Here is a 72,089-nt window from a genome sequence, read left to right as displayed (position 1 = left end):
CTATTGGGAACTAACCGAATTCACCAAGTTACTGAGTTTCGGGTCACCAAATATGATAAATCTTTAAAAGTACACATATTACAAGAGCCTGCTACTGGGAACTAACTGAATTCACATAGAAACAGTTTTTCAGTTCGTCAAAACGTTGCTCTATCTTGAAAAACAAGCTTATTCCATGCGAATCCTATTGGGAACCTACTAAATTCACCATTATACTTAGATTCCTTTCCTTCAAATGTTGCTATATATTGAAAACTACATTCATACAAGCATGTCCCTTTGGGAACTCACTGAATTCGCCTAGAAATTTTGATGCCATTCGTGAAAATTTTTCTTTATCCCGAACAGTCCACTTATTACTACTGCGGCCTATTTGGAAGTAACCGAATTCACCAAGATACTGAGATTCAGCTCACCAAATTTTGATCAATCTTTAAAAGTACACATATTACAAGAGCCTGCTACTGGCAACTAACTGAATTCACAAAGAAACAGTGTTTCAGTTCGTCAAAACCTTGCTCTATCTTGAAATACAAGCTTATTACATGCGAATCCTATTGGGTACCTACTAAATTCACCATTATACTTAGATTCCTTTCCTTCAAATGTTGCTATATATTGAAAACTACATTCATACAAGCATGTCCCTTTGGGAACTCACTGAATTCGCCTAGAAATTTTGATGCCATTCGTGAAAATTCTTCTTTATACCGAACAGTCCACTTATTACTACTGCGGGCTATTTGGAAGTAACCGAATTCACCAAGATACTGAGATTCGGCTCACCAAATTTTGATAAATCTTTAAAAGTACACATATTACAAGAACCTGCGATTGGGAACTAACTGAATTAACAAAGAAACGGTGCTTCAGTTCGTTAAAACCTTGCTCTATCTTGAATAACAAGCTTATTACGTGCGAATCCTATGGAGAACCTACTGAATTCAACATGATACTTAGATTACGTTCCTTAAAATGTTGCTATATTGAAAAGCACCTTCATACAAGCATGTCCCATTGGGAACTCACTGAATTCACCTTAAATTTTGATTCCATTCGTGAAAATTTTTTCTATATCCCGAACAGTCCACTTATTGCTACTGTGGCCTATTGGAAACTAACCGAATTCACCAAGTTACTGAGTTTCGGCTCAACAAATTTTGATAAATCTTTAAAAGTACACATATTACAAGAGCCTGCTACTGGGACCTAACTGAATTCAAAAGAAACAGTGTTTCAGTTCGTTAAAACGTTGCTCTATCTTGAATAACAAGCTTATATCATGCGAATCCTATTGGGAACCTACTGAATTCACCATGATACTTAGATTCCGTTCCTTCAAATGTTGCTATATATTGAAAACTACATTCATACAAGCATGTCCCATGGGGAACTCACTGAATTCGCCTAGAAATTTTGATGCCATTCGTGAAAATTTTTCTTTATCCCGAACAGTCCACTTATTACTACTGCGGCCTATTTGGAACTAACCGAATTCACCAAGATACTGAGATTCAGCTCACCAAATTTTGATCAATCCCAAAAAGGACACATATTACAGGAGCCTGCTACTGTGAACTAACTGAATTCACAAAGAAACAGTGTTTCAGTTCGTTAAAACGTTCCTCTATCTTGAAAAACTAGCTTATTACATGCGAATCATATTGGGAACCTACTGAATTCACAATGATACTTAGATTCCGTTCCTTCAAATGTTGCTATATATTGAAAAGCACACTCATACAAGCATGTCCCATTTGGAACTCACTGAATTCACCTAGAAATTTGATTCCATTCGTGAAAATATTCTATATCCCGAACAGTCCACTTATTACTACTCTGGCCTATTGGGAACTAACCGAATTCACCAAGTTACTGAGTTTCGGGTCACCAAATATGATAAATCTTTAAAAGTACACATATTACAAGAGCCTGCTACTGTCAACTAACTGAATTCACAAAGAAACAGTGTTTCAGTTCGTTAAAACGTTGCTCTATCTTGAAAAACTAGCTTATTACATGCGAATCCTATTGGGAACCTACTGAATTCACCATGATACTTAGATTCCGTTCCTTCAAATGTTGCTCTATATTGAAAAGCACACTCATACAAGCATGTCCCATTTGGAACTCACTGAATTCACCTAGAAATTTGATTCCATTCGTGAAAATATTCTATATCCCGAACAGTCCACTTATTACTACTCTGGCCTATTGGGAACTAACCGAATTCACCAAGTTACTGAGTTTCGGGTCACCAAATATGATAAATCTTTAAAAGTACACATATTACAAGAGCCTGCTACTGGGAACTAACTGAATTCACATAGAAACAGTTTTTCAGTTCGTCAAAACGTTGCTCTATCTTGAAAAACAAGCTTATTCCATGCGAATCCTATTGGGAACCTACTAAATTCACCATTATACTTAGATTCCTTTCCTTCAAATGTTGCTATATATTGAAAACTACATTCATACAAGCATGTCCCTTTGGGAACTCACTGAATTCGCCTAGAAATTTTGATGCCATTCGTGAAAATTTTTCTTTATCCCGAACAGTCCACTTATTACTACTGCGGCCTATTTGGAAGTAACCGAATTCACCAAGATACTGAGATTCAGCTCACCAAATTTTGATCAATCTTTAAAAGTACACATATTACAAGAGCCTGCTACTGGCAACTAACTGAATTCACAAAGAAACAGTGTTTCAGTTCGTCAAAACCTTGCTCTATCTTGAAATACAAGCTTATTACATGCGAATCCTATTGGGTACCTACTAAATTCACCATTATACTTAGATTCCTTTCCTTCAAATGTTGCTATATATTGAAAACTACATTCATACAAGCATGTCCCTTTGGGAACTCACTGAATTCGCCTAGAAATTTTGATGCCATTCGTGAAAATTCTTCTTTATACCGAACAGTCCACTTATTACTACTGCGGGCTATTTGGAAGTAACCGAATTCACCAAGATACTGAGATTCGGCTCACCAAATTTTGATAAATCTTTAAAAGTACACATATTACAAGAACCTGCGATTGGGAACTAACTGAATTAACAAAGAAACGGTGCTTCAGTTCGTTAAAACCTTGCTCTATCTTGAATAACAAGCTTATTACGTGCGAATCCTATGGAGAACCTACTGAATTCAACATGATACTTAGATTACGTTCCTTAAAATGTTGCTATATTGAAAAGCACCTTCATACAAGCATGTCCCATTGGGAACTCACTGAATTCACCTTAAATTTTGATTCCATTCGTGAAAATTTTTTCTATATCCCGAACAGTCCACTTATTGCTACTGTGGCCTATTGGAAACTAACCGAATTCACCAAGTTACTGAGTTTCGGCTCAACAAATTTTGATAAATCTTTAAAAGTACACATATTACAAGAGCCTGCTACTGGGACCTAACTGAATTCAAAAGAAACAGTGTTTCAGTTCGTTAAAACGTTGCTCTATCTTGAATAACAAGCTTATATCATGCGAATCCTATTGGGAACCTACTGAATTCACCATGATACTTAGATTCCGTTCCTTCAAATGTTGCTATATATTGAAAACTACATTCATACAAGCATGTCCCATGGGGAACTCACTGAATTCGCCTAGAAATTTTGATGCCATTCGTGAAAATTTTTCTTTATCCCGAACAGTCCACTTATTACTACTGCGGCCTATTTGGAACTAACCGAATTCACCAAGATACTGAGATTCAGCTCACCAAATTTTGATCAATCCCAAAAAGGACACATATTACAGGAGCCTGCTACTGTGAACTAACTGAATTCACAAAGAAACAGTGTTTCAGTTCGTTAAAACGTTCCTCTATCTTGAAAAACTAGCTTATTACATGCGAATCATATTGGGAACCTACTGAATTCACAATGATACTTAGATTCCGTTCCTTCAAATGTTGCTATATATTGAAAAGCACACTCATACAAGCATGTCCCATTTGGAACTCACTGAATTCACCTAGAAATTTGATTCCATTCGTGAAAATATTCTATATCCCGAACAGTCCACTTATTACTACTCTGGCCTATTGGGAACTAACCGAATTCACCAAGTTACTGAGTTTCGGGTCACCAAATATGATAAATCTTTAAAAGTACACATATTACAAGAGCCTGCTACTGTCAACTAACTGAATTCACAAAGAAACAGTGTTTCAGTTCGTTAAAACGTTGCTCTATCTTGAAAAACTAGCTTATTACATGCGAATCCTATTGGGAACCTACTGAATTCACCATGATACTTAGATTCCGTTCCTTCAAATGTTGCTCTATATTGAAAAGCACACTCATACAAGCATGTCCCATTTGGAACTCACTGAATTCACCTAGAAATTTGATTCCATTCGTGAAAATATTCTATATCCCGAACAGTCCACTTATTACTACTCTGGCCTATTGGGAACTAACCGAATTCACCAAGTTACTGAGTTTCGGGTCACCAAATATGATAAATCTTTAAAAGTACACATATTACAAGAGCCTGCTACTGGGAACTAACTGAATTCACATAGAAACAGTTTTTCAGTTCGTCAAAACGTTGCTCTATCTTGAAAAACAAGCTTATTCCATGCGAATCCTATTGGGAACCTACTAAATTCACCATTATACTTAGATTCCTTTCCTTCAAATGTTGCTATATATTGAAAACTACATTCATACAAGCATGTCCCTTTGGGAACTCACTGAATTCGCCTAGAAATTTTGATGCCATTCGTGAAAATTTTTCTTTATCCCGAACAGTCCACTTATTACTACTGCGGCCTATTTGGAAGTAACCGAATTCACCAAGATACTGAGATTCAGCTCACCAAATTTTGATCAATCTTTAAAAGTACACATATTACAAGAGCCTGCTACTGGCAACTAACTGAATTCACAAAGAAACAGTGTTTCAGTTCGTCAAAACCTTGCTCTATCTTGAAATACAAGCTTATTACATGCGAATCCTATTGGGTACCTACTAAATTCACCATTATACTTAGATTCCTTTCCTTCAAATGTTGCTATATATTGAAAACTACATTCATACAAGCATGTCCCTTTGGGAACTCACTGAATTCGCCTAGAAATTTTGATGCCATTCGTGAAAATTCTTCTTTATACCGAACAGTCCACTTATTACTACTGCGGGCTATTTGGAAGTAACCGAATTCACCAAGATACTGAGATTCGGCTCACCAAATTTTGATAAATCTTTAAAAGTACACATATTACAAGAACCTGCGATTGGGAACTAACTGAATTAACAAAGAAACGGTGCTTCAGTTCGTTAAAACCTTGCTCTATCTTGAATAACAAGCTTATTACGTGCGAATCCTATGGAGAACCTACTGAATTCAACATGATACTTAGATTACGTTCCTTAAAATGTTGCTATATTGAAAAGCACCTTCATACAAGCATGTCCCATTGGGAACTCACTGAATTCACCTTAAATTTTGATTCCATTCGTGAAAATTTTTTCTATATCCCGAACAGTCCACTTATTGCTACTGTGGCCTATTGGAAACTAACCGAATTCACCAAGTTACTGAGTTTCGGCTCAACAAATTTTGATAAATCTTTAAAAGTACACATATTACAAGAGCCTGCTACTGGGACCTAACTGAATTCAAAAGAAACAGTGTTTCAGTTCGTTAAAACGTTGCTCTATCTTGAATAACAAGCTTATATCATGCGAATCCTATTGGGAACCTACTGAATTCACCATGATACTTAGATTCCGTTCCTTCAAATGTTGCTATATATTGAAAACTACATTCATACAAGCATGTCCCATGGGGAACTCACTGAATTCGCCTAGAAATTTTGATGCCATTCGTGAAAATTTTTCTTTATCCCGAACAGTCCACTTATTACTACTGCGGCCTATTTGGAACTAACCGAATTCACCAAGATACTGAGATTCAGCTCACCAAATTTTGATCAATCCCAAAAAGGACACATATTACAGGAGCCTGCTACTGTGAACTAACTGAATTCACAAAGAAACAGTGTTTCAGTTCGTTAAAACGTTCCTCTATCTTGAAAAACTAGCTTATTACATGCGAATCATATTGGGAACCTACTGAATTCACAATGATACTTAGATTCCGTTCCTTCAAATGTTGCTATATATTGAAAAGCACACTCATACAAGCATGTCCCATTTGGAACTCACTGAATTCACCTAGAAATTTGATTCCATTCGTGAAAATATTCTATATCCCGAACAGTCCACTTATTACTACTCTGGCCTATTGGGAACTAACCGAATTCACCAAGTTACTGAGTTTCGGGTCACCAAATATGATAAATCTTTAAAAGTACACATATTACAAGAGCCTGCTACTGTCAACTAACTGAATTCACAAAGAAACAGTGTTTCAGTTCGTCAAAACTTTGCTCTATCTTGAAAAACAAGCTTATTCCATGCGAATCCTATTGGGAACCAACTAAATTCCCCATTATACTTAGATTCCTTTCCTTCAAATGTTGCTATATATTGAAAACTACATTCATACAAGCATGTCCCTTTGGGAACTCACTGAATTCGCCTAGAAATTTTGATGCCATTCGTGAAAATTCTTCTTTATACCAAACAGTCCACTTATTACTACTGCGGCCTATTTGGGAGTAACCGAATTCACCAAGATACTGAGATTCGGCTCACCAAATTTTGATAAATCTTTAAAAGTACACATATTACAAGAGCCTGCTACTGGGACCTAACTGAATTCAAAAGAAACAGTGTTTCAGTTCGTTAAAACGTTGCTCTATCTTGAATAACAAGCTTATTACATGCGAATCCTATTGGGAACCTACTAAATTCACCATGATACTTAGATTCCGTTCCTTCAAATGTTGCTATATATTGAAAACTACATTCATACAAGCATGTCCCATGGGGAACTCACTGAATTCGCCTAGAAATTTTGAAGCCATTCGTGAAAATTTTTCTTTATCCCGAACAGTCCACTTATTACTACTGCGGTCTATTTGGAACTAACCGAATTCACCAAGATACTGAGATTCAGCTCACCATATTTTGATCAATCTTTAAAAGGACACATATTACAGGAGCCTGCTACTGTGAACTAACTGAATTCACAAAGAAACAGTGTTTCAGTTCGTAAAAACGTTGCTCTATCTTGAAAAACTAGCTTATTACATGCGAATCCTATTGGGAACCTACTGAATTCACCATGATACTTAGATTCCTTTCCTTAAAATGTTGATATATATTGAAAAGCACACTCATACAAGCTTGTCCCATTGGGAACTCACTGAATTCGCCTAGAAATTTTGATGCCATTTGTGAAAATTTTTCTATATCCAGAACAGTCCACTTATTACTACTGCGGCCTATTGGGAACTAACATAATTCACCAAGTTACTGAGATTTGGCTCACCAAATTTTGATAAATCTTTAAAAATACACATATTACAAGAGCCTGCTACTGGGAATTAACTGAATTCACAAAGAAACAGTGTTGCAGTTCTTTAAAACTTTGCTCTATCTTGTATAACAAGCTTATTACATGTGAATCCTATCGGGAACCTAATGAATTTACCATGATACTTAGAGTACGTTCCTTAAAATGTTGCTATATTTTGAAAAGCATACTCATACAAGCATGTCCCATTGGGAACTCACTGAATTAGCCTAGAAATTTTGATGCCATTCGTGAAAATTTTTCTATATCCCGAAAAGTCCACTTATTACTACTGCGGCCTATTGGGAACTAATCGAATTCACCAAGGTACTGCGATTCGGCTCACCATATTTTGATAAATCTTTAAAGTACACATATTACAAGAGCCTGCTACTGGGAACTAACTGAATTGACAAAGAAACAGTGTTTCAGTTCGTTAAAACTTTGCTCTATCTTGAATAACAAGCTTATTACGTACGAATCCTATAGGAATCCTACTGAATTCACCATGATTCTTAGATTATGTTCCTTAAAATGTTGCTATATATTGAAAAGCACCTTCATACAAGCATGTCCTATTGGGAACTCACTGAATTCGCCTAGAAATTTTGATGCCATTCGTGAAAATTTTTCTTTATCCCGAACAGTCCACTTATTACTACTGCGGCCTATTTGGAAGTAACCGAATTCACCAAGATACTGAGATTCAGCTCACCAAATTTTGATCAATCTTTAAAAGTACACATATTACAAGAGCCTGCTACTGGCAACTAACTGAATTCACAAAGAAACAGTGTTTCAGTTCGTCAAAACGTTGCTCTATCTTGAAAAACAAGCTTATTACATGCGAATCCTATTGGGTACCTACTAAATTCACCATTATACTTAGATTCCTTTCCTTCAAATGTTGCTATATATTGAAAACTACATTCATACAAGCATGTCCCTTTGGGAACTCACTGAATTCGCCTAGAAATTTTGATGCCATTCGTGAAAATTCTTCTTTATACCGAACAGTCCACTTATTACTACTGCGGCCTATTTGGAAGTAACCGAATTCACCAAGATACTGAGATTCGGCTCACCAAATTTTGATAAATCTTTAAAAGTACACATGTTACAAGAGCCTGCGATTGGGAACTAACTGAATTAACAAAGAAACGGTGTTTCAGTTCGTTAAAACCTTGCTCTATCTTCAATAACAAGCTTATTACGTGCGAATCCTATGGAGAACCTACTGAATTCAACATGATACATAGATTACGTTCCTTAAAATGTTTCTATATTGAAAAGCACCTTCATACAAGCATGTCCCATTGGGAACTCACTGAATTTACCTAAAATTTTGATTCCATTCGTGAAAATTTTTTCTATATCCTGAACAGTCCACATATTACTACTGTGGCCTATTGGAAACTAACCGAATTCACCAAGTTACTGAGTTTCGGCTCACCAAATTTTGATAAATCTTTAAAAGTACACATATTACAAGAGCCTGCTACTGGGACCTAACTGAATTCAAAAGAAAGAGTGTTTCAGTTCGTTAAAACGTTGCTCTATCTTGAATAACAAGCTTATTACATGCGAATCCTACTGGGAACCTACTAAATTCACCATGATGCTTAGATTCCGTTCCTTCAAATGTTGCTATATATTGAAAACTACATTCATACAAGCATGTCCCCTGGGGAACTCACTGAATTCGCCTAGAAATTTTGATGCCATTCGTGAAAATTTTTCTTTATCCCGAACAGTCCACTTATTACTACTGCGGCCTATTTGGAAGTAACCGAATTCACCAAGATACTGAGATTCAGCTCACCAAATTTTGATCAATCTTTAAAAGGACACATATTACAGGAGCCTGCTAATGTGAACTAACTGAATTCACAAAGAAACAGTGATTCAGTTCGTTAAAACGTTGCTCTATCTTGAAAAACTAGCTTATTACATGCGAATCCTATTGGGAACCTACTGAATTCACCATGATACTTAGATTCCGTTCCTTCAAATGTTGCTATATATTGAAAACTACATTCATACAAGCATGTCCCATGGGGAACTCACTGAATTCGCCTAGAAATTTTGATGCCATTCGTGAAAATTTTTCTTTATCCCGAACAGTCCACTTATTACTACTGCGGCCTATTTGGAAGTAACCGAATTCACCAAGATACTGAGATTCAGCTCACCAAATTTTGATCAATCTTTAAAAGGACACATATTACAGGAGCCTGCTACTGTGAACTAACTGAATTCACAAAGAAACAGTGTTTCAGTTCGTTAAAACGTTGCTCTATCTTGAAAAACTAGCTTATTACATGCGAATCCTATTGGGAACCTACTGAATTCACCATGATACTTAGATTCCGTTCCTTCAAATGTTGCTATATATTGAAAAGCACACTCATACAAGCATGTCCCATTTGGAACTCACTGAATTCACCTAGAAATTTGATTCCATTCGTGAAAATATTCTATATCCCGAACAGTCCACTTATTACTACTGCGGCATATTTGGAAGTAACCGAATTCACCAAGATACTGAGATTCAGCTCACCAAATTTTGATCAATCTTTAAAAGTACACATATTACAAGAGCCTGCTACTGTCAACTAACTGAATTCACAAAGAAACAGTGTTTCAGTTCGTCAAAACGTTGCTCTATCTTGAAAAACAAGCTTATTCCATGCGAATCCTATTGGGAACCTACTAAATTCACCATTATACTTAGATTCCTTTCCTTCAAATGTTGCTATATATTGAAAACTACATTCATACAAGCATGTCCCTTTGGGAACTCACTGAATTCGCCTAGAAATTTTGATGCCATTCGTGAAAATTCTTCTTTATACCAAACAGTCCACTTATTACTACTGCGGCCTATTTGGGAGTAACCGAATTCACCAAGATACTGAGATTCGGCTCACCAAATTTTGATAAATCTTTAAAAGTACACATATTACAAGAGCCTGCTACTGGGACCTAACTGAATTCAAAACAAAACAGTGTTTCAGTTCGTTAAAACGTTGCTCTATCTTGAATAACAAGCTTATTACATGCGAATCCTATTGGGAACCTACTAAATTCACCATGATACTTAGATTCCGTTTCTTCAAATGTTGCTTTATATTGAAAACTACATTCATACAAGCATGTCCCATGGGGAACTCACTGAATTCGCCTAGAAATTTTGAAGCCATTCGTGAAAATTTTTCTTTATCCCGAACAGTCCTCTTATTACTACTGCGGTCTATTTGGAACTAACCGAATTCACCAAGATACTGAGATTCAGCTCACCATATTTTGATCAATCTTTAAAAGGACACATATTACAGGAGCCTGCTACTGTGAACTAACTGAATTCACAAAGAAACAGTGTTTCAGTTCGTAAAAACGTTGCTCTATCTTGAAAAACTAGCTTATTACATGCGAATCCTATTGGGAACCTACTGAATTCACTATGATACTTAGATTCCGTTCCTTAAAATGTTGATATATATTGAAAAGCACACTCATACAAGCTTGTCCCATTGGGAACTCACTGAATTCGCCTAGAAATTTTGATGCCATTTGTGAAAATTTTTCTATATCCAGAACAGTCCACTTATTACTACTGCGGCCTATTGGGAACTAACATAATTCACCAAGTTACTGAGATTTGGCTCACCAAATTTTGATAAATCTTTAAAAATACACATATTACAAGAGCCTGCTACTGGGAACTAACTGAATTCACAAAGAAACAGTGTTGCAGTTCTTTAAAACTTTGCTCTATCTTGTATAACAAGCTTATTACATGTGAATCCTATCGGGAACCTAATGAATTTACCATGATACTTAGAGTACGTTCCTTAAAATGTTGCTATATTTTGAAAAGCATACTCATACAAGCATGTCCCATTGGGAACTCACTGAATTAGCCTAGAAATTTTGATGCCATTCGTGAAAATTTTTCTTTATACCGAACAGTCCACTTATTACTACTGCGGCCTATTTGGAAGTAACCGAATTCACCAAGATACTGAGATTCGGCTCACCAAATTTTGATAAATCTTTAAAAGTACACATGTTACAAGAGCCTGCGATTGGGAACTAACTGAATTAACAAAGAAACGGTGTTTCAGTTCGTTAAAACCTTGCTCTATCTTGAATAACAAGCTTATTACGTGCGAATCCTATGGAGAACCTACTGAATTCAACATGATACATAGATTACGTTCCTTAAAATGTTTCTATATTGAAAAGCACCTTCATACAAGCATGTCCCATTGCAACTCACTGAATTCACCTAAAATTTTGATTCCATTCGTGAAAATTTTTTCTATATCCAGAACAGTCCACTTATTACTACTGCGGCCTATTGGGAACTAATCGAATTCACCAAGGTACTGCGATTCGGCTCACCAAATTTTGATAAATCTTTAAAGTACACATATTACAAGAGCCTGCTACTGGGAACTAACTGAATTGACAAAGAAACAGTGTTTCAGTTCGTTAAAACTTTGCTCTATCTTGAATAACAAGCTTATTACGTACGAATCCTATAGGAAACCTACTGAATTCACCATGATTCTTAGATTACGTTCCTTAAAATGTTGCTATATATTGAAAAGCACCTTCATACAAGCATGTCCCATTGGGAACTCACTCAATTCGCCTAGAAATTTGATGCCATTCGTGAAAATTTTTCTTTATCCCGAACAGTCCACTTATTAATACTGCGGCCTATTTGGAACTACCGAATTCACCAAATTACTGAGATTAGGCTCACCAAATTTTGATAAATCTTTAAAGTACACATATTACGAGAGCCTGCTACTGGGAACTAACTGAATTGAGAAAGAATCAGTGTTTCATTTCGTTAAAACGTTGCTCTATCTTGAATAACAAGCTTATTACGTGCGAATCCTATGGGGAACCTACTGAATTCACCATGATACTTAGATTCCGTTCCTTCAAATGTTGCTATATATTGAAAACTACATTCATACAAGCATGTCCCATGGGGAACTCACTGAATTCGCCTAGAAATTTTGATGCCATTCGTGAAAATTTTTCTTTATCCCGAACAGTCCACTTATTACTACTGCGTCCTATTTGGAAGTAACCGAATTCACCAAGATACTGAGATTCAGCTCACCATATTTTGATCAATCTTTAAAAGGACACATATTACAGGAGCCTGCTACTGTGAACTAAATGAATTCACAAAGAAACAGTGTTTCAGTTCGTTAAAACTTTGCTCTATCTTGAAAAACTAGCTTATTACATGCGAATCCTATTGGGAACCGACTGAATTCACCATGATACTCAGATTCCGTTCCTTAAAATGTTGATATATATTGAAAAGCACACTCATACAAGCTTGTCCAATTGGAAACTCACTGATTTCGCCTAGAAATTTTGATGCCATTTGTGAAAATTTTTCTATATCCAGAACAGTCCACTTATTACTACTGCGGCCTATTGGGAACTAACAAAATTCACCAAGTTACTGAGATATGGCTCACCAAATTTTGATAAATCTTTAAAAATACACATATTACAAGAACCTGCTACTGGGAACTAACTGAATTCACAAAGAAACAGTGTTGCAGTTCTTTAAAACTTTGCTCTATCTTGTATAACAAGCTTATTACATGTGAATCCTATTGGGAACCTAATGAATTTACCATGATACTTAGAGTACGTTCCTTAAATTGTTGCTATATTTTGAAAAGCATACTCATACAAGCATGTCCCATTGGGAACTCACTGATTTAGCCTAGATATTTTGATGCCATTCGTGAAAATTTTTCTATATCCCGAAAAGTCCACTTATTACTACTGCGGCCTATTGGGAACTAATCGAATTCACCAAGGTACTGCGATTCGGCTCACCAAATTTTGATAAATCCTTAAAGTACACATATTACAAGAGCCTGCTACTGGGAACTAACTGAATTGACAAAGAAACAGTGTTTCAGTTCGTTAAAACTTTGCTCTATCTTGAATAACAAGCTTATTACGTACGAATCCTATAGGAAACCTACTGAATTCACCATGATTCTTAGATTACGTTCCTTAAAATGTTGCTATATATTGAAAAGCACCTTCATACAAGCATGTCCCATTGGGAACTCACTCAATTCGCCTAGAAATTTTGATGCCATTCGTGAAAATTTTTCTTTATCCCGAACAGTCCACTTATTACTAGTGCGGCCTATTTGGAACTACCGAATTCACCAAATTACTGAGATTAGGCTCACCAAATTTTGATAAATCTTTAAAGTCCACATATTATGAGAGCCTGCTACTGGGAACTAACTGAATTGACAAAGAATCAGTGTTTCAGTTCGTTAAAACGTTGCTCTATCTTGAATAACAAGCTTATTACGTGCGAATCCTATGGGGAACCTACTGAATTCACCATGATACTTAGATTCCGTTCCTTCAAATGTTGCTATATATTGAAAACTACATTCATACAAGCATGTCCCATGGGGAACTCACAGAATTCGCCTAGAAATTTTGATGCCATTCGTGAAAATTTTTCCTTATCCCGAACAGTCCACTTATTACTACTGCGGCCTATTTGGAAGTAACAGAATTCACCAAGATACTGAGATTCAGCTCACCAAATTCGATCAATCTTTAAAAGGACACATATTACAGGAGCCTGCTACTGTGAACTAACTGAATTCACAAAGAAACAGTGTTTCAGTTCGTTAAAACGTTGCTCTATCTTGAAAAACTAGCTCATTACATGCGAATCCTATTGGGAACCTACTGAATTCACCATGATACTTAGATTCCGTTCCTTAAAATGTTGATATATATTGAAAAGCACACTCATACAAGCATGTCCCATTTCGAACTCACTGAATTCACCTAGAAATTTGATTCCATTCGTGAAAATATTCTATATCCCGAACAGTCCACTTATTACTACTCTGGCCTATTGGGAACTAACCGAATTCACCAAGTTACTGAGTTTCGGGTCACCAAATATGATAAATCTTTAAAAGTACACATATTACAAGAGACTGCTACTGGGAACTAACTGAATTCACAAAGAAACAGTGTTTCAGTTCGTCAAAACGTTGCTCTATCTTGAAGAACAAGCTTATTACATGCGAATCCTATTGGGAACCTACTAAATTCACCATTATACTTAGAATCCTTCCTTCAAATGTTGCTATATATTGAAAACTACATTCATATAAGCATGTCCCTTTGGGAACTCACTGAATTCGCCTAGAAATTTTGATGCCATTCGTGAAAATTCTTCTTTATACCGAACAGTCCACTTATTACTACTGCGGCCTATTTGGAAGTAACCGAATTCACCAAGATACTGAGATTCGGCTCACCAAATTTTGATAAATCTTTAAAAGTACACATATTACAAGAGCCTGCTACTGGGACCTAACTGAATTCAAAAGAAACAGTGTTTCAGTTCGTTAAATCGTTGCTCTATCTTGAATAACAAGCTTATTACATGCGAATCCTATTGGGAACCTACTAAAGTCACCATGATACTTAGATTCCGTTCCTTCAAATGTTGCTATATATTGAAAACTACATTCATACAAGCATGTCCCGTGGGGAACTCACTGAATTCGCCTAGAAATTTTGATGCCATTCGTGAAAATTTTTCTTTATCCCGAACAGTCCACTTATTACTACTGCGGTCTATTTGGAACTAACCGAATTCACCAAGATACTGAGATTCAGCTCACCATATTTTGATCAATCTTTAAAAGGACACATATTAAAGGAGCCTGCTACTGTGAACTAACTGAATTCACAAAGAAACAGTGTTTCAGTTCATTAAAACGTTGCTCTATCTTGAAAAACTAGCTTATTACATGCGAATCCTATTGGGAACCTACTGAATTCACCATGATACTTAGATTCCGTTCCTTAAAATGTTGATATATATTGAAAAGCACACTCATACAAGCTTGTCTCATTGGGAACTCACTGAATTCGCCTAGAAATTTTGATGCCATTTGTGAAAATTTTTCTATATCCAGAACAGTCCACTTATTACTACTGCGGCCTATTGGGAACTAACATAATTCACCAAGTTACTCTGATTTGGCTCACCAAATTTTGATAAATCTTTAAAAATACACATATTACAAGAGCCTGCTACTGGGAACTAACTGAATTCACAAAGAAACAGTGTTGCAGTTCTTTAAAACTTTGCTCTATCTTGTACAACAAGCTTATTACATGTGAATCCTATTGGGAACCTAATGAATTTACCATGATACTTAGAGTACGTTCCTTAAAATGCTGCTATATTTTGAAAAGCATACTCATACAAGCATGCCCCATTGGGAACTCACTGAATTAGCCTAGAAATTTTGATGCCATTCGTGAAAATTTTTCTATATCCCGAAAAGTCCACTTATTACTACTGCGGCCTATTGGGAACTAATCGAATTCACCAAGGTACTGCGATTCGGCTCACCAAATTTTGATAAATCTTTAAAGTACACATATTACAAGAGCCTGCTACTAGGAACTAACTGAATTGACAAAGAAACAGTGTTTCAGTTCGTTAAAACTTTGCTCTATCTTGAATAACAAGCTTATTACGTACGAATCCTATAGGAAACCTACTGAATTCACCATGATTCTTAGATTACGTTCCTTAAAATGTTGCTATATATTGAAAAGCACCTTCATACAAGCATGTCCCATTGGGAACTCACTCAATTCGCCTAGAAATTTTGATGCCATTCGTGAAAATTTTTCTTTATCCCGAACAGTCCACTTATTACTAGTGCGGCCTATTTGGAACTACCGAATTCACCAAATTACTGAGATTAGGCTCACCAAATTTTGATAAATCTTTAAAGTCCACATATTATGAGAGCCTGCTACTGGGAACTAACTGAATTGAGAAAGAATCAGTGTTTCATTTCGTTAAAACGTTGCTCTATCTTGAATAACAAGCTTATTACGTGCGAATCCTATGGGGAACCTACTGAATTCACCATGATACTTAGATTCCGTTCCTTCAAATGTTGCTATATATTGAAAACTACATTCATACAAGCATGTCCCATGGGGAACTCACTGAATTCGCCTAGAAATTTTGATGCCATTCGTGAAAATTTTTCTTTATCCCGAACAGTCCACTTATTACTACTGCGTCCTATTTGGAAGTAACCGAATTCACCAAGATACTGAGATTCAGCTCACCAAATTTTGATCAATCTTTAAAAGGACACATATTACAGGAGCCTGCTACTGTGAACTAACTGAATTCACAAAGAAACAGTGTTTCAGTTCGTTAAAACGTTGCTCTATCTTGAAAATCTAGCTTATTACATGCGAATCCTATTGGGAACCTACTGAATTCACCATGATACTTAGATTCCGTTCCTTCAAATGTTGCTATATATTGAAAAGCACACTCATACAAGCATGTCCCTTTGGGAACTCACTGAATTCGCCTAGAAATTTTGATGCCATTCGTGAAAATTTTTCTTTATCCCGAACAGTCCACTTATTACTTCTGCGGCCTATTTGGAAGTACCCGAATTCACCAAGATACTGAGATTCAGCTCACCAAATTTTGATCAATTTTTAAAAGTACACATATTACAAGAGCCTGCTACTGGCAACTAACTGAATTCACAAAGAAACAGTGTTTCAGTTCGTCAAAACGTTGCTCTATCTTGAAAAACAAGCTTATTACATGCGAATCCTATTGGGTACCTACTAAATTCACCTTTATACTTAGATTCCTTTCCTTCAAATGTTGCTATATATTGAAAACTACATTCATACAAGCATGTCCCTTTGGGAACTCACTGAATTCGCCTAGAAATTTTGATGCCATTCGTGAAAATTCTTCTTTATACCGAACAGTCCACTTATTACTACTGCGGCCTATTTGGAAGTAACCGAATTCACCAAGATACTGAGATTCGGCTCACCAAATTTTGATAAATCTTTAAAAGTACACATATTACAAGAGCCTGCGATTGGGAACTAACTGAATTAACAAAGAAATGGTGTTTCAGTTTGTTAAAACCTTGCTCTATCTTGAATAACAAGCTTATTACGTGCGAATCCTATGGAGAACCTACTGAATTCAACATGATACTTAGATTACGTTCCTTAAAATGTTGCTATATTGAAAAGCACCTTCATACAAGCATGTCCCATTGGGAACTCACAGAATTCACCTAAAATTTTGATTCCATTCGTGAAAATTTTTTCTATATCCCGAACAGTCCACTTATTGCTACTGTGGCCTATTGGAAACTAACCGAATTCACCAAGTTACTGAGTTTCGGCTCACCAAATTTTGATAAATCTTTAAAAGTACACATATTACAAGAGCCTGCTAATGGGACCTAACTGAATTCAAAAGAAACAGTGTTTCAGTTCGTTAAAACGTTGCTCTATATTGAATAACAAGCTTATTACATGCGAATCCTATTGGGAACCTACTAAATGCACCATGATACTTAGATTCCGTTCCTTCAAATGTTGCTATATATTGGAAACTACATTCATACAAGCATGTCCCCTGGGGAACTCACTGAATTCGCCTAGAAATTTTGATGCCATTCGTGAAAATTTTTCTTTATCCCGAACAGTCCACTTATTACTACTGCGGTCTATTTGGAACTAACCGAATTCACCACGATACTGAGATTCAGCTCACCATATTTTGATCAATCTTTAAAAGGACACATATTACAGGAGCCTGCTACTGTGAACTAAATGAATTCACAAAGAAACAGTGTTTCAGTTCGTTAAAACTTTGCTCTATCTTGAAAAACTAGCTTATTAAATGCGAATCCTATTGGGAACCTACTGAATTCACCATGATACTTAGATTCCGTTCCTTAAAATGTTGATATATATTGAAAAGCACACTCATACAAGCTTGTCCCATTGGAAACTCACTGATTTCGCCTAGAAATTTTGATGCCATTTGTGAAAATTTTTCTATATCCACAACAGTCCACTTATTACTACTGCGGCCTATTGGGAACTAACAAAATTCACCAAGTTACTGAGATTTGGCTCACCAAATTTTGATAAATCTTTAAAAATACACATATTACAAGATCCTGCTACTGGGAACTAACTGAATTCACAAAGAAACAGTGTTGCAGTTCTTTAAAACTTTGCTCTATCTTGTATAACAAGCTTATTACATGTGAATCCTATTGGGAACCTAATGAATTTACCATGATACTTAGAGTACGTTCCTTAAAATGTTGCTATATTTTGAAAAGCATACTCATACAAGCATGTCCCATTGGGAACTCACTGAATTAGCCTAGAAATTTTGATGCCATTCGTGAAAATTTTTCTATATCCCGAAAAGTCCACTTATTACTACTGCGGCCTATTGGGAACTAATCGAATTCACCAAGGTACTGCGATTCGGCTCACCAAATTTTGATAAATCTTTAAAGTACACATATTACAAGAGCCTGCTACTGGGAACTAACTGAATTGACAAAGAAACAGTGTTTCAGTTCGTTAAAACTTTGCTCTATCTTGAATAACAAGCTTATTACGTACGAATCCTATAGGAAACCTACTGAATTCACCATGATTCTTAGATTACGTTCCTTAAAATGTTGCTATATATTGAAAAGCACCTTCATACAAGCATGTCCCATTGGGAACTCACTCAATTCGCCTAGAAATTTTGATGCCATTCGTGAAAATTTTTCTTTATCCCGAACAGTCCACTTATTACTACTGCGGCCTATTTGGAACTACCGAATTCACCAAATTACTGAGATTAGGCTCACCAAATTTTGATAAATCTTTAAAGTACACATATTACGAGAGCCTGCTACTGGGAACTAACTGAATTGACAAAGAATCAGTGTTTCAGTTCGTTAAAACGTTGCTCTATCTTGAATAACAAGCTTATTACGTGCGAATCCTATGGGGAACCTACTGAATTCACCATGATACTTAGATTCCGTTCCTTCAAATGTTGCTATATATTGAAAACTACATTCATACAAGCATGTCCCATGGGGAACTCACTGAATTCGCCTAGAAATTTTGATGCCATTCGTGAAAATTTTTCTTTATCCCGAACAGTCCACTTATTACTCCTGCGGCCTATTTGGAAGTAACCGAATTCACCAAGATACTGAGATTCAGCTCACCAAATTTTGATCAATCTTTAAAAGGACACATATTACAGGAGCCTGCTACTGGGAACTAACTGAATTAACAAAGAAACAGTGTTTCAGTTCGTTAAAACGTTGCTCTATCTTGAAAAACTAGCTTATTACATGCGAATCCTATTGGGAACCTACTGAATTCACCATGATACTTAGATTCTGTTCCTTCAAATGTTGCTATATATATGAAAAGCACATTCATACAAGCATGTCCCATTTGGAACTCACTGAATTCACCTAGAAATTTGATTCCATTCGTGAAAATATTCTATATCCCGAACAGTCCACTTATTATTACTGCGGCATATTTGGAAGTAACCGAATTCACCAAGATACTGAGATTCAGCTCACCAAATTTTGATCAATCTTTAAAAGTACACATATTACAAGAGCCTGCTACTGGCAACTAATTGAATTCACAAAGAAACAGTGTTTCAATTCGTTAAAACGTTGCTCTATCTTGAAAAACAAGCTTATTACATGCGAATCCTATTGGGAACCTACTAAATTCACCATTATACTTAGATTCCTTTCCTTCAAATGTTGCTATATATTGAAAACTACATTCATACAAGCATGTCCCTTTGGGAACTCACTGAATTCGCCTAGAAATTTTGATGCCATTCGTGAAAATTCTTCTTTATACCGAACAGTCCACTTATTACTACTGCGGCCTATTTGGAAGTAACCGAATTCACCAAGATACTGAGATTCGGCTCACCAAATTTTGATAAATCTTTAAAAGTACACATATTACAAGAGCCTGCGATTGGGAACTAACTGAATTCACAAAGAAACGGTGTTTCAGTTCGTTAAAACCTTGCTCTATCTTGAATAACAAGCTTATTACGTGCGAATCCTATGGGAAACCTACAGAATTCAACATGATACTTAGATTACGTTCCTTAAAATGTTGATATATATTGAAAAGCACACTCATACAAACTTGTCCCATTGGGAACTCACTGTTTTCGCCTAGAAATTTTGATGCCATTTGTGAAAATTTTTCTATATCCCATAAAGTCCACTTATTACTACTGCGGCCTATTGGGAACTAACATAGTTCACCAAGTTACTGAGATTTGGCTCACCAAATTTTGATAAATCTTTAAAAATACATATATTACAAGAGCCTGCTACTGGGAACTAACTGAATTCACAAAGAAACAGTGTTGCAGTTCTTTAAAACTTTGCTCTATGTTGTATAACAAGCTTATTACATGTGAATCCTATTGGGAACCTAATGAATTTACCATGATACTTAGAGTACGTTCTTTAAAATGTTACTATATTTTGAAAAGCATACTCATACAAGCATGTCCCATTGGGAACTCACTGAATTATCCTAGAAATTTTAATGCCATTCGTGAAAATTTTTCTATATCCCGAAAAGTCCACTTATTACTACTGCGGCCTATTGGGAACTAATCGCATTCACCAAGGTACTGAGATTCGGCTAACCAAATTTTGATAAATCTTTAAAGTACACATATTATGAGAGCCTGCTACTGGGAACTAACTGAATTGAGAAAGAATCAGTGTTTCAGTTCGTTAAAACGTTGCTCTATCTTGAATAACAAGCTTATTACGTGTGAATCCTATGGGCAACCTACTGAATTCACCATGATACTTAGATTCCGTTCCTTCAAATGTTGCTATATTTTGAAAACTACATTCATACAAGCATGTCCCATGGGGAACTCACTGAATTCGCCTAGAAATTTTGATGCCATTCGTGAAAATTTTTCTTTATCCCGAACAGTCCACTTATTACTACTGCGGCCTCTTTGGAAGTAACCGAATTCACCAAGATACTGAGATTCAGCTCACCAAATTTTGATCAATCTTTAAAAGGACACATATTACAGGAGCCTGCTACTGTGAACTAACTGAATTCAAAAAACAGTGTTTCAGTTCGTTAAAACGTTGCTCTATCTTGAAAAACTAGCTTATTACATGCGAATCCTATTGGGAACCTACTGAATTCACTATGATACTTAGATTCCGTTCCTTCAAATGTTGCTATATATTGAAAAGCACACTCATACAAGCATGTCCCATTTGGAACTCACTGAATTCACCTAGAAATTTGATTCCATTCGTGAAAATATTCTATGTCCCGGACAGTCCACTTATTACTACTCTGGCCTATTGGGAACTAACCGAATTTACCAAGTTACTGAGTTTCGGGTCACCAAATATGATAAATCTTTAAAAGTACACATATTACAAGAGCCTGCTACTGGGAACTAACTGAATTCACAAAGAAACAGTGTTTCAGTTCGTCAAAACGTTGTTCTATCTTGAAAAACAAGCTTATTACATGCGAATCCTATTGGGAACCTACTAAATTCACCATTATACTTAGATTCCTTTCCTTCAAATGTTGCTATATATTGAAGACTACATTCATACAAGCATGTCCCTTTGGGAACTCACTGAATTCGCCTAGAAATTTTGATGCCATTCGTGAAAATTTTTCTTTATCCCGAACAGTCCACTTATTACTACTGCGGCCTATTTGGAAGTAACCGAATTCACCAAGATACTGAGATTCAGCTCACCAAATTTTGATCAATCTTTAAAAGTACACATATTAGAAGAGCCTGCTACTGGCAAGTAACTGAATTCACAAAGAAACAGTGTTTCAGTTCATTAAAACGTTGCTCTATCTTGAAAAACAACTTATTACATGCGAATCCTATTGGGAACCTACTAAATTCACCATTATACTTAGATTCCTTTCCTTCAAATGTTGCTATATATTGAAAACTACATTCATACAAGCATGTCCCTTTGGGAACTCACTGAATTCGCCTAGAAATTTTGATGCCATTCGTGAAAATTCTTCTTTATACCGAACAGTCCACTTATTACTACTGCGTCCTATTTGGAAGTAACCGAATTCACCAAGATACTGAGATTCGGCTCACCAAATTTTGATAAATCTTTAAAAGTACACATATTACAGGAGCCTGCTACTGTGAACTAACTGAATTCACAAAGAAACAGTGTTTCAGTTCGTTAAAACGTTGCTCTATCTTGAAAAACTAGCTTATTACATGCAAATCCTATTGGGACCCTACTGAATTCACCATGATACTTAGATTCCGTTCCTTAAAATGTTGATATATATTGAAAAGCACACTCATACAAGCTTGTCCCATTGGGAACTCACTGATTTCGCCTAGAAATTTTGACGCCATTTGTGAAAATTTTCTATATCCAGAACAGTCCACTTATTACTACTGCGGCCTATTGGGAACTAACAAAATTCACCAAGTTACTGAGATTTGGCTCACCAAATTTTGATAAATCTTTAGAAAAACACATATTACAAGAGCCTGCTACTGGGAACTAACTGAATTCACAATGAAACAGTGTTGCAGATCTTTAAAACTTTGCTCTATCTTGTATAACAAGCTTATTACATGTGAATCCTATTGGGAACCTAATGAATTTACCATGATACTTAGAGTACGTTCCTTAAAATGTTGCTATATTTTGAAAAGCATACTCATACAAGAATGTCCCACTGGGAACTCACTGAATTAGCCTAGAAATTTTGATGCCATTCGTGAAAATTTTTCTATATCCCGAAAAGTCCACTTATTACTACTGCGGCCTATTGGGAACTAATCGAATTCACCAAGGTACTGCGATTCGGCTCACCAAATTTTGATAAATCTTTAAAGTACACATATTACAAGAGCCTGCTACTGGGAACTAACTGAATTGACAAAGAAACAGTGTTTCAGTTCGTTAAAACTTTGCTCTATCTTGAATAACAAGCTTATTACGTACGAATCCTATAGGAAACCTACTGAATTCACCATGATTCTTAGATTACGTTCCTTAAAATGTTGCTATATATTGAAAAGCACCTTCATACAAGCATGTCCCATTGGGAACTCACTCAATTCGCCTAGAAATTTTGATGCCATTCATGAAAATTTTTCTTTATCCCGAACAGTCCACTTATTACTACTGCGGCCTATTTGGAAACACCGAATTCACCAAATTACTGAGATTAGGCTCACCAAATTTTGATAAATCTTTAAAGTACACATATTACGAGAGCCTGCTACTGGGAACTAACTGAATTGACAAAGAATCAGTGTTTCAGTTCGTTAAAACTTTGCTCTATCTTGAATAACAAGCTTATTACGTGCGAATCCTATGGGGAACCTACTGAATTCACCATGGTACTTAGATTCCGTTCCTTCAAATGTTGCTATATATTGAAAACTACATTCATACAAGCATGTCCCATGGGGAACTCACTGAATTCGCCTAGAAATTTTGATGCCATTCGTGAAAATTTTTCTTTATCCCGAACAGTCCACTTATTACTACTGGGGCCTATTTGGAAGTAACCGAATTCACCAAGATACTGAGATTCAGCTCACCAAATTTTGATCAGTCTTTGAAAGGACACATATTACAGGAGCCTGCTACTGTGAACTAACTGAATTCACAAAGAAACAGTGTTTCAGTTCGTTAAAACGTTGCTCTATCTTGAAAAACTAGCTTATTACGTGCGAATCCTATTGGGAACCTACTGAATTCACCATGATACTTAGATTCCGTTCCTTCAAATGTTGCTATATATTGAAAACTACATTCATACAAGCATGTCCCATGGGGAACTCACTGAATTCGCCTAGAAATTTTGATGCCATTCGTGAAAATTTTTCTTTATCCCGAACAGTCCACTTATTACTACTGGGGCCTATTTGGAAGTAACCGAATTCACCAAGATACTGAGATTCAGCTCACCAAATTTTGATCAGTCTTTGAAAGGACACATATTACAGGAGCCTGCTACTGTGAACTAACTGAATTCACAAAGAAACAGTGTTTCAGTTCGTTAAAACGTTGCTCTATCTTGAAAAACTAGCTTATTACGTGCGAATCCTATTGGGAACCTACTGAATTCACCATGATACTTAGATTCCGTTCCTTCAAATGTTGCTATATATTGAAAACTACATTCATACAAGCATGTCCCATGGGGAACTCACTGAATTCGCCTAGAAATTTTGATGCCATTCGTGAAAATTTTTCTTTATCCCGAACAGTCCACTTATTAGTACTGCGGCCTATTTGGAAGTAACCGAATTCACCAAGACACTGAGATTCAGTTCACCAAATTTTGATCAATCTTTGAAAGGACACATATTACAGGAGCCTGCTACTGTGAACTAACTGAATTCACAAAGAAACAGTGTTTCAGTTCGTTAAAACGTTGCTCTATCTTGAATAACAAGCTTATTACGTGCGAATCCTATGGGGAACCTACTGAATTCAACATGATACTTAGATTACGTTCCTTAAAATGTTGCTATATTGAAAAGCACCTTCATACAAGCATGTCCCATTGGGAACTCACTGAATTCACCTAGAAATTTTGATTCCATTCGTGAAAATTTTTTCTATATCCCGAACAGTCCACTTATTACTACTCTGGCCTATTGGAAACTAACCGAATTCACCAAGTTACTGAGATTCGGCTCACCAAATTTTGATAAATCTTTAAAAGTACACATATTACAAGAGCCTGCTACTGGGACCTAACTGAATTCAAAAGAAACAGTGTTTCAGTTCGTTAAAACGTTGCTCTATCTTGAATAACAAGCTTATTACATGCGAATCCTATTGGGAACCTACAAAATTCACCATGATACTTAGATTCCGTTCCTTCAAATGTTGCTATATATTGAAAACTACATTCATACAAGCATGTCCCATGGGGAACTCACTGAATTCGCCTAGAAATTTTGATGCCATTCGTGAAAATTTTTCTTTATCCCGAACAGTCCACTTATTACTACTGCGGCCTATTTGGAAGTAACCGAATTCACCAAGATACTGAGATTCAGCTCACCAAATTTTGATCAATCTTTGAAAGGACACATATTACAGGAGCCTGCTACTGTGAACTAACTGAATTCACAAAGAAACAGTGTTTCAGTTCGTTAAAACGTTGCTCTATCTTGAAAAACTAGCTTATTACATGCGAATCCTATTGGGACCCTACTGAGTTCACCATGATACTTAGATTCCGTTCCTTAAAATGTTGATATATATTGAAAAGCACACTCATACAAGCTTGTCCCATTGGGAACTCACTGATTTCGCCTAGAAATTTTGATGCCATTTGTGAAAATTTTCTATATCCAGAACAGTCCACTTATTACTACTGCGGCCTATTGGGAACTAACAAAATTCACCAAGTTACTGAGATTTGGCTCACCAAATTTTGATAAATGTTTAGAAAAACACATATTACAAGAGCCTGCTACTGGGAACTAACTGAATTCACAAAGAAACAGTGTTGCAGTTCTTTAAAACTTTGCTCTATCTTGTATAACAAGCTTATTACATGTGAATCCTATTGGGAACCTAATGAATTTACCATGGTACTTAGAGTACGTTCCTTAAAATGTTGCTATATTTTGAAAAGCATACTCATACAAGCATGTCCCATTGGGAACTCACTGTATTAGCCTAGAAATTTTGATGCCATTCGTGAAAATTTTTCTATATCCCGAAAAGTCCACTTATTACTACTGCGGCCTATTGGGAACTAATCGAATTCACCAAGGTACTGCGATTCGGCTCACCAAATTTTGATAAATCTTTAAAGTACACATATTACAAGAGCCTGCTACTGGGAACTAACTGAATTGACAAAGAAACAGTGTTTCAGTTCGTTAAAACTTTGCTCTATCTTGAATAACAAGCTTATTACGTACGAATCCTATAGGAAACCTACTGAATTCACCATGATTCTTAGATTACGTTCCTTAAAATGTTGCTATATATTGAAAAGCACCTTCATACAAGCATGTCCCATTGGGAACTCACTCAATTCGCCTAGAAATTTTGATGCCATTCGTGAAAATTTTTCTTTATCCCGAACAGTCCACTTATTACTACTGCGGCCTATTTGGAACTACCGAATTCACCAAATTACAGAGATTAGGCTCACCAAATTTTGATAAATCTTTAAAGTACACATATTACGAGAGCCTGCTACTGGGAACTAACTGAATTGACAAAGAATCAGTGTTTCAGTTCGTTAAAACTTTGCTCTATCTTGAATAACAAGCTTATTACGTGCGAATCCTATGGGGAACCTACTGAATTCACCATGATACTTAGATTCCGTTCCTTCAAATGTTGCTATATATTGAAAACTACATTCATACAAGCATGTCCCATGGGTAACTCACTGAATTCGCCTAGAAATTTTGATGCCATTCGTGAAAATTTTTCTTTATCCCGAACAGTCCACTTATTACTACTGCGGCCTATTTGGAAGTAACCGAATTCACCAAGATACTGAGATTCAGCTCACCAAATTTTGATCAATATTTAAAAGGACACATATTACAGGAGCCTGCTACTGTGAACTAACTGAATTCACAAAGAAACAGTGTTTCAGTTCGTTAAAACGTTGCTCTATCTTGAAAAACTAGCTTATTACATGCGAATCCTATTGGGAACCTACTGAATTCACCATGATACTTAGATTCCGTTCCTTCAAATGTTGCTATATATTGAAAAGCACACTCATACAAGCATGTCCCATTTGGAACTCACTGAATTCACCTAGAAATTTGATTCCATCGTGAAAATATTCTATATCCCGAACAGTCCACTTATTACTACACTGGCCTATTGGGAACTAACCGAATTCACCAAGTTACTGAGTTTCGGGTCACCAAATATGATAAATCTTTAAAAGTACACATATTACAAGAGCCTGCTACTGGGAACTAACTGAATTCACAAAGAAACAGTGTTTCAGTTCGTCAAAACGTTGCTCTATCTTGAAAAACAAGCTTATTACATGCGAATCCTATTGGGAACCTACTAAATTCACCATTATACTTAGATACCTTTCCTTCAAATGTTGCTATATATTGAAAACTACATTCATACAAGCATGTCCCTTTGGGAACTCACTGAATTCGCCTAGAAATTTTGATGCCATTCGTGAAAATTTTTCTTTATCCCGAACAGTCCACTTATTACTACTGCGGCCTATTTGGAAGTAACCGAATTCACCAAGATTCTGAGATTCAGCTCACCAAATTTTGATCAATCTTTAAAAGTACACATATTACAAGAGCCTGCTACTGGCAACTAACTGAATTCACAAAGAAACAGTGTTTCAGTTCGTCAAAACGTTGCTCTATCTTGAAAAACAAGCTTATTCCATGCGAATCCTATTGGGAACCTACTAAATTCACCATTATACTTAGATTCCTTTCCTTCAAATGTTGCTATATATTGAAAACTACATTCATACAAGCATGTCCCTTTGGGAACTCACTGAATTCGCTTAGAAATTTTGATGCCATTCGTGAAAATTTTTCTTTATCCCGAACAGTCCACTTATTACTACTGCGGTCTATTTGGAAGTAACCGAATTCACCAAGATACTGAGATTCAGCTCACCAAATTTTGATCAATCTTTAAAAGTACACATATTACAAGAGCCTGCTACTGGCAACTAACTGAATTCACAAAGAAACAGTGTTTCAGTTCGTTAAAACGTTGCTCTATCTTGAATAACAAGCTTATTACATGCGAATCCTATTGGGAACCTACTAAATTCACCATTATACTTAGATACCTTTCCTTCAAATGTTGCTATATATTGAAAACTACATTCATACAAGCATGTCCCATGGGGAACTCACTGAATTCGCCTAGAAATTTTGATGCCATTCGTGAAAATTTTTCTTTATCCCGAACAGTCCACTTATTACTACTGCGGTCTATTTTTCTACTATCCGAATTCACCAAGATACTGAGATTCAGCTCACCATATTTTGATCAATCTTTAAAAGAACACGTATTACAGGAGCCTGCTACTGTGAACTAACTGAATTCACAAAGAAACAGTGTTTCAGTTCGTTAAAACGTTGCTCTATCTTGAAAAACTAGCTTATTACATGCGAATCCTATTGGGAATCTACTAAATTCACCATGATACTTAGATTCCGTTCCTTAAAATGTTGATATATATTGAAAAGCACACTCATACAAACTTGTCCCATTGGGAACTCACTGTTTTCGCCTAGAAATTTTGATGCCATTTGTGAAAATTTTTCTATATCCCATAAAGTCCACTTATTACTACTGCGGCCTATTGGCAGTGAACTAACATAGTTCACCAAGTTACTGAGATATGGCTCACCAAATTTTGATAAATCTTTAAAAATACACATATTACAAGAGCCTGCTACTGGGAACTAACTGAATTCACAAAGAAACAGTGTTGCAGTTCTTTAAAACTTTGCTCTATCTTGTATAAGAAGCTTATTACATGTGAATCCTATTGGGAACCTAATGAATTTACCATGATACTTAGAGTACGTTCCTTAAAATGTTACTATATTTTGAAAAGCATACTCGTACAAGCATGTCCCATTGGGAACTCACTGAATTATCCTAGAAATTTTCATGCCATTCGTGAAAATTTTTCTATATCCCGAAAAGTCCACTTATTACTACTGCGGCCTATGGGGAACTAATCGCATTCACCAAGGTACTGAGATTCGGCTAACCAAATTTTGATAAATCTTTAAAGTACACATATTATGAGAGCCTGCTACTGGGAACTAACTGAATTGAGAGAGCATCAGTGTTTCAGTTCGTTAAAACGTGGGTCTATCTTGAATAACAAGCTTATTACGTGTGAATCCTATGGGCAACCTACTGAATTCACCATGATACTTAGATTCCGTTCTTTCAAATGTTGCTATATATTGAAAACTACATTCATACAAGCATGTCCCATGGGGAACTCACTGAATTCGCCTAGAAATTTTGATGCCATTCGTGAAAATTTTTCTTTATCCCGAACAGTCCACTTATTACTACTGCGGCCTCTTTGGAAGTAACCGAATTCACCAAGATACTGAGATTCAGCTCACCAAATTTTGATCAATCTTTAAAAGGACACATATTACAGGAGCCTGCTACTGTGAACTAACTGAATTCACAAAAACAGTGTTTCAGTTCGTTAAAACGTTGCTCTATCTTGAAAAACTAGCTTATTACATGCGAATCCTATTGGGAACCTACTGAATTCACCATGATACTTAGATTCCGTTCCTTCAAATGTTGCTATATATTGAAAAGCACACTCATACAAGCATGTCCCATTTGGAACTCACTGACTTCGCCTAGAAATTTTGATGCCATTCGTGAAAATTCTTCTTTATACCGAACAGTCCACTTATTACTACTGCGTCCTATTTTGAAGTAACCGAATTCACCAAGATACTGAGATTCGGCTCACCAAATTTTGATAAACCTTTAAAAGTACACATATTACAAGAGCCTGCGATTGAGAACTAACTGAATTAACAAAGAAACGGTGTTTCAGTTCGTTAAAACCTTGCTCTATCTTGAATAACAAGCTTATTACGTGCGAATCCTATGGGGAACCTACTGAATTCAACATGATACTTAGATTACGTTCCTTAAAATGTTGCTATATTGAAAAGCACCTTCATACAAGCATGTCCCATTGGGAACTCACTGAATTCACCTAGAAATTTTGATTCCATTCGTGAAAATTTTTTCTATATCCCGAACAGTCCACTTATTACTACTCTGGCCTATTGGAAACTAACCGAATTCACCAAGTTACTGAGATTCGGCTCACCAAATTTTGATAAATCTTTAAAAGTACACATATTACAAGAGCCTGCTACTGGGACCTAACTGAATTCAAAAGAAACAGTGTTTCAGTTCGTTAAAACGTTGCTCTATCTTGAATAACAAGCTTATTACATGCGAATCCTATTGGGAACCTACAAAATTCACCATGATACTTAGATTCCGTTCCTTCAAATGTTGCTATATATTGAAAACTACATTCATACAAGCATGTCCCATGGGGAATTCACTGAATTCGCCTAGAAATTTTGATGCCATTCGTGAAAATTTTTCTTTATCCCGAACAGTCCACTTATTACTACTGCGGCCTATTTGGAAGTAACCGAATTCACCAAGATACTGAGATTCAGCTCACCAAATTTTGATCAATCTTTGAAAGGACACATATTACAGGAGCCTGCTACTGTGAACTAACTGAATTCACAAAGAAACAGTGTTTCAGTTCGTTAAAACGTTGCTCTATCTTGAAAAACTAGCTTATTACATGCGAATCCTATTGGGACCCTACTGAGTTCACCATGATACTTAGATTCCGTTCCTTAAAATGTTGATATATATTGAAAAGCACACTCATACAAGCTTGTCCCATTGGGAACTCAATGATTAGGCCTTGAAATTTTGATGCCATTTGTGAAAATTTTCTATATCCAGAACAGTCCACTTATTACTACTGCGGCCTATTGGGAACTAACAAAATTCACCAAGTTACTGAGATTTGGCTCACCAAATTTTGATAAATGTTTAGAAAAACACATATTACAAGAGCCTGCTACTGGGAACTAACTGAATTCACAAAGAAACAGTGTTGCAGTTCTTTAAAACTTTGCTCTATCTTGTATAACAAGCTTATTACATGTGAATCCTATTGGGAACCTAATGAATTTACCATGGTACTTAGAGTACGTTCCTTAAAATGTTGCTATATTTTGAAAAGCATACTCATACAAGCATGTCCCATTGGGAACTCACTGTATTAGCCTAGAAATTTTGATGCCATTCGTGAAAATTTTTCTATATCCCGAAAAGTCCACTTATTACTACTGCGGCCTATTGGGAACTAATCGAATTCACCAAGGTACTGCGATTCGGCTCACCAAATTTTGATAAATCTTTAAAGTACACATATTACAAGAGCCTGCTACTGGGAACTAACTGAATTGACAAAGAAACAGTGTTTCAGTTCGTTAAAACTTTGCTCTATCTTGAATAACAAGCTTATTACGTACGAATCCTATAGGAAACCTACTGAATTCACCATGATTCTTAGATTACGTTCCTTAAAATGTTGCTATATATTGAAAAGCACCTTCATACAAGCATGTCCCATTGGGAACTCACTCAATTCGCCTAGAAATTTTGATGCCATTCGTGAAAATTTTTCTTTATCCCGAACAGTCCACTTATTACTACTGCGGCCTATTTGGAACTACCGAATTCACCAAATTACAGAGATTAGGCTCACCAAATTTTGATAAATCTTTAAAGTACACATATTACGAGAGCCTGCTACTGGGAACTAACTGAATTGACAAAGAATCAGTGTTTCAGTTCGTTAAAACTTTGCTCTATCTTGAATAACAAGCTTATTACGTGCGAATCCTATGGGGAACCTACTGAATTCACCATGATACTTAGATTCCGTTCCTTCAAATGTTGCTATATATTGAAAACTACATTCATACAAGCATGTCCCATGGGGAACTCACTGAATTCGCCTAGAAATTTTGATGCCATTCGTGAAAATTTTTCTTTATCCCGAACAGTCCACTTATTACTACTGCGGCCTATTTGGAAGTAACCGAATTCACCAAGATACTGAGATTCAGCTCACCAAATTTTGATCAATATTTAAAAGGACACATATTACAGGAGCCTGCTACTGTGAACTAACTGAATTCACAAAGAAACAGTGTTTCAGTTCGTTAAAACGTTGCTCTATCTTGAAAAACTAGCTTATTACATGCGAATCCTATTGGGAACCTACTGAATTCACCATGATACTTAGATTCCGTTCCTTCAAATGTTGCTATATATTGAAAAGCACACTCATACAAGCATGTCCCATTTGGAACTCACTGAATTCACCTAGAAATTTGATTCCATCGTGAAAATATTCTATATCCCGAACAGTCCACTTATTACTACACTGGCCTATTGGGAACTAACCGAATTCACCAAGTTACTGAGTTTCGGGTCACCAAATATGATAAATCTTTAAAAGTACACATATTACAAGAGCCTGCTACTGGGAACTAACTGAATTCACAAAGAAACAGTGTTTCAGTTCGTCAAAACGCTGCTCTATCTTGAAAAACAAGCTTATTACATGCGAATCCTATTGGGAACCTACTAAATTCACCATTATACTTAGATACCTTTCCTTCAAATGTTGCTATATATTGAAAACTACATTCATACAAGCATGTCCCTTTGGGAACTCACTGAATTCGCCTAGAAATTTTGATGCCATTCGTGAAAATTTTTCTTTATCCCGAACAGTCCACTTATTACTACTGCGGCCTATTTGGAAGTAACCGAATTCACCAAGATTCTGAGATTCAGCTCACCAAATTTTGATCAATCTTTAAAAGTACACATATTACAAGAGCCTGCTACTGGCAACTAACTGAATTCACAAAGAAACAGTGTTTCAGTTCGTCAAAACGTTGCTCTATCTTGAAAAACAAGCTTATTCCATGCGAATCCTATTGGGAACCTACTAAATTCACCATTATACTTAGATTCCTTTCCTTCAAATGTTGCTATATATTGAAAACTACATTCATACAAGCATGTCCCTTTGGGAACTCACTGAATTCGCTTAGAAATTTTGATGCCATTCGTGAAAATTTTTCTTTATCCCGAACAGTCCACTTATTACTACTGCGGTCTATTTGGAAGTAACCGAATTCACCAAGATACTGAGATTCAGCTCACCAAATTTTGATCAATCTTTAAAAGTACACATATTACAAGAGCCTGCTACTGGCAACTAACTGAATTCACAAAGAAACAGTGTTTCAGTTCGTTAAAACGTTGCTCTATCTTGAAAAACAAGCTTATTACATGCGAATCCTATTGGGTACCTACTAAATTCACCATTATACTTAGATTCCTTTCCTTCAAATGTTGCTATATATTGAAAACTACATTCATACAAGCATGTCCCTTTGGGAACTCACTGAATTCGCCTAGAAATTTTGATGCCATTCGTGAAAATTCTTCTTTATACCGAACAGTCCACTTATTACTACTGCGGCCTATTTGGAAGTAACCGAATTCACCAAGATACTGAGATTCGGCTCACCAAATTTTGATAAATCTTTAAAAGTACACATATTACAAGAGCCTGCGATTGGGAACTAACTGAATTCACAAAGAAACGGTGTTTCAGTTAGTTAAAACCTTGCTCTATCTTGAATAACAAGCTTATTACGTGCGAATCCTATGGGGAACCTACTGAATTCAACATGATACTTAGATTACGTTCCTTAAAATGTTGCTATATTGAAAAGCACCTTCATACAAGCATGTCCCATTGGAAACTCACTGATTTCACCTAGAAATTTTGATTCCATTCGTGAAAATTTTTTCTATATCCCGAACAGTCCACTTATTACTACTTTGGCCTATTGGAAACTAACCGAATTCACCAAGTTACTGAGTTTCGGCTCACCAAATTTTGATAAATCTTTAAAAGTACACATATTACAAGAGCCTGCTACTGGGACCTAACTGAATTCAAAAGAAATAGTGTTTCATTCGTTAAACGTTGCTCTATCTTGAATAACAAGCTTATTACATGCGAATCCTATTGGGAACCTACAAAATTCACCATGATACTTAGATTCCGTTCCTTCAAATGTTGCTATATATTGAAAACTACATTCATACAAGCATGTCCCATGGGGAATTCACTGAATTCGCCTAGAAATTTTGATGCCATTCGTGAAAATTTTTCTTTATCCCGAACAGTCCACTTATTACTACTGCGGCCTATTTGGAAGTAACCGAATTCACCAAGATACTGAGATTCAGCTCACCAAATTTTGATCAATCTTTGAAAGGACACATATTACAGGAGCCTGCTACTGTGAACTAACTGAATTCACAAAGAAACAGTGTTTCAGTTCGTTAAAACGTTGCTCTATCTTGAAAAACTAGCTTATTACATGCGAATCCTATTGGGACCCTACTGAGTTCACCATGATACTTAGATTCCGTTCCTTAAAATGTTGATATATATTGAAAAGCACACTCATACAAGCTTGTCCCATTGGGAACTCAATGATTAGGCCTTGAAATTTTGATGCCATTTGTGAAAATTTTCTATATCCAGAACAGTCCACTTATTACTACTGCGGCCTATTGGGAACTAACAAAATTCACCAAGTTACTGAGATTTGGCTCACCAAATTTTGATAAATGTTTAGAAAAACACATATTACAAGAGCCTGCTACTGGGAACTAACTGAATTCACAAAGAAACAGTGTTGCAGTTCTTTAAAACTTTGCTCTATCTTGTATAACAAGCTTATTACATGTGAATCCTATTGGGAACCTAATGAATTTACCATGGTACTTAGAGTACGTTCCTTAAAATGTTGCTATATTTTGAAAAGCATACTCATACAAGCATGTCCCATTGGGAACTCACTGTATTAGCCTAGAAATTTTGATGCCATTCGTGAAAATTTTTCTATATCCCGAAAAGTCCACTTATTACTACTGCGGCCTATTGGGAACTAATCGAATTCACCAAGGTACTGCGATTCGGCTCACCAAATTTTGATAAATCTTTAAAGTACACATATTACAAGAGCCTGCTACTGGGAACTAACTGAATTGACAAAGAAACAGTGTTTCAGTTCGTTAAAACTTTGCTCTATCTTGAATAACAAGCTTATTACGTACGAATCCTATAGGAAACCTACTGAATTCACCATGATTCTTAGATTACGTTCCTTAAAATGTTGCTATATATTGAAAAGCACCTTCATACAAGCATGTCCCATTGGGAACTCACTCAATTCGCCTAGAAATTTTGATGCCATTCGTGAAAATTTTTCTTTATCCCGAACAGTCCACTTATTACTACTGCGGCCTATTTGGAACTACCGAATTCACCAAATTACAGAGATTAGGCTCACCAAATTTTGATAAATCTTTAAAGTACACATATTACGAGAGCCTGCTACTGGGAACTAACTGAATTGACAAAGAATCAGTGTTTCAGTTCGTTAAAACTTTGCTCTATCTTGAATAACAAGCTTATTACGTGCGAATCCTATGGGGAACCTACTGAATTCACCATGATACTTAGATTCCGTTCCTTCAAATGTTGCTATATATTGAAAACTACATTCATACAAGCATGTCCCATGGGGAACTCACTGAATTCGCCTAGAAATTTTGATGCCATTCGTGAAAATTTTTCTTTATCCCGAACAGTCCACTTATTACTACTGCGGCCTATTTGGAAGTAACCGAATTCACCAAGATACTGAGATTCAGCTCACCAAATTTTGATCAATATTTAAAAGGACACATATTACAGGAGCCTGCTACTGTGAACTAACTGAATTCACAAAGAAACAGTGTTTCAGTTCGTTAAAACGTTGCTCTATCTTGAAAAACTAGCTTATTACATGCGAATCCTATTGGGAACCTACTGAATTCACCATGATACTTAGATTCCGTTCCTTCAAATGTTGCTATATATTGAAAAGCACACTCATACAAGCATGTCCCATTTGGAACTCACTGAATTCACCTAGAAATTTGATTCCATCGTGAAAATATTCTATATCCCGAACAGTCCACTTATTACTACACTGGCCTATTGGGAACTAACCGAATTCACCAAGTTACTGAGTTTCGGGTCACCAAATATGATAAATCTTTAAAAGTACACATATTACAAGAGCCTGCTACTGGGAACTAACTGAATTCACAAAGAAACAGTGTTTCAGTTCGTCAAAACGTTGCTCTATCTTGAAAAACAAGCTTATTACATGCGAATCCTATTGGGAACCTACTAAATTCACCATTATACTTAGATACCTTTCCTTCAAATGTTGCTATATATTGAAAACTACATTCATACAAGCATGTCCCTTTGGGAACTCACTGAATTCGCCTAGAAATTTTGATGCCATTCGTGAAAATTTTTCTTTATCCCGAACAGTCCACTTATTACTACTGCGGCCTATTTGGAAGTAACCGAATTCACCAAGATTCTGAGATTCAGCTCACCAAATTTTGATCAATCTTTAAAAGTACACATATTACAAGAGCCTGCTACTGGCAACTAACTGAATTCACAAAGAAACAGTGTTTCAGTTCGTCAAAACGTTGCTCTATCTTGAAAAACAAGCTTATTCCATGCGAATCCTATTGGGAACCTACTAAATTCACCATTATACTTAGATTCCTTTCCTTCAAATGTTGCTATATATTGAAAACTACATTCATACAAGCATGTCCCTTTGGGAACTCACTGAATTCGCTTAGAAATTTTGATGCCATTCGTGAAAATTTTTCTTTATCCCGAACAGTCCACTTATTACTACTGCGGTCTATTTGGAAGTAACCGAATTCACCAAGATACTGAGATTCAGCTCACCAAATTTTGATCAATCTTTAAAAGTACACATATTACAAGAGCCTGCTACTGGCAACTAACTGAATTCACAAAGAAACAGTGTTTCAGTTCGTTAAAACGTTGCTCTATCTTGAAAAACAAGCTTATTACATGCGAATCCTATTGGGTACCTACTAAATTCACCATTATACTTAGATTCCTTTCCTTCAAATGTTGCTATATATTGAAAACTACATTCATACAAGCATGTCCCTTTGGGAACTCACTGAATTCGCCTAGAAATTTTGATGCCATTCGTGAAAATTCTTCTTTATACCGAACAGTCCACTTATTACTACTGCGGCCTATTTGGAAGTAACCGAATTCACCAAGATACTGAGATTCGGCTCACCAAATTTTGATAAATCTTTAAAAGTACACATATTACAAGAGCCTGCGATTGGGAACTAACTGAATTCACAAAGAAACGGTGTTTCAGTTAGTTAAAACCTTGCTCTATCTTGAATAACAAGCTTATTACGTGCGAATCCTATGGGGAACCTACTGAATTCAACATGATACTTAGATTACGTTCCTTAAAATGTTGCTATATTGAAAAGCACCTTCATACAAGCATGTCCCATTGGAAACTCACTGATTTCACCTAGAAATTTTGATTCCATTCGTGAAAATTTTTTCTATATCCCGAACAGTCCACTTATTACTACTTTGGCCTATTGGAAACTAACCGAATTCACCAAGTTACTGAGTTTCGGCTCACCAAATTTTGATAAATCTTTAAAAGTACACATATTACAAGAGCCTGCTACTGGGACCTAACTGAATTCAAAAGAAATAGTGTTTCATTCGTTAAACGTTGCTCTATCTTGAATAACAAGCTTATTACATGCGAATCCTATTGGGAACCTACAAAATTCACCATGATACTTAGATTCCGTTCCTTCAAATGTTGGTATATATTGAAAACTACATTCATACAATCATGTCCCATGGGGAACTCACTGTATTCGCCTAGAAATTTTGATGCCATTCGTGAAAATTTTTCTTTATCCCGAACAGTCCACTTATTACTACTGCGGCCTATTTGGAAGTAACCGAATTCACCAAGATACTGAGATTCAGCTCACCAAATTTTGATCAATCTTTGAAAGGACACATATTACAGGAGCCTGCTACTGTGAACTAACTGAATTCACAAAGAAACAGTGTTTCAGTTCGTTAAAACTTTGCTCTATCTTGAAAAACTAGCTTATTACCTGCGAATCCTATTGGGAACCTACTGAATTCACCATGATACTTAGATTCTGTTCCTTAAAATGTTGATATATATTGAAAAGCACACTCATACAAGCTTGTCCCATTGGGAACTCACTGATTTCGCCTAGAAATTTTGATGCCATTTGTGAAAATTTTTCTATATCCAGAACAGTCCACTTATTACTACTGCGGCCTATTGGGAACTAACATAATTCACCAAGTTACTGAGATTTGGCTCACCAAATTTTGATAAATCTTTAAAAATACACATATTACAAGAGCCTGCTACTGGGAACTAACTGAATTCACAAAGAAACAGTGTTGCAGTTCTTTAAAACTTTGCTCTATCTTGTATAACAAGCTTATTACATGTGAATCCTACTGGGAACCTAATGAATTTACCATGATACTTAGAGTACGTTCCTTAAAATGTTGATATATTTTGAAAAGCATACTCATACAAGCATGTCCCATTGGGAACTCACTGAATTAGCCTAGAAATTTTGATTCCATTCGTGAAAATTTTTCTATATCCCATAAAGTCCACTTATTACTACTGCGGCCTATTGGGAACTAATCGAATTCACCAAGGTACTGAGATTCGGCTCACCAAATTTTGATAAATCTTTAAAGTACACATATTACAAGAGCCTGCTACTGGGAACTAACTGAATTGACAAAGAAACAGTGTTTCAGTTCGTTAAAACTTTGCTCTATCTTGAATAACAAGCTTATTACGTACGAATCCTATAGGAAACCTACTGAATTCACCATGATTCTTAGATTACGTTCCTTAAAATGTTGCTATATATTGAAAACTACATTCATACAAGCATGTCCCTTTGGGAACTCACTGAATTCGCCTAGAAATTTTGATGCCATTCGTGAAAATTTTTCTTTATCCCGAACAGTCCACTTATTACTACTGCGGTCTATTTGGAAGTAACCGAATTCACCAAGATACTGAGATTCAGCTCAACAAATTTTGATCAATCTTTAAAAGTACACATATTACAAGAGCCTGCTACTGGCAACTAACTGAATTCACAAAGAAACAGTGTTTCAGTTCGTTAAAACGTTGCTCTATCTTGAAAAACAAGCTTATTACATGCGAATCCTATTGGGTACCTACTAAATTCACCATTACACTTAGATTCCGTTCCTTCAAATGTTGCTATATATTGAAAACTACATTCATACAAGCATGTCCCTTTGGGAACTCACTGAATTCGCCTAGAAATTTTGATGCCATTCGTGAAAATTCTTCTTTATACCGAACAGTCCACTTATTACTACTGCGGCCTATTTGGAAGTAACCGAATTCACCAAGATACTGAGATTCGGCTCACCAAATTTTGATAAATCTTTAAAAGTACACATATTACAAGAGCCTGTGATTGGGAACTAACTGTATTCACAAAGAAACGGTGTTTCAGTTCGTTAAAACCTTGCTCTATCTTGAATAACAAGCTTATTACGTGCGAATCCTATGGGGAACCTACTGAATTCAACATGATACTTAGATTACGTTCCTTAAAATGTTGCTATATTGAAAAGCACCTTCATACAAGCCTGTCCCATTGGAAACTCACTGATTTCACCTAGAAATTTTGATTCCATTCGTGAAAATTTTTTCTATATCCCGAACAGTCCACTTATTACTACTTTGGCCTATTGGAAACTAACCGAATTCACCAAGTTACTGAGTTTCGGCTCACCAAATTTTGATAAATCTTTAAAAGTACACATATTACAAGAGCCTGCTACTGGGACCTAACTGAATTCAAAAGAAATAGTGTTTCATTCGTTAAACGTTGCTCTATCTTGAATAACAAGCTTATTACATGCGAATCCTATTGGGAACCTACAAAATTCACCATGATACTTAGATTCCGTTCCTTCAAATGTTGGTATATATTGAAAACTACATTCATACAATCATGTCCCATGGGGAACTCACTGAATTCGCCTAGAAATTTTGATGCCATTCGTGAAAATTTTTCTTTATCCCGAACAGTCCACTTATTACTACTGCGGCCTATTTGGAAGTAACTGAATTCACCAAGATACTGAGATTCAGCTCACCAAATTTTGATCAATCTTTGAAAGGACACATATTACAGGAGCCTGCTACTGTGAACTAACTGAATTCACAAAGAAACAGTGTTTCAGTTCGTTAAAACGTTGCTCTATCTTGAAATACTAGCTTATTACATGCGAATCCTATTGGGAACCTACTGAATTCACCATGATACTTAGATTCTGTTCCTTAAAATGTTGATATATATTGAAAAGCACACTCATACAAGCTTGTCCCATTGGGAACTCACTGATTTCGCCTAGAAATTTTGATGCCATTTGTGAAAATTTTTCTATATCCAGAACAGTCCACTTATTACTACTGCGGCCTATTGGGAACTAACATAATTCACCAAGTTACTGAGATTTGGCTCACCAAATTTTGATAAATCTTTAAAAATACACATATTACAAGAGCCTGCTACTGGGAACTAACTGAATTCACAAAGAAACAGTGTTGCAGTTCTTTAAAACTTTGCTCTATCTTGTATAACAAGCTTATTACATGTGAATCCTATTGGGAACCTAATGAATTTACCATGATACTTAGAGTACGTTCCTTAAAATGTTGATATATTTTGAAAAGCATACTCATACAAGCATGTCCCATTGGGAACTCACTGAATTAGCCTAGAAATTTTGATTCCATTCGTGAAAATTTTTCTATATCCCATAAAGTCCACTTATTACTACTGCGGCCTATTGGGAACTAATCGAATTCACCAAGGTACTGAGATTCGGCTCACCAAATTTTGATAAATCTTTAAAGTACACATATTACAAGAGCCTGCTACTGGGAACTAACTGAATTGACAAAGAAACAGTGTTTCAGTTCGATAAAACTTTGCTCTATCTTGAATAACAAGCTTATTACATACGAATCCTATAGGAAACCTACTGAATTCACCATGATTCTTAGATTACGTTCCTTAATATGTTGCTATATATTGAAAAGCACCTTCATACAAGCATGTCCCATTGGGAACTCACTCAATTCGCCTAGAAATTTTGATGCCATTTGTGAAAATTTTTCTATATCCAGAACAGTCCACTTATTACTACTGCGGCCTATTGGGAACTAACATAATTCACCAAGTTACTGAGATTTGGCTAACCAAATTTTGATAAATCTTTAAAAGTACACATATTACAAGAGCCTGCTACTGGGACCTAACTGAATTCAAAAGAAACAGTGTTTCAGTTCGTTAAAACGTTGCTCTATCTTGAATAACAAGCTTATTACATGCGAATCCTATTGGGAACCTACTAAATTCACCATGATACTTAGATTCCGTTCCTTCAAATGTTGCTATATATTGAAAACTACATTCATACAAGCATGTCCCATGGGGAACTCACTGAATTCGCCTAGAAATTTTGATGCCATTCGTGAAAATTTTTCTTTATCCCGAACAGTCCACTTATTACTACTGCGGTCTATTTTTCTACTATCCGAATTCACCAAGATACTGAGATTCAGCTCACCATATTTTGATCAATCTTTAAAAGAACACGTATTACAGGAGCCTGCTACTGTGAACTAACTGAATTCACAAAGAAACAGTGTTTCAGTTCGTTAAAACGTTGCTCTATCTTGAAAAACTAGCTTATTACATGCGAATCCTATTGGGAATCTACTAAATTCACCATGATACTTAGATTCCGTTCCTTAAAATGTTGATATATATTGAAAAGCACACTCATACAAACTTGTCCCATTGGGAACTCACTGTTTTCGCCTAGAAATTTTGATGCCATTTGTGAAAATTTTTCTATATCCCATAAAGTCCACTTATTACTACTGCGGCCTATTGGCAGTGAACTAACATAGTTCACCAAGTTACTGAGATATGGCTCACCAAATTTTGATAAATCTTTAAAAATACACATATTACAAGAGCCTGCTACTGGGAACTAACTGAATTCACAAAGAAACAGTGTTGCAGTTCTTTAAAACTTTGCTCTATCTTGTATAAGAAGCTTATTACATGTGAATCCTATTGGGAACCTAATGAATTTACCATGATACTTAGAGTACGTTCCTTAAAATGTTACTATATTTTGAAAAGCATACTCGTACAAGCATGTCCCATTGGGAACTCACTGAATTATCCTAGAAATTTTAATGCCATTCGTGAAAATTTTTCTATATCCCGAAAAGTCCACTTATTACTACTGCGGCCTATGGGGAACTAATCGCATTCACCAAGGTACTGAGATTCGGCTAACCAAATTTTGATAAATCTTTAAAGTACACATATTATGAGAGCCTGCTACTGGGAACTAACTGAATTGAGAGAGCATCAGTGTTTCAGTTCGTTAAAACGTGGGTCTATCTTGAATAACAAGCTTATTACGTGTGAATCCTATGGGCAACCTACTGAATTCACCATGATACTTAGATTCCGTTCTTTCAAATGTTGCTATATATTGAAAACTACATTCATACAAGCATGTCCCATGGGGAACTCACTGAATTCGCCTAGAAATTTTGATGCCATTCGTGAAAATTTTTCTTTATCCCGAACAGTCCACTTATTACTACTGCGGCCTCTTTGGAAGTAACCGAATTCACCAACATACTGATATTCAGCTCACCAAATTTTGATCAATCTTTAAAAGGACACATATTACAGGAGCCTGCTACTGTGAACTAACTGAATTCACAAAAACAGTGTTTCAGTTCGTTAAAACGTTGCTCTATCTTGAAAAACTAGCTTATTACATGCGAATCCTATTGGGAACCTACTGAATTCACCATGATACTTAGATTCCGTTCCTTCAAATGTTGCTATATATTGAAAAGCACACTCATACAAGCATGTCCCATTTGGAACTCACTGAATTCACCTAGAAATTTGATTCCATTCGTGAAAATATTCTATGTCCCGAACAGTCCACTTATTAATACTCTGGCATATTGGGAACTAACCGAATTCACCAAGTTACTGAGTTTCGGGTCACCAAATATGATAAATCTTTAAAAGTACACATATTACAAGAGCCTGCTACTGGGAACTAACTGAATTCACAAAGAAACAGTGTTTCAGTTCGTCAAAACGTTGCTCTATCTTGAAAAACAAGCTTATTACATGCGAATCCTATTGGGAACCTACTAAATTCACCATTATACTTAGATTCCTTTCCTTCAAATGTTGCTATATATTGAAAACTACATTCATACAAGCATGTCCCTTTGCGAACTCACTGAATTCGCCTAGAAATTTTGATGCCATTCGTGAAAATTCTTCTTTATACCGAACAGTCCACTTATTACTACTGCGTCCTATTTTGAAGTAACCGAATTCACCAAGATACTGAGATTCGGCTCACCAAATTTTGATAAATCTTTAAAAGTACACATATTACAAGAGCCTGCGATTGAGAACTAACTGAATTAACAAAGAAACGGTGTTTCAGTTCGTTAAAACCTTGCTCTATCTTGAATAACAAGCTTATTACGTGCGAATCCTATGGGGAACCTACTGAATTCAACATGATACTTAGATTACGTTCCTTAAAATGTTGCTATATTGAAAAGCACCTTCATACAAGCATGTCCCATTGGGAACTCACTGAATTCACCTAGAAATTTTGATTCCATTCGTGAAAATTTTTTCTATATCCCGAACAGTCCACTTATTACTACTCTGGCCTATTGGAAACTAACCGAATTCACCAAGTTACTGAGATTCGGCTCACCAAATTTTGATAAATCTTTAAAAGTACACATATTACAAGAGCCTGCTACTGGGACCTAACTGAATTCAAAAGAAACAGTGTTTCAGTTCGTTAAAACGTTGCTCTATCTTGAATAACAAGCTTATTACATGCGAATCCTATTGGGAACCTACAAAATTCACCATGATACTTAGATTCCGTTCCTTCAAATGTTGCTATATATTGAAAACTACATTCATACAAGCATGTCCCATGGGGAACTCACTGAATTCGCCTAGAAATTTTGATGCCATTCGTGAAAATTTTTCTTTATCCCGAACAGTCCACTTATTACTACTGCGGCCTATTTGGAAGTAACCGAATTCACCAAGATACTGAGATTCAGCTCACCAAATTTTGATCAATCTTTGAAAGGACACATATTACAGGAGCCTGCTACTGTGAACTAACTGAATTCACAAAGAAACAGTGTTTCAGTTCGTTAAAACGTTGCTCTATCTTGAAAAACTAGCTTATTACATGCGAATCCTATTGGGACCCTACTGAGTTCACCATGATACTTAGATTCCGTTCCTTAAAATGTTGATATATATTGAAAAGCACACTCATACAAGCTTGTCCCATTGGGAACTCACTGATTTCGCCTAGAAATTTTGATGCCATTTGTGAAAATTTTCTATATCCAGAACAGTCCACTTATTACTACTGCGGCCTATTGGGAACTAACAAAATTCACCAAGTTACTGAGATTTGGCTCACCAAATTTTGATAAATGTTTAGAAAAACACATATTACAAGAGCCTGCTACTGGGAACTAACTGAATTCACAAAGAAACAGTGTTGCAGTTCTTTAAAACTTTGCTCTATCTTGTATAACAAGCTTATTACATGTGAATCCTATTGGGAACCTAATGAATTTACCATGGTACTTAGAGTACGTTCCTTAAAATGTTGCTATATTTTGAAAAGCATACTCATACAAGCATGTCCCATTGGGAACTCACTGTATTAGCCTAGAAATTTTGATGCCATTCTTGAAAATTTTTCTATATCCCGAAAAGTCCACTTATTACTACTGCGGCCTATTGGGAACTAATCGAATTCACCAAGGTACTGCGATTCGGCTCACCAAATTTTGATAAATCTTTAAAGTACACATATTACAAGAGCCTGCTACTGGGAACTAACTGAATTGACAAAGAAACAGTGTTTCAGTTCGTTAAAACTTTGCTCTATCTTGAATAACAAGCTTATTACGTACGAATCCTATAGGAAACCTACTGAATTCACCATGATTCTTAGATTACGTTCCTTAAAATGTTGCTATATATTGAAAAGCACCTTCATACAAGCATGTCCCATTGGGAACTCACTCAATTCGCCTAGAAATTTTGATGCCATTCGTGAAAATTTTTCTTTATCCCGAACAGTCCACTTATTACTACTGCGGCCTATTTGGAACTACCGAATTCACCAAATTACAGAGATTAGGCTCACCAAATTTTGATAAATCTTTAAAGTACACATATTACGAGAGCCTGCTACTGGGAACTAACTGAATTGACAAAGAATCAGTGTTTCAGTTCGTTAAAACTTTGCTCTATCTTGAATAACAAGCTTATTACGTGCGAATCCTATGGGGAACCTACTGAATTCACCATGATACTTAGATTCCGTTCCTTCAAATGTTGCTATATATTGAAAACTACATTCATACAAGCATGTCCCATGGGGAACTCACTGAATTCGCCTAGAAATTTTGATGCCATTCGTGAAAATTTTTCTTTATCCCGAACAGTCCACTTATTACTACTGCGGCCTATTTGGAAGTAACCGAATTCACCAAGATACTGAGATTCAGCTCACCAAATTTTGATCAATATTTAAAAGGACACATATTACAGGAGCCTGCTACTGTGAACTAACTGAATTCACAAAGAAACAGTGTTTCAGTTCGTTAAAACGTTGCTCTATCTTGAAAAACTAGCTTATTACATGCGAATCCTATTGGGAACCTACTGAATTCACCATGATACTTAGATTCCGTTCCTTCAAATGTTGCTATATATTGAAAAGCACACTCATACAAGCATGTCCCATTTGGAACTCACTGAATTCACCTAGAAATTTGATTCCATCGTGAAAATATTCTATATCCCGAACAGTCCACTTATTACTACACTGGCCTATTGGGAACTAACCGAATTCACCAAGTTACTGAGTTTCGGGTCACCAAATATGATAAATCTTTAAAAGTACACATATTACAAGAGCCTGCTACTGGGAACTAACTGAATTCACAAAGAAACAGTGTTTCAGTTCGTCAAAACGTTGCTCTATCTTGAAAAACAAGCTTATTACATGCGAATCCTATTGGGAACCTACTAAATTCACCATTATACTTAGATACCTTTCCTTCAAATGTTGCTATATATTGAAAACTACATTCATACAAGCATGTCCCTTTGGGAACTCACTGAATTCGCCTAGAAATTTTGATGCCATTCGTGAAAATTTTTCTTTATCCCGAACAGTCCACTTATTACTACTGCGGCCTATTTGGAAGTAACCGAATTCACCAAGATTCTGAGATTCAGCTCACCAAATTTTGATCAATCTTTAAAAGTACACATATTACAAGAGCCTGCTACTGGCAACTAACTGAATTCACAAAGAAACAGTGTTTCAGTTCGTCAAAACGTTGCTATATCTTGAAAAACAAGCTTATTCCATGCGAATCCTATTGGGAACCTACTAAATTCACCATTATACTTAGATTCCTTTCCTTCAAATGTTGCTATATATTGAAAACTACATTCATACAAGCATGTCCCTTTGGGAACTCACTGAATTCGCTTAGAAATTTTGATGCCATTCGTGAAAATTTTTCTTTATCCCGAACAGTCCACTTATTACTACTGCGGTCTATTTGGAAGTAACCGAATTCACCAAGATACTGAGATTCAGCTCACCAAATTTTGATCAATCTTTAAAAGTACACATATTACAAGAGCCTGCTACTGGCAACTAACTGAATTCACAAAGAAACAGTGTTTCAGTTCGTTAAAACGTTGCTCTATCTTGAAAAACAAGCTTATTACATGCGAATCCTATTGGGTACCTACTAAATTCACCATTATACTTAGATTCCTTTCCTTCAAATGTTGCTATATATTGAAAACTACATTCATACAAGCATGTCCCTTTGGGAACTCACTGAATTCGCCTAGAAATTTTGATGCCATTCGTGAAAATTCTTCTTTATACCGAACAGTCCACTTATTACTACTGCGGCCTATTTGGAAGTAACCGAATTCACCAAGATACTGAGATTCGGCTCACCAAATTTTGATAAATCTTTAAAAGTACACATATTACAAGAGCCTGCGATTGGGAACTAACTGAATTCACAAAGAAACGGTGTTTCAGTTAGTTAAAACCTTGCTCTATCTTGAATAACAAGCTTATTACGTGCGAATCCTATGGGGAACCTACTGAATTCAACATGATACTTAGATTACGTTCCTTAAAATGTTGCTATATTGAAAAGCACCTTCATACAAGCATGTCCCATTGGAAACTCACTGATTTCACCTAGAAATTTTGATTCCATTCGTGAAAATTTTTTCTATATCCCGAACAGTCCACTTATTACTACTTTGGCCTATTGGAAACTAACCGAATTCACCAAGTTACTGAGTTTCGGCTCACCAAATTTTGATAAATCTTTAAAAGTACACATATTACAAGAGCCTGCTACTGGGACCTAACTGAATTCAAAAGAAATAGTGTTTCATTCGTTAAACGTTGCTCTATCATGAATAACAAGCTTATTACATGCGAATCCTATTGGGAACCTACAAAATTCACCATGATACTTAGATTCCGTTCCTTCAAATGTTGGTATATATTGAAAACTACATTCATACAATCATGTCCCATGGGGAACTCACTGTATTCGCCTAGAAATTTTGATGCCATTCGTGAAAATTTTTCTTTATCCCGAACAGTCCACTTATTACTACTGCGGCCTATTTGGAAGTAACCGAATTCACCAAGATACTGAGATTCAGCTCACCAAATTTTGATCAATCTTTGAAAGGACACATATTACAGGAGCCTGCTACTGTGAACTAACTGAATTCACAAAGAAACAGTGTTTCAGTTCGTTAAAACTTTGCTCTATCTTGAAAAACTAGCTTATTACCTGCGAATCCTATTGGGAACCTACTGAATTCACCATGATACTTAGATTCTGTTCCTTAAAATGTTGATATATTTTGAAAAGCATACTCATACAAGCATGTCCCATTGGGAACTCACTGAATTAGCCTAGAAATTTTGATTCCATTCGTGAAAATTTTTCTATATCCCATAAAGTCCACTTATTACTACTGCGGCCTATTGGGAACTAATCGAATTCACCAAGGTACTGAGATTCGGCTCACCAAATTTTGATAAATCTTTAAAGTACACATATTACAAGAGCCTGCTACTGGGAACTAACTGAATTGACAAAGAAACAGTGTTTCAGTTCGTTAAAACTTTGCTCTATCTTGAATAACAAGCTTATTACGTACGAATCCTATAGGAAACCTACTGAATTCACCATGATTCTTAGATTACGTTCCTTAAAATGTTGCTATATATTGAAAACTACATTCATACAAGCATGTCCCTTTGGGAACTCACTGAATTCGCCTAGAAATTTTGATGCCATTCGTGAAAATTTTTCTTTATCCCGAACAGTCCACTTATTACTACTGCGGCCTATTTGGAAGTAACCGAATTCAACAAGATTCTGAGATTCAGCTCACCATATTTTGATCAATCTTTAAAAGTACACATATTACAAGAGCCTGCTACTGGCAACTAACTGAATTCACAAAGAAACAGTGTTTCAGTTCGTTAAAACGTTGCTCTATCTTGAAAAACAAGCTTATTACATGCGAATCCTATTGGGTACCTACTAAATTCACCATTACACTTAGATTCCGTTCCTTCAAATGTTGCTATATATTGAAAACTACATTCATACAAGCATGTCCCTTTGGGAACTCACTGAATTCGCCTAGAAATTTTGATGCCATTCGTGAAAATTCTTCTTTATACCGAACAGTCCACTTATTACTACTGCGGCCTATTTGGAAGTAACCGAATTCACCAAGATACTGAGATTCGGCTCACCAAATTTTGATAAATCTTTAAAAGTACACATATTACAAGAGCCTGTGATTGGGAACTAACTGTATTCACAAAGAAACGGTGTTTCAGTTCGTTAAAACCTTGCTCTATCTTGAATAACAAGCTTATTACGTGCGAATCCTATGGGGAACCTACTGAATTCAACATGATACTTAGATTACGTTCCTTAAAATGTTGCTATATTGAAAAGCACCTTCATACAAGCATGTCCCATTGGAAACTCACTGATTTCACCTAGAAATTTTGATTCCATTCGTGAAAATTTTTTCTATATCCCGAACAGTCCACTTATTACTACTTTGGCCTATTGGAAACTAACCGAATTCACCAAGTTACTGAGTTTCGGCTCACCAAATTTTGATAAATCTTTAAAAGTACACATATTACAAGAGCCTGCTACTGGGACCTAACTGAATTCAAAAGAAATAGTGTTTCATTCGTTAAACGTTGCTCTATCTTGAATAACAAGCTTATTACATGCGAATCCTATTGGGAACCTACAAAATTCACCATGATACTTAGATTCCGTTCCTTCAAATGTTGGTATATATTGAAAACTACATTCATACAATCATGTCCCATGGGGAACTCACTGAATTCGCCTAGAAATTTTGATGCCATTCGTGAAAATTTTTCTTTATCCCGAACAGTCCACTTATTACTACTGCGGCCTATTTGGAAGTAACTGAATTCACCAAGATACTGAGATTCAGCTCACCAAATTTTGATCAATCTTTGAAAGGACACATATTACAGGAGCCTGCTACTGTGAACTAACTGAATTCACAAAGAAACAGTGTTTCAGTTCGTTAAAACGTTGCTCTATCTTGAAAAACTAGCTTATTACATGCGAATCCTATTGGGAACCTACTGAATTCACCATGATACTTAGATTCTGTTCCTTAAAATGTTGATATATATTGAAAAGCACACTCATACAAGCTTGTCCCATTGGGAACTCACTGATTTCGCCTAGAAATTTTGATGCCATTTGTGAAAATTTTTCTATATCCAGAACAGTCCACTTATTACTACTGCGGCCTATTGGGAACTAACATAATTCACCAAGTTACTGAGATTTGGCTCACCAAATTTTGATAAATCTTTAAAAATACACATATTACAAGAGCCTGCTACTGGGAACTAACTGAATTCACAAAGAAACAGTGTTGCAGTTCTTTAAAACTTTGCTCTATCTTGTATAACAAGCTTATTACATGTGAATCCTATTGGGAACCTAATGAATTTACCATGATACTTAGAGTACGTTCCTTAAAATGTTGATATATTTTGAAAAGCATACTCATACAAGCATGTCCCATTGGGAACTCACTGAATTAGCCTAGAAATTTTGATTCCATTCGTGAAAATTTTTCTATATCCCATAAAGTCCACTTATTACTACTGCGGCCTATTGGGAACTAATCGAATTCACCAAGGTACTGAGATTCGGCTCACCAAATTTTGATAAATCTTTAAAGTACACATATTACAAGAGCCTGCTACTGGGAACTAACTGAATTGACAAAGAAACAGTGTTTCAGTTCGATAAAACTTTGCTCTATCTTGAATAACAAGCTTATTACATACGAATCCTATAGGAAACCTACTGAATTCACCATGATTCTTAGATTACGTTCCTTAATATGTTGCTATATATTGAAAAGCACCTTCATACAAGCATGTCCCATTGGGAACTCACTCAATTCGCCTAGAAATTTTGATGCCATTTGTGAAAATTTTTCTATATCCAGAACAGTCCACTTATTACTACTGCGGCCTATTGGGAACTAACATAATTCACCAAGTTACTGAGATTTGGCTAACCAAATTTTGATAAATCTTTAAAAGTACACATATTACAAGAGCCTGCTACTGGGACCTAACTGAATTCAAAAGAAACAGTGTTTCAGTTCGTTAAAACGTTGCTCTATCTTGAATAACAAGCTTATTACATGCGAATCCTATTGGGAACCTACTAAATTCACCATGATACTTAGATTCCGTTCCTTCAAATGTTGCTATATATTGAAAACTACATTCATACAAGCATGTCCCATGGGGAACTCACTGAATTCGCCTAGAAATTTTGATGCCATTCGTGAAAATTTTTCTTTATCCCGAACAGTCCACTTATTACTACTGCGGTCTATTTTTCTACTATCCGAATTCACCAAGATACTGAGATTCAGCTCACCATATTTTGATCAATCTTTAAAAGAACACGTATTACAGGAGCCTGCTACTGTGAACTAACTGAATTCACAAAGAAACAGTGTTTCAGTTCGTTAAAACGTTGCTCTATCTTGAAAAACTAGCTTATTACATGCGAATCCTATTGGGAATCTACTAAATTCACCATGATACTTAGATTCCGTTCCTTAAAATGTTGATATATATTGAAAAGCACACTCATACAAACTTGTCCCATTGGGAACTCACTGTTTTCGCCTAGAAATTTTGATACCATTTGTGAAAATTTTTCTATATCCCATAAAGTCCACTTATTACTACTGCGGCCTATTGGCAGTGAACTAACATAGTTCACCAAGTTACTGAGATATGGCTCACCAAATTTTGATAAATCTTTAAAAATACACATATTACAAGAGCCTGCTACTGGGAACTAACTGAATTCACAAAGAAACAGTGTTGCAGTTCTTTAAAACTTTGCTCTATCTTGTATAAGAAGCTTATTACATGTGAATCCTATTGGGAACCTAATGAATTTACCATGATACTTAGAGTACGTTCCTTAAAATGTTACTATATTTTGAAAAGCATACTCGTACAAGCATGTCCCATTGGGAACTCACTGAATTATCCTAGAAATTTTAATGCCATTCGTGAAAATTTTTCTATATCCCGAAAAGTCCACTTATTACTACTGCGGCCTATGGGGAACTAATCGCATTCACCAAGGTACTGAGATTCGGCTAACCAAATTTTGATAAATCTTTAAAGTACACATATTATGAGAGCCTGCTACTGGGAACTAACTGAATTGAGAGAGCATCAGTGTTTCAGTTCGTTAAAACGTGGGTCTATCTTGAATAACAAGCTTATTACGTGTGAATCCTATGGGCAACCTACTGAATTCACCATGATACTTAGATTCCGTTCTTTCAAATGTTGCTATATATTGAAAACTACATTCATACAAGCATGTCCCATGGGGAACTCACTGAATTCGCCTAGAAATTTTGATGCCATTCGTGAAAATTTTTCTTTATCCCGAACAGTCCACTTATTACTACTGCGGCCTCTTTGGAAGTAACCGAATTCACCAACATACTGAGATTCAGCTCACCAAATTTTGATCAATCTTTAAAAGGACACATATTACAGGAGCCTGCTACTGTGAACTAACTGAATTCACAAAAACAGTGTTTCAGTTCGTTAAAACGTTGCTCTATCTTGAAAAACTAGCTTATTACATGCGAATCCTATTGGGAACCTACTGAATTCACCATGATACTTAGATTCCGTTCCTTCAAATGTTGCTATATATTGAAAAGCACACTCATACAAGCATGTCCCATTTGGAACTCACTGAATTCACCTAGAAATTTGATTCCATTCGTGAAAATATTCTATGTCCCGAACAGTCCACTTATTAATACTCTGGCATATTGGGAACTAACCGAATTCACCAAGTTACTGAGTTTCGTGTCACCAAATATGATAAATCTTTAAAAGTACACATATTACAAGAGCCTGCTACTGGGAACTAACTGAATTCACAAAGAAACAGTGTTTCAGTTCGTCAAAACGTTGCTCTATCTTGAAAAACAAGCTTATTACATGCGAATCCTATTGGGAACCTACTAAATTCACCATTATACTTAGATTCCTTTCCTTCAAATGTTGCTATATATTGAAAACTACATTCATACAAGCATGTCCCTTTGCGAACTCACTGAATTCGCCTAGAAATTTTGATGCCATTCGTGAAAATTCTTCTTTATACCGAACAGTCCACTTATTACTACTGCGTCCTATTTTGAAGTAACCGAATTCACCAAGATACTGAGATTCGGCTCACCAAATTTTGATAAATCTTTAAAAGTACACATATTACAAGAGCCTGCGATTGAGAACTAACTGAATTAACAAAGAAACGGTGTTTCAGTTCTTTAAAACCTTGCTCTATCTTGAATAACAAGCTTATTACGTGCGAATCCTATGGGGAACCTACTGAATTCAACATGATACTTAGATTACGTTCCTTAAAATGTTGCTATATTGAAAAGCACCTTCATACAAGCATGTCCCATTGGGAACTCACTGAATTCACCTAGAAATTTTGATTCCATTCGTGAAAATTTTTGTATATCCCGAACAGTCCACTTATTACTACTCTGGCCTATTGGAAACTAACCGAATTCACCAAGTTACTGAGATTCGGCTCACCAAATTTTGATAAATCTTTAAAAGTACACATATTACAAGAGCCTGCTACTGGGACCTAACTGAATTCAAAAGAAACAGTGTTTCAGTTCGTTAAAACGTTGCTCTATCTTGAATAACAAGCTTATTACATGCGAATCCTATTGGGAACCTACAAAATTCACCATGATACTTAGATTCCGTTCCTTCAAATGTTGCTATATATTGAAAACTACATTCATACAAGCATGTCCCATGGGGAACTCACTGAATTCGCCTAGAAATTTTGATGCCATTCGTGAAAATTTTTCTTTATCCCGAACAGTCCACTTATTACTACTGCGGCCTATTTGGAAGTAACCGAATTCACCAAGATACTGAGATTCAGCTCACCAAATTTTGATCAATCTTTGAAAGGACACATATTACAGGAGCCTGCTACTGTGAACTAACTGAATTCACAAAGAAACAGTGTTTCAGTTCGTTAAAACGTTGCTCTATCTTGAAAAACTAGCTTATTACATGCGAATCCTATTGGGACCCTACTGAGTTCACCATGATACTTAGATTCCGTTCCTTAAAATGTTGATATATATTGAAAAGCACACTCATACAAGCTTGTCCCATTGGGAACTCACTGATTTCGCCTAGAAATTTTGATGCCATTTGTGAAAATTTTCTATATCCAGAACAGTCCACTTATTACTACTGCGGCCTATTGGGAACTAACAAAATTCACCAAGTTACTGAGATTTGGCTCACCAAATTTTGATAAATGTTTAGAAAAACACATATTACAAGAGCCTGCTACTGGGAACTAACTGAATTCACAAAGAAACAGTGTTGCAGTTCTTTAAAACTTTGCTCTATCTTGTATAACAAGCTTATTACATGTGAATCCTATTGGGAACCTAATGAATTTACCATGGTACTTAGAGTACGTTCCTTAAAATGTTGCTATATTTTGAAAAGCATACTCATACAAGCATGTCCCATTGGGAACTCACTGTATTAGCCTAGAAATTTTGATGCCATTCTTGAAAATTTTTCTATATCCCGAAAAGTCCACTTATTACTACTGCGGCCTATTGGGAACTAATCGAATTCACCAAGGTACTGCGATTCGGCTCACCAAATTTTGATAAATCTTTAAAGTACACATATTACAAGAGCCTGCTACTGGGAACTAACTGAATTGACAAAGAAACAGTGTTTCAGTTCGTTAAAACTTTGCTCTATCTTGAATAACAAGCTTATTACGTACGAATCCTATAGGAAACCTACTGAATTCACCATGATTCTTAGATTACGTTCCTTAAAATGTTGCTATATATTGAAAAGCACCTTCATACAAGCATGTCCCATTGGGAACTCACTCAATTCGCCTAGAAATTTTGATGCCATTCGTGAAAATTTTTCTTTATCCCGAACAGTCCACTTATTACTACTGCGGCCTATTTGGAACTACCGAATTCACCAAATTACAGAGATTAGGCTCACCAAATTTTGATAAATCTTTAAAGTACACATATTACGAGAGCCTGCTACTGGGAACTAACTGAATTGACAAAGAATCAGTGTTTCAGTTCGTTAAAACTTTGCTCTATCTTGAATAACAAGCTTATTACGTGCGAATCCTATGGGGAACCTACTGAATTCACCATGATACTTAGATTCCGTTCCTTCAAATGTTGCTATATATTGAAAACTACATTCATACAAGCATGTCCCATGGGGAACTCACTGAATTCGCCTAGAAATTTTGATGCCATTCGTGAAAATTTTTCTTTATCCCGAACAGTCCACTTATTACTACTGCGGCCTATTTGGAAGTAACCGAATTCACCAAGATACTGAGATTCAGCTCACCAAATTTTGATCAATATTTAAAAGGACACATATTACAGGAGCCTGCTACTTGAAATAACTGAATTCACAAAGAAACAGTGTTTCAGTTCGTTAAAACGTTGCTCTATCTTGAAAAACTAGCTTATTACATGCGAATCCTATTGGGAACCTACTGAATTCACCATGATACTTAGATTCCGTTCCTTCAAATGTTGCTATATATTGAAAAGCACACTCATACAAGCATGTCCCATTTGGAACTCACTGAATTCACCTAGAAATTTGATTCCATCGTGAAAATATTCTATATCCCGAACAGTCCACTTATTACTACACTGGCCTATTGGGAACTAACCGAATTCACCAAGTTACTGAGTTTCGGGTCACCAAATATGATAAATCTTTAAAAGTACACATATTACAAGAGCCTGCTACTGGGAACTAACTGAATTCACAAAGAAACAGTGTTTCAGTTCGTCAAAACGTTGCTCTATCTTGAAAAACAAGCTTATTACATGCGAATCCTATTGGGAACCTACTAAATTCACCATTATACTTAGATACCTTTCCTTCAAATGTTGCTATATATTGAAAACTACATTCATACAAGCATGTCCCTTTGGGAACTCACTGAATTCGCCTAGAAATTTTGATGCCATTCGTGAAAATTTTTCTTTATCCCGAACAGTCCACTTATTACTACTGCGGCCTATTTGGAAGTAACCGAATTCACCAAGATTCTGAGATTCAGCTCACCAAATTTTGATCAATCTTTAAAAGTACACATATTACAAGAGCCTGCTACTGGCAACTAACTGAATTCACAAAGAAACAGTGTTTCAGTTCGTCAAAACGTTGCTCTATCTTGAAAAACAAGCTTATTCCATGCGAATCCTATTGGGAACCTACTAAATTCACCATTATACTTAGATTCCTTTCCTTCAAATGTTGCTATATATTGAAAACTACATTCATACAAGCATGTCCCTTTGGGAACTCACTGAATTCGCTTAGAAATTTTGATGCCATTCGTGAAAATTTTTCTTTATCCCGAACAGTCCACTTATTACTACTGCGGTCTATTTGGAAGTAACCGAATTCACCAAGATACTGAGATTCAGCTCACCAAATTTTGATCAATCTTTAAAAGTACACATATTACAAGAGCCTGCTACTGGCAACTAACTGAATTCACAAAGAAACAGTGTTTCAGTTCGTTAAAACGTTGCTCTATCTTGAAAAACAAGCTTATTACATGCGAATCCTATTGGGTACCTACTAAATTCACCATTATACTTAGATTCCTTTCCTTCAAATGTTGCTATATATTGAAAACTACATTCATACAAGCATGTCCCTTTGGGAACTCACTGAATTCGCCTAGAAATTTTGATGCCATTCGTGAAAATTCTTCTTTATACCGAACAGTCCACTTATTACTACTGCGGCCTATTTGGAAGTAACCGAATTCACCAAGATACTGAGATTCGGCTCACCAAATTTTGATAAATCTTTAAAAGTACACATATTACAAGAGCCTGCGATTGGGAACTAACTGAATTCACAAAGAAACGGTGTTTCAGTTAGTTAAAACCTTGCTCTATCTTGAATAACAAGCTTATTACGTGCGAATCCTATGGGGAACCTACTGAATTCAACATGATACTTAGATTACGTTCCTTAAAATGTTGCTATATTGAAAAGCACCTTCATACAAGCATGTCCCATTGGAAACTCACTGATTTCACCTAGAAATTTTGATTCCATTCGTGAAAATTTTTTCTATATCCCGAACAGTCCACTTATTACTACTTTGGCCTATTGGAAACTAACCGAATTCACCAAGTTACTGAGTTTCGGCTCACCAAATTTTGATAAATCTTTAAAAGTACACATATTACAAGAGCCTGCTACTGGGACCTAACTGAATTCAAAAGAAATAGTGTTTCATTCGTTAAACGTTGCTCTATCTTGAATAACAAGCTTATTACATGCGAATCCTATTGGGAACCTACAAAATTCACCATGATACTTAGATTCCGTTCCTTCACATGTTGGTATATATTGAAAACTACATTCATACAATCATGTCCCATGGGGAACTCACTGTATTCGCCTAGAAATTTTGATGCCATTCGTGAAAATTTTTCTTTATCCCGAACAGTCCACTTATTACTACTGCGGCCTATTTGGAAGTAACCGAATTCACCAAGATACTGAGATTCAGCTCACCAAATTTTGATCAATCTTTGAAAGGACACATATTACAGGAGCCTGCTACTGTGAACTAACTGAATTCACAAAGAAACAGTGTTTCAGTTCGTTAAAACTTTGCTCTATCTTGAAAAACTAGCTTATTACCTGCGAATCCTATTGGGAACCTACTGAATTCACCATGATACTTAGATTCTGTTCCTTAAAATGTTGATATATATTGAAAAGCACACTCATACAAGCTTGTCCCATTGGGAACTCACTGATTTCGCCTAGAAATTTTGATGCCATTTGTGAAAATTTTTCTATATCCAGAACAGTCCACTTATTACTACTGCGGCCTATTGGGAACTAACATAATTCACCAAGTTACTGAGATTTGGCTCACCAAATTTTGATAAATCTTTAAAAATACACATATTACAAGAGCCTGCTACTGGGAACTAACTGAATTCACAAAGAAACAGTGTTGCAGTTCTTTAAAACTTTGCTCTATCTTGTATAACAAGCTTATTACATGTGAATCCTACTGGGAACCTAATGAATTTACCATGATACTTAGAGTACGTTCCTTAAAATGTTGATATATTTTGAAAAGCATACTCATACAAGCATGTCCCATTGGGAACTCACTGAATTAGCCTAGAAATTTTGATTCCATTCGTGAAAATTTTTCTATATCCCATAAAGTCCACTTATTACTACTGCGGCCTATTGGGAACTAATCGAATTCACCAAGGTACTGAGATTCGGCTCACCAAATTTTGATAAATCTTTAAAGTACACATATTACAAGAGCCTGCTACTGGGAACTAACTGAATTGACAAAGAAACAGTGTTTCAGTTCGTTAAAACTTTGCTCTATCTTGAATAACAAGCTTATTACGTACGAATCCTATAGGAAACCTACTGAATTCACCATGATTCTTAGATTACGTTCCTTAAAATGTTGCTATATATTGAAAACTACATTCATACAAGCATGTCCCTTTGGGAACTCACTGAATTCGCCTAGAAATTTTGATGCCATTCGTGAAAATTTTTCTTTATCCCGAACAGTCCACTTATTACTACTGCGGTCTATTTGGAAGTAACCGAATTCACCAAGATACTGAGATTCAGCTCACCAAATTTTGATCAATCTTTAAAAGTACACATATTACAAGAGCCTGCTACTGGCAACTAACTGAATTCACAAAGAAACAGTGTTTCAGTTCGTTAAAACGTTGCTCTATCTTGAAAAACAAGCTTATTACATGCGAATCCTATTGGGTACCTACTAAATTCACCATTACACTTAGATTCCGTTCCTTCAAATGTTGCTATATATTGAAAACTACATTCATACAAGCATGTCCCTTTGGGAACTCACTGAATTCGCCTAGAAATTTTGATGCCATTCGTGAAAATTCTTCTTTATACCGAACAGTCCACTTATTACTACTGCGGCCTATTTGGAAGTAACCGAATTCACCAAGATACTGAGATTCGGCTCACCAAATTTTGATAAATCTTTAAAAGTACACATATTACAAGAGCCTGTGATTGGGAACTAACTGTATTCACAAAGAAACGGTGTTTCAGTTCGTTAAAACCTTGCTCTATCTTGAATAACAAGCTTATTACGTGCGAATCCTATGGGGAACCTACTGAATTCAACATGATACTTAGATTACGTTCCTTAAAATGTTGCTATATTGAAAAGCACCTTCATACAAGCATGTCCCATTGGAAACTCACTGATTTCACCTAGAAATTTTGATTCCATTCGTGAAAATTTTTTCTATATCCCGAACAGTCCACTTATTACTACTTTGGCCTATTGGAAACTAACCGAATTCACCAAGTTACTGAGTTTCGGCTCACCAAATTTTGATAAATCTTTAAAAGTACACATATTACAAGAGCCTGCTACTGGGACCTAACTGAATTCAAAAGAAATAGTGTTTCATTCGTTAAACGTTGCTCTATCTTGAATAACAAGCTTATTACATGCGAATCCTATTGGGAACCTACAAAATTCACCATGATACTTAGATTCCGTTCCTTCAAATGTTGGTATATATTGAAAACTACATTCATACAATCATGTCCCATGGGGAACTCACTGAATTCGCCTAGAAATTTTGATGCCATTCGTGAAAATTTTTCTTTATCCCGAACAGTCCACTTATTACTACTGCGGCCTATTTGGAAGTAACTGAATTCACCAAGATACTGAGATTCAGCTCACCAAATTTTGATCAATCTTTGAAAGGACACATATTACAGGAGCCTGCTACTGTGAACTAACTGAATTCACAAAGAAACAGTGTTTCAGTTCGTTAAAACGTTGCTCTATCTTGAAAAACTAGCTTATTACATGCGAATCCTATTGGGAACCTACTGAATTCACCATGATACTTAGATTCTGTTCCTTAAAATGTTGATATATATTGAAAAGCACACTCATACAAGCTTGTCCCATTGGGAACTCACTGATTTCGCCTAGAAATTTTGATGCCATTTGTGAAAATTTTTCTATATCCAGAACAGTCCACTTATTACTACTGCGGCCTATTGGGAACTAACATAATTCACCAAGTTACTGAGATTTGGCTCACCAAATTTTGATAAATCTTTAAAAATACACATATTACAAGAGCCTGCTACTGGGAACTAACTGAATTCACAAAGAAACAGTGTTGCAGTTCTTTAAAACTTTGCTCTATCTTGTATAACAAGCTTATTACATGTGAATCCTATTGGGAACCTAATGAATTTACCATGATACTTAGAGTACGTTCCTTAAAATGTTGATATATTTTGAAAAGCATACTCATACAAGCATGTCCCATTGGGAACTCACTGAATTAGCCTAGAAATTTTGATTCCATTCGTGAAAATTTTTCTATATCCCATAAAGTCCACTTATTACTACTGCGGCCTATTGGGAACTAATCGAATTCACCAAGGTACTGAGATTCGGCTCACCAAATTTTGATAAATCTTTAAAGTACACATATTACAAGAGCCTGCTACTGGGAACTAACTGAATTGACAAAGAAACAGTGTTTCAGTTCGATAAAACTTTGCTCTATCTTGAATAACAAGCTTATTACATACGAATCCTATAGGAAACCTACTGAATTCACCATGATTCTTAGATTACGTTCCTTAATATGTTGCTATATATTGAAAAGCACCTTCATACAAGCATGTCCCATTGGGAACTCACTCAATTCGCCTAGAAATTTTGATGCCATTTGTGAAAATTTTTCTATATCCAGAACAGTCCACTTATTACTACTGCGGCCTATTGGGAACTAACATAATTCACCAAGTTACTGAGATTTGGCTAACCAAATTTTGATAAATCTTTAAAAGTACACATATTACAAGAGCCTGCTACTGGGACCTAACTGAATTCAAAAGAAACAGTGTTTCAGTTCGTTAAAACGTTGCTCTATCTTGAATAACAAGCTTATTACATGCGAATCCTATTGGGAACCTACTAAATTCACCATGATACTTAGATTCCGTTCCTTCAAATGTTGCTATATATTGAAAACTACATTCATACAAGCATGTCCCATGGGGAACTCACTGAATTCGCCTAGAAATTTTGATGCCATTCGTGAAAATTTTTCTTTATCCCGAACAGTCCACTTATTACTACTGCGGTCTATTTTTCTACTATCCGAATTCACCAAGATACTGAGATTCAGCTCACCATATTTTGATCAATCTTTAAAAGAACACGTATTACAGGAGCCTGCTACTGTGAACTAACTGAATTCACAAAGAAACAGTGTTTCAGTTCGTTAAAACGTTGCTCTATCTTGAAAAACTAGCTTATTACATGCGAATCCTATTGGGAATCTACTAAATTCACCATGATACTTAGATTCCGTTCCTTAAAATGTTGATATATATTGAAAAGCACACTCATACAAACTTGTCCCATTGGGAACTCACTGTTTTCGCCTAGAAATTTTGATGCCATTTGTGAAAATTTTTCTATATCCCATAAAGTCCACTTATTACTACTGCGGCCTATTGGCAGTGAACTAACATAGTTCACCAAGTTACTGAGATATGGCTCACCAAATTTTGATAAATCTTTAAAAATACACATATTACAAGAGCCTGCTACTGGGAACTAACTGAATTCACAAAGAAACAGTGTTGCAGTTCTTTAAAACTTTGCTCTATCTTGTATAAGAAGCTTATTACATGTGAATCCTATTGGGAACCTAATGAATTTACCATGATACTTAGAGTACGTTCCTTAAAATGTTACTATATTTTGAAAAGCATACTCGTACAAGCATGTCCCATTGGGAACTCACTGAATTATCCTAGAAATTTTAATGCCATTCGTGAAAATTTTTCTATATCCCGAAAAGTCCACTTATTACTACTGCGGCCTATGGGGAACTAATCGCATTCACCAAGGTACTGAGATTCGGCTAACCAAATTTTGATAAATCTTTAAAGTACACATATTATGAGAGCCTGCTACTGGGAACTAACTGAATTGAGAGAGCATCAGTGTTTCAGTTCGTTAAAACGTGGGTCTATCTTGAATAACAAGCTTATTACGTGTGAATCCTATGGGCAACCTACTGAATTCACCATGATACTTAGATTCCGTTCTTTCAAATGTTGCTATATATTGAAAACTACATTCATACAAGCATGTCCCATGGGGAACTCACTGAATTCGCCTAGAAATTTTGATGCCATTCGTGAAAATTTTTCTTTATCCCGAACAGTCCACTTATTACTACTGCGGCCTCTTTGGAAGTAACCGAATTCACCAACATACTGAGATTCAGCTCACCAAATTTTGATCAATCTTTAAAAGGACACATATTACAGGAGCCTGCTACTGTGAACTAACTGAATTCACAAAAACAGTGTTTCAGTTCGTTAAAACGTTGCTCTATCTTGAAAAACTAGCTTATTACATGCGAATCCTATTGGGAACCTACTGAATTCACCATGATACTTAGATTCCGTTCCTTCAAATGTTGCTATATATTGAAAAGCACACTCATACAAGCATGTCCCATTTGGAACTCACTGAATTCACCTAGAAATTTGATTCCATTCGTGAAAATATTCTATGTCCCGAACAGTCCACTTATTAATACTCTGGCATATTGGGAACTAACCGAATTCACCAAGTTACTGAGTTTCGGGTCACCAAATATGATAAATCTTTAAAAGTACACATATTACAAGAGCCTGCTACTGGGAACTAACTGAATTCACAAAGAAACAGTGTTTCAGTTCGTCAAAACGTTGCTCTATCTTGAAAAACAAGCTTATTACATGCGAATCCTATTGGGAACCTACTAAATTCACCATTATACTTAGATTCCTTTCCTTCAAATGTTGCTATATATTGAAAACTACATTCATACAAGCATGTCCCTTTGCGAACTCACTGAATTCGCCTAGAAATTTTGATGCCATTCGTGAAAATTCTTCTTTATACCGAACAGTCCACTTATTACTACTGCGTCCTATTTTGAAGTAACCGAATTCACCAAGATACTGAGATTCGGCTCACCAAATTTTGATAAATCTTTAAAAGTACACATATTACAAGAGCCTGCGATTGAGAACTAACTGAATTAACAAAGAAACGGTGTTTCAGTTCGTTAAAACCTTGCTCTATCTTGAATAACAAGCTTATTACGTGCGAATCCTATGGGGAACCTACTGAATTCAACATGATACTTAGATTACGTTCCTTAAAATGTTGCTATATTGAAAAGCACCTTCATACAAGCATGTCCCATTGGGAACTCACTGAATTCACCTAGAAATTTTGATTCCATTCGTGAAAATTTTTTCTATATCCCGAACAGTCCACTTATTACTACTCTGGCCTATTGGAAACTAACCGAATTCACCAAGTTACTGAGATTCGGCTCACCAAATTTTGATAAATCTTTAAAAGTACACATATTACAAGAGCCTGCTACTGGGACCTAACTGAATTCAAAAGAAACAGTGTTTCAGTTCGTTAAAACGTTGCTCTATCTTGAATAACAAGCTTATTACATGCGAATCCTATTGGGAACCTACAAAATTCACCATGATACTTAGATTCCGTTCCTTCAAATGTTGCTATATATTGAAAACTACATTCATACAAGCATGTCCCATGGGGAACTCACTGAATTCGCCTAGAAATTTTGATGCCATTCGTGAAAATTTTTCTTTATCCCGAACAGTCCACTTATTACTACTGCGGCCTATTTGGAAGTAACCGAATTCACCAAGATACTGAGATTCAGCTCACCAAATTTTGATCAATCTTTGAAAGGACACATATTACAGGAGCCTGCTACTGTGAACTAACTGAATTCACAAAGAAACAGTGTTTCAGTTCGTTAAAACGTTGCTCTATCTTGAAAAACTAGCTTATTACATGCGAATCCTATTGGGACCCTACTGAGTTCACCATGATACTTAGATTCCGTTCCTTAAAATGTTGATATATATTGAAAAGCACACTCATACAAGCTTGTCCCATTGGGAACTCACTGATTTCGCCTAGAAATTTTGATGCCATTTGTGAAAATTTTCTATATCCAGAACAGTCCACTTATTACTACTGCGGCCTATTGGGAACTAACAAAATTCACCAAGTTACTGAGATTTGGCTCACCAAATTTTGATAAATGTTTAGAAAAACACATATTACAAGAGCCTGCTACTGGGAACTAACTGAATTCACAAAGAAACAGTGTTGCAGTTCTTTAAAACTTTGCTCTATCTTGTATAACAAGCTTATTACATGTGAATCCTATTGGGAACCTAATGAATTTACCATGGTACTTAGAGTACGTTCCTTAAAATGTTGCTATATTTTGAAAAGCATACTCATACAAGCATGTCCCATTGGGAACTCACTGTATTAGCCTAGAAATTTTGATGCCATTCGTGAAAATTTTTCTATATCCCGAAAAGTCCACTTATTACTACTGCGGCCTATTGGGAACTAATCGAATTCACCAAGGTACTGCGATTCGGCTCACCAAATTTTGATAAATCTTTAAAGTACACATATTACAAGAGCCTGCTACTGGGAACTAACTGAATTGACAAAGAAACAGTGTTTCAGTTCGTTAAAACTTTGCTCTATCTTGAATAACAAGCTTATTACGTACGAATCCTATAGGAAACCTACTGAATTCACCATGATTCTTAGATTACGTTCCTTAAAATGTTGCTATATATTGAAAAGCACCTTCATACAAGCATGTCCCATTGGGAACTCACTCAATTCGCCTAGAAATTTTGATGCCATTCGTGAAAATTTTTCTTTATCCCGAACAGTCCACTTATTACTACTGCGGCCTATTTGGAACTACCGAATTCACCAAATTACAGAGATTAGGCTCACCAAATTTTGATAAATCTTTAAAGTACACATATTACGAGAGCCTGCTACTGGGAACTAACTGAATTGACAAAGAATCAGTGTTTCAGTTCGTTAAAACTTTGCTCTATCTTGAATAACAAGCTTATTACGTGCGAATCCTATGGGGAACCTACTGAATTCACCATGATACTTAGATTCCGTTCCTTCAAATGTTGCTATATATTGAAAACTACATTCATACAAGCATGTCCCATGGGGAACTCACTGAATTCGCCTAGAAATTTTGATGCCATTCGTGAAAATTTTTCTTTATCCCGAACAGTCCACTTATTACTACTGCGGCCTATTTGGAAGTAACCGAATTCACCAAGATACTGAGATTCAGCTCACCAAATTTTGATCAATATTTAAAAGGACACATATTACAGGAGCCTGCTACTGTGAACTAACTGAATTCACAAAGAAACAGTGTTTCAGTTCGTTAAAACGTTGCTCTATCTTGAAAAACTAGCTTATTACATGCGAATCCTATTGGGAACCTACTGAATTCACCATGATACTTAGATTCCGTTCCTTCAAATGTTGCTATATATTGAAAAGCACACTCATACAAGCATGTCCCATTTGGAACTCACTGAATTCACCTAGAAATTTGATTCCATCGTGAAAATATTCTATATCCCGAACAGTCCACTTATTACTACACTGGCCCATTGGGAACTAACCGAATTCACCAAGTTACTGAGTTTCGGGTCACCAAATATGATAAATCTTTAAAAGTACACATATTACAAGAGCCTGCTACTGGGAACTAACTGAATTCACAAAGAAACAGTGTTTCAGTTCGTCAAAACGTTGCTCTATCTTGAAAAACAAGCTTATTACATGCGAATCCTATTGGGAACCTACTAAATTCACCATTATACTTAGATACCTTTCCTTCAAATGTTGCTATATATTGAAAACTACATTCATACAAGCATGTCCCTTTGGGAACTCACTGAATTCGCCTAGAAATTTTGATGCCATTCGTGAAAATTTTTCTTTATCCCGAACAGTCCACTTATTACTACTGCGGCCTATTTGGAAGTAACCGAATTCACCAAGATTCTGAGATTCAGCTCACCAAATTTTGATCAATCTTTAAAAGTACACATATTACAAGAGCCTGCTACTGGCAACTAACTGAATTCACAAAGAAACAGTGTTTCAGTTCGTCAAAACGTTGCTATATCTTGAAAAACAAGCTTATTCCATGCGAATCCTATTGGGAACCTACTAAATTCACCATTATACTTAGATTCCTTTCCTTCAAATGTTGCTATATATTGAAAACTACATTCATACAAGCATGTCCCTTTGGGAACTCACTGAATTCGCTTAGAAATTTTGATGCCATTCGTGAAAATTTTTCTTTATCCCGAACAGTCCACTTATTACTACTGCGGTCTATTTGGAAGTAACCGAATTCACCAAGATACTGAGATTCAGCTCACCAAATTTTGATCAATCTTTAAAAGTACACATATTACAAGAGCCTGCTACTGGCAACTAACTGAATTCACAAAGAAACAGTGTTTCAGTTCGTTAAAACGTTGCTCTATCTTGAAAAACAAGCTTATTACATGCGAATCCTATTGGGTACCTACTAAATTCACCATTATACTTAGATTCCTTTCCTTCAAATGTTGCTATATATTGAAAACTACATTCATACAAGCATGTCCCTTTGGGAACTCACTGAATTCGCCTAGAAATTTTGATGCCATTCGTGAAAATTCTTCTTTATACCGAACAGTCCACTTATTACTACTGCGGCCTATTTGGAAGTAACCGAATTCACCAAGATACTGAGATTCGGCTCACCAAATTTTGATAAATCTTTAAAAGTACACATATTACAAGAGCCTGCGATTGGGAACTAACTGAATTCACAAAGAAACGGTGTTTCAGTTAGTTAAAACCTTGCTCTATCTTGAATAACAAGCTTATTACGTGCGAATCCTATGGGGAACCTACTGAATTCAACATGATACTTAGATTACGTTCCTTAAAATGTTGCTATATTGAAAAGCACCTTCATACAAGCATGTCCCATTGGAAACTCACTGATTTCACCTAGAAATTTTGATTCCATTCGTGAAAATTTTTTCTATATCCCGAACAGTCCACTTATTACTACTTTGGCCTATTGGAAACTAACCGAATTCACCAAGTTACTGAGTTTCGGCTCACCAAATTTTGATAAATCTTTAAAAGTACACATATTACAAGAGCCTGCTACTGGGACCTAACTGAATTCAAAAGAAATAGTGTTTCATTCGTTAAACGTTGCTCTATCATGAATAACAAGCTTATTACATGCGAATCCTATTGGGAACCTACAAAATTCACCATGATACTTAGATTCCGTTCCTTCAAATGTTGGTATATATTGAAAACTACATTCATACAATCATGTCCCATGGGGAACTCACTGTATTCGCCTAGAAATTTTGATGCCATTCGTGAAAATTTTTCTTTATCCCGAACAGTCCACTTATTACTACTGCGGCCTATTTGGAAGTAACCGAATTCACCAAGATACTGAGATTCAGCTCACCAAATTTTGATCAATCTTTGAAAGGACACATATTACAGGAGCCTGCTACTGTGAACTAACTGAATTCACAAAGAAACAGTGTTTCAGTTCGTTAAAACTTTGCTCTATCTTGAAAAACTAGCTTATTACCTGCGAATCCTATTGGGAACCTACTGAATTCACCATGATACTTAGATTCTGTTCCTTAAAATGTTGATATATATTGAAAAGCACACTCATACAAGCTTGTCCCATTGGGAACTCACTGATTTCGCCTAGAAATTTTGATGCCATTTGTGAAAATTTTTCTATATCCAGAACAGTCCACTTATTACTACTGCGGCCTATTGGGAACTAACAAAATTCACCAAGTTACTGAGATTTGGCTCACCAAATTTTGATAAATGTTTAGAAAAACACATATTACAAGAGCCTGCTACTGGGAACTAACTGAATTCACAAAGAAACAGTGTTGCAGTTCTTTAAAACTTTGCTCTATCTTGTATAAGAAGCTTATTACATGTGAATCCTATTGGGAACCTAATGAATTTACCATGATACTTAGAGTACGTTCCTTAAAATGTTACTATATTTTGAAAAGCATACTCGTACAAGCATGTCCCATTGGGAACTCACTGAATTATCCTAGAAATTTTAATGCCATTCGTGAAAATTTTTCTATATCCCGAAAAGTCCACTTATTACTACTGCGGCCTATGGGGAACTAATCGCATTCACCAAGGTACTGAGATTCGGCTAACCAAATTTTGATAAATCTTTAAAGTACACATATTATGAGAGCCTGCTACTGGGAACTAACTGAATTGAGAGAGCATCAGTGTTTCAGTTCGTTAAAACGTGGGTCTATCTTGAATAACAAGCTTATTACGTGTGAATCCTATGGGCAACCTACTGAATTCACCATGATACTTAGATTCCGTTCTTTCAAATGTTGCTATATATTGAAAACTACATTCATACAAGCATGTCCCATGGGGAACTCACTGAATTCGCCTAGAAATTTTGATGCCATTCGTGAAAATTTTTCTTTATCCCGAACAGTCCACTTATTACTACTGCGGCCTCTTTGGAAGTAACCGAATTCACCAACATACTGAGATTCAGCTCACCAAATTTTGATCAATCTTTAAAAGGACACATATTACAGGAGCCTGCTACTGTGAACTAACTGAATTCACAAAAACAGTGTTTCAGTTCGTTAAAACGTTGCTCTATCTTGAAAAACTAGCTTATTACATGCGAATCCTATTGGGAACCTACTGAATTCACCATGATACTTAGATTCCGTTCCTTCAAATGTTGCTATATATTGAAAAGCACACTCATACAAGCATGTCCCATTTGGAACTCACTGAATTCACCTAGAAATTTGATTCCATTCGTGAAAATATTCTATGTCCCGAACAGTCCACTTATTAATACTCTGGCATATTGGGAACTAACCGAATTCACCAAGTTACTGAGTTTCGGGTCACCAAATATGATAAATCTTTAAAAGTACACATATTACAAGAGCCTGCTACTGGGAACTAACTGAATTCACAAAGAAACAGTGTTTCAGTTCGTCAAAACGTTGCTCTATCTTGAAAAACAAGCTTATTACATGCGAATCCTATTGGGAACCTACTAAATTCACCATTATACTTAGATTCCTTTCCTTCAAATGTTGCTATATATTGAAAACTACATTCATACAAGCATGTCCCTTTGCGAACTCACTGAATTCGCCTAGAAATTTTGATGCCATTCGTGAAAATTCTTCTTTATACCGAACAGTCCACTTATTACTACTGCGTCCTATTTTGAAGTAACCGAATTCACCAAGATACTGAGATTCGGCTCACCAAATTTTGATAAATCTTTAAAAGTACACATATTACAAGAGCCTGCGATTGAGAACTAACTGAATTAACAAAGAAACGGTGTTTCAGTTCGTTAAAACCTTGCTCTATCTTGAATAACAAGCTTATTACGTGCGAATCCTATGGGGAACCTACTGAATTCAACATGATACTTAGATTACGTTCCTTAAAATGTTGCTATATTGAAAAGCACCTTCATACAAGCATGTCCCATTGGGAACTCACTGAATTCACCTAGAAATTTTGATTCCATTCGTGAAAATTTTTTCTATATCCCGAACAGTCCACTTATTACTACTCTGGCCTATTGGAAACTAACCGAATTCACCAAGTTACTGAGATTCGGCTCACCAAATTTTGATAAATCTTTAAAAGTACACATATTACAAGAGCCTGCTACTGGGACCTAACTGAATTCAAAAGAAACAGTGTTTCAGTTCGTTAAAACGTTGCTCTATCTTGAATAACAAGCTTATTACATGCGAATCCTATTGGGAACCTACAAAATTCACCATGATACTTAGATTCCGTTCCTTCAAATGTTGCTATATATTGAAAACTACATTCATACAAGCATGTCCCATGGGGAACTCACTGAATTCGCCTAGAAATTTTGATGCCATTCGTGAAAATTTTTCTTTATCCCGAACAGTCCACTTATTACTACTGCGGCCTATTTGGAAGTAACCGAATTCACCAAGATACTGAGATTCAGCTCACCAAATTTTGATCAATCTTTGAAAGGACACATATTACAGGAGCCTGCTACTGTGAACTAACTGAATTCACAAAGAAACAGTGTTTCAGTTCGTTAAAACGTTGCTCTATCTTGAAAAACTAGCTTATTACATGCGAATCCTATTGGGACCCTACTGAGTTCACCATGATACTTAGATTCCGTTCCTTAAAATGTTGATATATATTGAAAAGCACACTCATACAAGCTTGTCCCATTGGGAACTCACTGTTTTCGCCTAGAAATTTTGATGCCATTTGTGAAAATTTTCTATATCCAGAACAGTCCACTTATTACTACTGCGGCCTATTGGGAACTAACAAAATTCACCAAGTTACTGAGATTTGGCTCACCAAATTTTGATAAATGTTTAGAAAAACACATATTACAAGAGCCTGCTACTGGGAACTAACTGAATTGACAAAGAAACAGTGTTGCAGTTCTTTAAAACTTTGCTCTATCTTGTATAACAAGCTTATTACATGTGAATCCTATTGGGAACCTAATGAATTTACCATGGTACTTAGAGTACGTTCCTTAAAATGTTGCTATATTTTGAAAAGCATACTCATACAAGCATGTCCCATTGGGAACTCACTGTATTAGCCTAGAAATTTTGATGCCATTCGTGAAAATTTTTCTATATCCCGAAAAGTCCACTTATTACTACTGCGGCCTATTGGGAACTAATCGAATTCACCAAGGTACTGCGATTCGGCTCACCAAATTTTGATAAATCTTTAAAGTACACATATTACAAGAGCCTGCTACTGGGAACTAACTGAATTGACAAAGAAACAGTGTTTCAGTTCGTTAAAACTTTGCTCTATCTTGAATAACAAGCTTATTACGTACGAATCCTATAGGAAACCTACTGAATTCACCATGATTCTTAGATTACGTTCCTTAAAATGTTGCTATATATTGAAAAGCACCTTCATACAAGCATGTCCCATTGGGAACTCACTCAATTCGCCTAGAAATTTTGATGCCATTCGTGAAAATTTTTCTTTATCCCGAACAGTCCACTTATTACTACTGCGGCCTATTTGGAACTACCGAATTCACCAAATTACAGAGATTAGGCTCACCAAATTTTGATAAATCTTTAAAGTACACATATTACGAGAGCCTGCTACTGGGAACTAACTGAATTGACAAAGAATCAGTGTTTCAGTTCGTTAAAACTTTGCTCTATCTTGAATAACAAGCTTATTACGTGCGAATCCTATGGGGAACCTACTGAATTCACCATGATACTTAGATTCCGTTCCTTCAAATGTTGCTATATATTGAAAACTACATTCATACAAGCATGTCCCATGGGGAACTCACTGAATTCGCCTAGAAATTTTGATGCCATTCGTGAAAATTTTTCTTTATCCCGAACAGTCCACTTATTACTACTGCGGCCTATTTGGAAGTAACCGAATTCACCAAGATACTGAGATTCAGCTCACCAAATTTTGATCAATATTTAAAAGGACACATATTACAGGAGCCTGCTACTGTGAACTAACTGAATTCACAAAGAAACAGTGTTTCAGTTCGTTAAAACGTTGCTCTATCTTGAAAAACTAGCTTATTACATGCGAATCCTATTGGGAACCTACTGAATTCACCATGATACTTAGATTCCGTTCCTTCAAATGTTGCTATATATTAAAAAGCACACTCATACAAGCATGTCCCATTTGGAACTCACTGAATTCACCTAGAAATTTGATTCCATCGTGAAAATATTCTATATCCCGAACAGTCCACTTATTACTACACTGGCCTATTGGGAACTAACCGAATTCACCAAGTTACTGAGTTTCGGGTCACCAAATATGATAAATCTTTAAAAGTACACATATTACAAGAGCCTGCTACTGGGAACTAACTGAATTCACAAAGAAACAGT

The sequence above is a fragment of the Rattus norvegicus genome, chromosome 3 (genome assembly GCF_036323735.1).
Source record: "Rattus norvegicus strain BN/NHsdMcwi chromosome 3, GRCr8, whole genome shotgun sequence".
In the NCBI taxonomy this organism is placed as follows: Eukaryota; Metazoa; Chordata; class Mammalia; order Rodentia; family Muridae; genus Rattus; species Rattus norvegicus.
The sequence above is the reverse complement of the archived record's forward strand: the minus strand, read 5'-3'. Positions refer to the sequence as shown.